This window comes from Glandiceps talaboti, chromosome 18 (assembly GCF_964340395.1).
Source record: "Glandiceps talaboti chromosome 18, keGlaTala1.1, whole genome shotgun sequence".
Taxonomy (NCBI): Eukaryota; Metazoa; Hemichordata; class Enteropneusta; family Spengelidae; genus Glandiceps; species Glandiceps talaboti.
In genome coordinates, this window is record NC_135566.1 from 16,136,376 (window position 1) to 16,208,464 (window position 72,089).

Consider the following 72,089-nt stretch of genomic DNA (forward strand, 5'->3'; position numbering starts at 1 on the left):
TGCATACATTAAGTTCATAATAATTTTCAATGATTTCCTTTTCACTAAGAAATGTTTAACCAAGGAAGACAACGAAATGTATTGTTTTCAATCTTCTTTGTCAGGGATGTAGAAAATTTTAATGACAAGGAAAAATAAGTTTTGATAGGCGGAAATTTGGTGCGTAAAGCACGCAGCAACTGCAGCAAGATTGAACTGATGTTGAACAGAGGTTCAACATCAGTTCAATCTTGGGGAAACATTTGACATGATCAAATTACGATTGTTTGTTTCAACAAGTCAAAACACAAACTATTAAACATTTCGATAGAATTATTGATGGTTCAGAATTTTTTCTACGTTTAAAGGTTTTCTCGGTCAAGAATTTATCGCTGACACATGGTCATTTTTCTGCCTTTCAGCTCTTTTCTACATCCCAGTTTGTACGTGAAAGCGTCACTTGACATTAATAACAAAGTGATAGCAGCTACTGTACTGTTCATTCTTACCAACAACCATCAAAATGTAAACCAAAAATTACAAAATTCTGAAAACAGAAATAGTAGTCTCTGTAGATATCTTATTTTTTACAATAAAATAAACTTACCTAAATTTTTGTCAAGCTGTCTATCTACTTGCCGACTTGACGATTGATAACCATTCCCCTCTTGTGAATCATCATAGTCGGCATTATAACTTGCATTGTAGTTTGTAGTATAGGGATCGCGTAGTCTCATAGCAGGATGTACGTCATCTCTGCTGGTATCACGTGCCTGAGTTTGTTGAACAGCTTTCTCTAACCGTTCACTCTGTGTTTTCTCGGGTGCCTGTTCTTCCTCTTTCGGCTTTGATCTAAAGTAATTGATGAATCCACCAAACACACTTTTTAGAGATGTCAGGTGTTGTTGAGTAGTTTTCATATCCTTATTAATCTTGTCCAGATTAGTTTCTGTTCTGTTCAGTTGTTCTCCCTGTCTCACCAATTCCTGATAAAACAAAAAGAGAAGAAAAACACCAAATCAGTTTTCTTACTTATATCATAATTTACCTTTAATCATATCCGATGTATTTGCTAAGAAGAAATAATACTTTTCCTTTTCTATCTCACACCTCAACATACTTTACCCAAATAAGGGCAACTATATATTTTAATCCGCTTTGTGGTACAGCCTGGGATTTTAAATCAATTTTAGCTAAACAACAATTTATTCGTAATAACATATCTAACATTGTCACTAAAAGGTGCAAATCATTCATTTCAAATGTATTTTAGCATTTTAAGAGATATACGAGTCTTTTCAGCCTGGTTATAGCAGATGGCAGGCACAAAAATAAATAAATATATACACAATGTGACACTGGGGAATGAAGCAACACTTGAAAATTAAGTAATACCTACTACCTAGTCTAACAAACTTATCTATGTTAGTGGATATTTTTCCCTGTTTTTCCATTGCATCTTGAAGAAATGGTTTGTCCATCTACTTCCATGGTTGGTCAAAGACACTAGATACTGTTGTACAGGCTAGTGTCACTTGCATATACTGTTCTAAATTCTATTTTTTAATTTTTGTCTTGTTTAACAAGAAACATAATTTACAAATAACCTACTGTTGTAATTCATAAGTAAAATACTCGAAACCACAAAGTGGGATCATCTTGTATTCTCATCCATGATCTAATCTAGCTCATCACAGTGTCAGTGGTGTGATGATTATGACTCACCTGACCACGTCATCTTCGTCAGGTGTTACGATTTGACGTTTTTATGAATGTTTACGACTGCTAAATATGGAATTTGAGGTTTCGCTTGTCTTATCAATAAAATGTGACTTTTGTTAAACATTTACTACAACTTCCATGCTTCTCTACTGTAAGCTACTACTGTAGTAGTACTAGAATTTATGATACACACAAAATGTTATCGGGTTTACGATGTAATAACAATACATAATAAAATGTGTCTCACTTCTGCTGTATCGACGCCCATTCGCTCTGATTCGTACACAAGACCCAATGATCGTTGTGTACTTTCTAACATTCCCCGTTCCCTTTCCATTCGTTCTTGTTGGAAATACGTATAGTCGTCATTTTGCTCTCTTCTGTCACTCCTTCTGGACGCCGTCTCAAAGCTGTAATCATCCTCTTCGTAAAACGGGTTGTTCGACCTACTCGCCATTTTTGATTCTCTGATTAACAGTTCCGGGTTTCGTGGGTCAAAGGTGACACAATCGCCAAGATATTTTTTCGAAAATAAATGAAATTTCTTGAAATACAGATTTGGTCATAGACACTTCCTATTTATCAAAATCATACGGTATTATCGGTAACACCTAATGTACACAGATGTTGTATCCAACCTGTGGAATAAGATGGAATCTCGCTAACTCTCGTTATAAGTGAGATTTTGGTACTTCGCGGATAATCATCAACAAAGTGTGACGTCAGATTCTAGCCTCAGCTGTGAGACTGAGTGAACGAAAATGACGAAGATTTGAAAAATTCCAATTCTTTCGACTCTGGTTAACTTCTTGTTCTTGTTTGCAACACTTTTTGTGGTGACAAGATGTCGACGGACTCGCCCAAGCGGCTATCAAAATGCACAGGGTCGATAGTCCGACCTCAAGCTGTCAGGTGAGACGGAGAGTGATTTTTCATTCAAATTCGTCATGTATTTATAACTTCTACAATAACATGTCAATATTTTCAATAATAGTAGCACTGTTATGCAAGACATATCAACCAAACGAATCAAAATTCAGCACTGGTGTGTAAGTTAGTGTGCTGTATGAATATCATGATTACAATCAGGCTAGTGTCTTGTTATGAATAAAAAATGCCAACTCAAAGTCAACTGAATCAAATAAACAAACAACGTCCTTCAACATAAAAAAACGTCATCAGTAATATGAAATAAATTATTTCAAAGTCGAAATATTTTCCTTTTGATTTTGTTTGGGACAGCATATAACATCCTAAACAAGTACGGTTTCTAAACTTGTAAATAAAATTTGTGACATTCATGAACGTGATACTGGCAGTGCTAGTCGTAATCTTGAAAATTTCAGTTCAGTTGATTGTGACGTTCATGAACATGATAGTAGTAATCTTGAAAATTTATATCTGTCTCTTGTATCTTTGTCAAGTTTCACCAGTAAAAGTACAAATTTATTAGACATTTTTTTGACTTACATCTGTGATTCCTTTCCAACAGTGATAAATCTTATATGGCTAGTGTTGTAGACTTCTTACATGATGCATATGCAGCAACCCAACAGAAAGAAGACAAAGACCAGATAGTATGGGTACACTTTGAACAAGCACAATGCAGTGGTAAGAATGGATGTTTCCACACTTACTAAATTTGATGTACTTCTCCTGCTAGTCTGGAACCCTGGCAATGTGCCCTCTAATGATAGCCAAATTTTGTTGTTGTGAGTCAAAATGAGAGAAAAACTGGGATGTCTTGTGAGTCAACACAGAGAAAGAGATAGGGGAATACAAAATTGTGGTGCATCACTAGAAATTGTGTGCATCAGTGGTGCTTAGAGGGCACCATGAACCCCAGAATATTCCAGGACTTTCCACAACCTTCCACACCCAACAAGATTATGGATTCCATGCTACATATACATTCTGCTCATTTTAACTACTTTGATAGTTTGATGACATATTTTTATCGATATATTAGCACCACAGCTCTTGCCTGGAATCCATGGTCATATTCTAGGAATTTCACATCTGTCCACACCAAACAGGACTGTGAATTCCACTGAGACTATGGTAATGATTAGCTCAATTTGTCCACCTTGATACTTTGATATTTTATTTGCTCACAATTAACACCTGGAGTATTATAATCAATTAAAAATCAACGGAGTGTCTGGTGACAAGCGCTTGTCAGCAGCATATTGTTCTCGTGACAAGCGCCGAGCGTACATGTGTACTACAGCCTGGTCGACGTCAACATGTGCGCTAGTACTGACCCGTACCTTTGACACAATTAAGGCCCGGAATGGAGTTATACCGTCACCGTGTCGTTTTCCTGTAGTAGTTTCAAGTTTCCCACCCCAGCTTTAATAGTACTTGAGATTTAATGTTTATTTCACGATTCGGCGTTTAACTTGCGCGGCCGGTGAGCTGTCGTCAGCTGTATGTCATTACTTTGAGGCCATCACTGCACATGGGATAAAACAAGTAAAAAAGACCACGCAACACCACAAAAACTATACGCATTTTACCTGTCCTTCACAATAATGAATGTTATTGATGCAACAAACTTTAGTTGTTTTAGATTAATTACCTTTACTGTTTACACGTTGCACGTAGTACTACATCACATACGCGGCCATGGCCATGGAGCATATAGGCGGTGAAGTGTACATGTAATGTGTGTACGCGGCGGACTTCGCGGTTGTTGGAAAAAACAGGAGCTATCACACGTAATTAACAGTTTTAAGAACTGATGGTGTTTGATAAAGTGATAAAGTGCAATCAATTTCAAGGGTAATAAGAACGTTTTACACTTGACGCCAAAACACATCATAATGGGTGTCAAAGGTCACGCTTGTCAGCAGCATATTGTTCTAGTGACAAGCGCTTGTCAGCAGACTCGGCCAAAAATCAAACCTCAAAGTAATTTTTAAAAAATTGATGTGACAAGGCCTTCAGGTCACTCATATTTTCTTTGGCTGAACAAAGAAAAATATTGGGGGAATAATATCTAATTGATATGTGTTCTTTGTACAGGTGTAACTTGTAGTTCTGACTACATAGAATCTGATAGTATTGAACCACCTTTGTTGCTATTCATTGGATATACCAATGGTTTACAAGTATGGACAGTACCAGTAAGTATACCCTAAGTGTGCATAGTACATATGTATACATTATAATGCATATGTCTTTTGTGCTAAGGATTTTAACTATATAGACAATTACTGTCAGAAGCAATACTGGATCAAAATGTATAATGTATGGCTCATCTCATTTTGACATCAGTCTTGTTGTACTGTATCCAACTTACTAATATTATTCATACATTGTTGTACATGATTATCAGTTTTCATCATTTCAATATATGCAAATTACATATGTTGACTGGTTACAGAGGTACTAATACCATGTCGTATGTTTCCTGGAGGGACACTGGGTCACCTCAATACAGTTTGTTGCTGCCAAAGTAAGACCAGTCAACATACGATTGTTACACATCACATCTCCCCCATACAATGCCATGTATTCTGTATGTGCAGGGGTGTTTGCATGCTGCTACTCAGGGGGATGGTTGTCACCCGACCTTGGTTCACCAGTGAAATCCTTCCTCTGGCATTATAGACCTATAGATTAAGCTATAGACTGGCCCTACCTATGGGTTGCCTATAGTTTATTTCTGTAAGGGTATGACCATAAGTCTGTGTAAGATTTGTCACAATTTTGAATGAATGAATGAATGAATGAATGAATTAAATTTACTTCACCAGATAACAAAAATAAGCTACACTTTCAAAGAAACATATGATACAAATATACAAAATGAATACAAAAGAAATAGACAATTGTTATCTGATGTGGACCATGGAATGGGTGTGGATCATTCAGTGTATGCAAGCACCCTCAGGCTGTCTCACATCAGAGTGATTTGACCGTAAGTGTATACAACTTTTGTAGATAAGTGGAGAGGCACAAGAAGTGTTGTCAATGCGACAGGGACCAGTTCGTGTAGCTAAGCTGATTCCAACACCAAACCAGGATGTGACTGATATATTACGTGATAAGAGGCCATTGATAGCAATCTGTGATGGAGCTGGGTAAGACATCATACTGTAACCAGTAGATTCATATATGCTCTACAATGTACAATGGACTTGAAGTTAATTTTTTGCTTTGGCAGTCCCAGTGGGCTACCAATTTCAGAAAGTGGTAGCCCAAGGATTGTGACCGATAGTCCCATTTTCCTGAGCTGAAAACAGAGTTCCTGTATTGGAAATGAGTGTGTTATTAAAATACTTAGTCTTTTGTGTCCGTAAATCTTCCGTTCTTTAAATCATCACATATTCAGTAATAGCCTGAGTGGGCTACGAGCTACAAATTATGGGGTAGCCCCATGACAAGAATTGGTAGTCTTTGGGCATGGGACTACCATTAATTTTGAGCCATGCTCTATTATGAATGAGTAATATCTGTGGCTGTAGCTAGCACTGCAGCGGCAGGAATCTAATTATCAACAGAAAGAGTGTACATGTATTCTAGGGAAAGAACATAAGTCTGTTGTTATAACTATTTATATAGTACAGTATTCTAAGAAAATAGTCGTTGAAAAATTCAACAGTAAAAAAATTAATTGTTCTGTTTATTGTTTCCCATGATTATTAAGATATTTAAGGGATAGCGCCCACAACTCTACAAGGGTCTTAAAAGAACCCTTCACTACAAATTTGTCTTACAAGTGCACTAAATCTTATGATAGTTAACTTACTTATTAACTTTCCCACTATACAAGGACAATTTGCTGTAAAATGCATACAGCAATCTCGAAATGCAGTCAAAGTCCTTGTTGCAAGAAGAGTGAAATAAAATATAGATTTGAAACTTGTGTCACAGAAATAAAAATATATTATTATGTCAAAAATGATATGAAATGCATATGATTATGTGCAATAAGGAATGATGTATGACACCCCCACCCCCGCCACCACCTTATAAATCATCTCAAAATTATTACTAAAAGTACTGATAAATCTACATTGCCATGTCAATAAACTATCTTTATATCTCTGTTTTGTAGGTCTTCACATCCATTTTGCTCCTATAGTGTAATGTCTCTGAAAAATGGTGAAATAATACATAGCAAATCTTTCAAAACACCAGTAGTTGATTTACTGTGCAACAAACGGTAAGATATGATATTTTTTCATAATTCTTAGCAAATCTTTCAACACACCAGTAGTGAATTTATTATGTAACAAACGACGAGTTATAATGTTGTTATAATATTATGTGGCCGTCTTTTTTATGTGGTACATGTTGGTGGCAATTATACAACAGGTTTCGTTATTACAGTCAGTGGCATTTAATAGGTCGTGCAGCGGCTCAATGACTAGTACGCATACTCATCCTATATACTATGCGATGTTTTTATGGTGGTTTTACCCAAGGATGCATTGCGGCGCAATGATTATTCATGCTTGTACTATATACTATGCGCATTCTCCACACAGAGGGCGCTATCTACAATATCTATATGAGGCAGCCGGTCACAAATGAATCTGACCTGTGCAAGCTTATGGGCTTTGCCTAGTTATGATATTTGATAAATATAGGTACTTAGATATCGTATTTCATAGTTCAACTTATTGTCACATACATATACATGTACAACTGCTGGACGTCATTGTATTACATACATGTACTACCAATATATAGTGTTTAACTGCTGCCACAAGGGGAAATAGCTGTCTCTGTCAGTAACATATCATTTGTTTAAAATGTTAAACTTATTGTGTATAACAATGAGTTAATTAGAAGTACCGCACTCAAAAAAGGGACAGTTGTATTTTATTTACATTGTATATACTGTCATGTTGAACTTCTTTTCTGTCATTTTAGTGTGTTAGTTGTAGCACTGCAAGAGAAGGTAGCTGTATTTGACAGTCACACGTTTCAGACCAAGTCTTATATTTTGAGCTGTTTCCCAGCACCAGGTCCAAACCTGAATCCATTGGCATTGGGAACAAGATGGTTAGCCTATGCTGATAAAAAGGTGAGTCACTTATACTTACAGGTACTTACAGGTACCATATTTACAGGTCCTCTTCTGACTGTAGGCCTTGCTAGGCCTGTAATGTCAGCTCTGTTTGATTCTGTCTAGGAGGAGGTTTATTTCCGTAAAAGTCAAATCTAAAGAGGTGATCCTTCCACAGTTTATTAAGTCTATTTTCAAATGCCTGGTGTCATAGGGAGAATAGTCCACCTGTTTTTTGTAGGTAGCACCAAAATTGTACATTATCAGTATGTACAATTATGTTAGGTAATACTGAAAGGGAAAAAGTTCAGGCTGAGTTAGTCTTAGCATCATTTCTTTATACTTAGGAAAGCCAGTAAAGTCATTTGCCAATTGTGCATAGAATGACTCTTATAAATGTGGGAATCTGACTTAGAAGAACCTGTAATACACTTGAGTAGGGCATTCTGGGAAATAAACAATATTAGGAGCTTCTCCTCTCTCAAAATTGTTGCCTCAGCCTTGTTTTTGCGACTTTGGGTTTACCTACTGGATATTTTTTTTACTTGTAGTTAGTGTCTGTTCATCAAAGTGGAGGTGGTATGAGTGGTGATGGAGTCCATTCCTATGCAGCCACTGTTATCAATGCTGCCAAGGTAGGTATATTCTTGTAGTACATGTAGAAGTTTGTCTTTAAGTAAATGTATTTCAATATGACATGTACCAGCATTAATTTTTCTATCGTATTTGTCTAGAAAATATGAATGGCCTAATTTAAAAGGGCCTTGTTACTGTGAGTTGCAGATGAGCAGTGAGAAATGCCTTATGTCATGGTTATTTTCTCACTGTTCAAACTTGATTTCAAAAAATATAAAAAATGACTACAAACATATTGACTCTTGTTTCAAACATCACACAACGAATGACATAGATACACGTTGTTGTTATGTATAACAACCTGGGTACAAATTCCATATTTTCTGTTCGAACACATGCAACTTAATATTCCATAGGATAACAGAACCATAATATGATATACCGATATCTAACTAAAATCAACTGTGTTTCAAGTTTTCCCGAAAGTTACAATAATGTCAACACAACAAATTAACTTCAGCTCCATTGGCTCTTTTACAGAAGATAATATGTTTGCTTGTAACTTTTATAATTTCAGACCATCTCCAAGGGTTTATCCATATTTGGTGAGACAGTGGGACGACTAGCTAGTGGTAAAGACCAGCGGGCTGGTTCACCAACCCACAGTAGTGCAACTACTAGTACAGCTAGTATTGGTAGTCTTGACAAGACTCCAGGCATTGTCACTATTGTTGATGCAGCACTCATTGATGGGGAGGTAAGTCAGGTGTCAGGTGTTTTCAGAACTGCTCAGCCCTTGATAAAGACACTGTAAAGTTGAAACATTGGAATTATTTTAATCAATCCTGGTTAATGTCATTCAGATTTGCATCTCTTCAATATGAACACAAGTTAGCTCTATCAAAACATGCACCTCAAGGGGTTGTGGAGACTCAGAGGGAGTCAAAATGTAGTGATGAAAGTGCCAACATTTTTTGATATTTGTAACATTAAATCTCTTATTTACGCGGCCAGTTTTTGTCAATAGTAGGTTTGTAGACTTTTGCATATATACAGGTAAAAGTTTGATAAGTTTTAATGGCCATTTATAGTCATCATATCACTTAGTCTGTAAGGTACACCCCGACGGGCACCCTCACACATCGGTCAACCCCTTTCATAGAACAAGCTGATGAGGGCAGAGCAACATGATGTATCGTACAGTCTACATAAATTTTACAATGATGTAATGAACTTTTTACTTCTGTTCATTTTCAGTTTGATGTCAATGACGAAAGTAGTGGTGATGGAATCATAGCTCATTTTCCAGCCCATGCCAATGAACCAGTGTCAGCCATGAATTTTGATCCATCCGGTACCCTCCTGGTAACTGCTGGAACATCAGGACATAACTTCCATGTGTTCAGGATCCTACCCCATCCATGGCAAAGTAGTCAAGCTGCTGTACACCATTTGTACATTCTACACAGAGGCGACACTAGTGCAAAGGTAAACACAAATATCAGAAGAATTTAATCCTGGCCATGATATCACTTAAGGACATATCACATATAGTATGTCCTAAATGAATGAAGGTTGTTTATTGAGCTTGTGTGACATTGTGCGATCGTCCCCTATAAGAATGGATTCTCCAACGAGGACAAAGTAGTATACACCACATAGTCCTACTTTTGGCATATCTGAAAGTAAATACATTATTAGAATTATTATCGTAACCTGGGTATGTATTCACAGGTAGACGGTTACACTTAGTTTACAAAATGGCAGGAAGATACAGTCCCAAAACTTTACATATCTTTGTTGGAATTTTTTCTCATACTTTCCACCATCTAAAACGTCTTAACTAAATTTTGAAAACTTTCACATCTTCAATGATAACAGGTTCTGCATTTACCACTGAGATGTTGATAAGTTGATTAAAATGAACTTCTAATGTGATATACATTGTATAGTGCTGGGTTTCTGGTAGTATTTTAATGTGTTCACCATGATGTTTTTGCATTGTATCGATCGTAGTGGTGTGACCACTACAATTTTCACCATAGTTTACATGATATCTAAATGTGTTGATGACATTTGTGAACATTCGTTTAGGGAGAGGGGAAGGGATTTTGTCCTAAACAATTGAAATTTGTTTATTGAGCTTGTGTGACATTGCGCAATTGTCCCTAAAACTACAACTTTATACAAATAGTCTTTATGTGGTGAGATTATGTCTGATTTATTATCTGATAAAAGTAAAATTAATTCTCAGTTACTGAGACAAAAAAAAATAATTGTGTGTTTCCAATAACATCGCCCTAGAGAATAGGGTAGATGGGTCAGGATTTTATGTTTATTCTATTTTACCTTTTTAATAGTTTTTATTTGGGAAAAATATTGCTTTGGTTCAAAACCAAACGAAATGTTGGTCAGAATACCCCTTCTGTGATAGTTTGATTAAATATGTACGGACATTGCTGGGGAAAGAAAACAGATGTGCATGAAGGTCAAGAAGACAAAGAATTTCTTATCTTTTTGTTTTAAATATTTAAAAAATGTTTAGGGTTGGTGGCTTAACTACGGTCAGTCGGGTTATCAGAAACACACAATTGTTTTTATTTTGCCGTATTACAGATTCCTAGTTTGTAACTAGGAAGTACATGGAAGAGCACCGTTCTCATTTTTACCATTTTTCTAAAAAACTTACCACTGTGTGTTTCCTAGGTGCAAGATATATCGTTTACATTGGATAGTCGATGGGTAGCAGTTAGTACACTGAGGGGCACTGCTCACATATTTCCCATCACTACGTATGGAGGTAAGTACATTATTGTTGGCAATTATTATTTTGTGAATTTTGTCTGTCAACATTACCTTTGTGGTAACAGTAGAATGAAAACAGCATTCTAAAATGAATGTGTAGGAGGGTAGAAAACTAATGATGAAGTCTGATGTACCATTTAAAAATATTGGCAAACATGTAGAATTAAAGGAATGTTGGCAGAATTATAGTACATGGAACCAAAATTGGTGTTCCAAAGTTTCTGCTACTTCAGTCGCCAAATACAGATAGGAGCTTCTTTACTTTCTTCTTCATTCTAAATTGAATAACACAGAAAAGGTTATTTCAAAATGACAAGTTTTTGTTAGAATCATGATGATTTGTTGTGATATTCTGTATCTGTATCTGTATAGTTACGGTGTAGGTCCTGGGTAAGGAATAACACACCGGGGGAGAGTATTAGTCAGAATGGTTTTTGACAGTGACTGCCATTTTAAAGGCGTCACAAGATTTAGTACTATTGTCCAGGTGGTTCCAGATATTAGCAATTAACTCACTGTCACCTACTATCGTATCCATTAACTCACTGCGACCTACTATAATTTATTCATAATCATTGATCATAACTTAATAAGCGTTACTGTACATTAAATACACAGGACCCATTGGAGCCAGAACACATACCTCCCCTACAGTTGTAAACAAGGAAAGTCGCTTCCACAGAAGTGCTGGTCTAGAAGATATTACATTACATCGACAATGTAGCAGTCACAGTCCTGTACATAAAATGTCTGGTAGTCCAACATCATCAGGTAAATGTTTTTGTTGACCTTCAGCCAATGATAATTACGTCACCAATTATATAGCATCCCTCATATGCTTTGATATTTATTTCAATTCCAATGTAGTAAATTTAGTCAATAGCACCCCCAGTGGCCAAACTATACAATCTTTTGTTTTTTCATAGCTCGACCATGGTCACTTGAAGGTATAGAATTTACAAAACATAGGTGTTGACAAGACATGTTTATGGATCTGTAAAAAATAACATATATTTAACTTCTTTCTTATTTTGTTCTTTTCCTTGTTAGGATTCCATGGTGATGATAATGTTCATGCTGTAACGTCAAGTAGTTTAGTTCAACATGGTAACCCACGGTTACCACCATATCCTCATCCAATAACAGAGACAGCATTTGCACAAGTCAAGCAGCTTAATCCACTGGTTACTATGACAACATCGTCATCCTCGAAACAGAAAACTACAAGTCCACAGTCAACATCAGCAGATGCAGGGTATTTCCCCATGGCCTCCTGCTTTGCACCATCTAGGGCGCTTGTATTCAGTGGTAGTCCTAAGGTACCCAGAGATAAGACAGGTATTGGGCCACTTTAAGTTTGATAGTCAGTGTTTTTGCTAAGGTTTGGTAAGCCTGGTAAAATGACTGGGGAACTCCGGTAGATTTTACCTACTTACCAACCTTAACAAAGACACTGGTAGTACAGTACAACAAAACTCCATGACGTGAGAGTGCCAATGTCGCATACTCTGGGTATTTGCATCAATAGCTAAGATATTTTCGGCAGTGGTTGAAAGTGCAACAGAAAACAACATGAGCAGGGATTCAAGTAACCGGAGTATCCACTGTGTCACTCACATGTTGTGGCAGTTCAGTTATCATTACATACATGTATGTGTATCCAAAACAGCATAAAAACATAACTGTACGTTCATGTGGTTACCTGGTTTTATGTAGCTGACAATCACACAGTTCCCCATCAGTCTCTTGTAGAAAGGGATGAGAAGAATGTCCACAATGGCTGATCTTTCAGCCTACCCCCAGGGAAGATATCACCATGGGTAAATAGGTCAAAGGTGCAATTTATCTTATACTCATCACATTTATACAGCCTCTGTACAATGTTATTCCCCAATATTTTCTTTCATTCAGCCAAGGAAAATAAGAGTGACCTAAGGGGGCTTTGTCACTACTCGTAGTGACAACCCTTAGGACAGAGTATTTTACAGAATACCATAATTATTATACCAGCACCAGTAATATCAAAGAAAAATCAGGGAAAGTAATGACAATTTTGAACATTTGAATCATATTTTGAACACAGCAGAACCAATGACATAGACACATGTTGTTGTGACATAGACATGTGCTGTCATGACGTAGAGCGACCAGAGTATATATTCCATAATTTTTCTTTAACTTGGCTTGTGCATGGTATAATCTTTCATACTCAGGTGACAAAGTCAGATGTGATTTTTTGTAGTGTATGAGCTAGTGTATGAGTCCAGTCAGTCAGATGAAATACAAATCTACTAAAATCTTTCATAACCTTTAATCTGTACAATATATGCTAAATCAAAGGCTTATCATTCAGTGATTTTGATGAGTATTGAAATGTTTGTATTTCAGATAGTGTAAAACCTCCTGTGATAGACTCCCTCTATGTCATGGGTGCCCATGGTAAACTGATAGAGTATTTCTTAGAGCCGCATGCACAGGCTAATACTGCTAAGAAAAACGATGATGCACCATTAGAAGTCTTCACAACAGCAAAGTTACAATGGATAGTACAGAGGTATGTAGGACGATCTGAACACTTTCATTTCACATAACACCAGTAGAAATGAAATCTACCAACTGAAGAACATGACTTTCCAGAGAAAACAGATTTTGTTTCAGTCAGTGGATTTAGCATATGTTTTCATATAGTAATTCGTTAGTCAATATCCAACCACTTAGTGGGACTATTAATACCCAAAAAACCTTAATTTACATTGTTTTAAATATTCAATGTATGAGTGGACATTGTTTACTTCTACTCCTGTGCTTATTTTCATCAAAGCCAGTGTAGCAACTAAAATTGGGTTAGTTAATGGCTTTTACCACACCTGTTCAGTGTTACTGATAAGTCCTACTTTAAGGTATACCAAAGTAAAATACAGAGTTGACAGATATTAGGAGTAAAATCTAGGTGCAAAAAAAAAACAGTCGTTTGCCCAAACTGTCAAAAAAGTTGGTCCGGAGCAAAAGAATAATCCTGTGTAATCCTTATGATTCCACTGATAAGATAACACTAATGCAGGAACTAGGGATTGAAACATAGCCCTTTAATTTGTGTTAGATCATACTGTTATTAAACCTTATTTAATAATGTCCATACAGGGACCTACATCTCTACTACCAAATCCAAGTCATTTCATGTTGGTTATCAAATTATTTATTTCTCACAGGGGTCCATCATCAGCTGAGTATAGACCACCTTTAGGAATGAACAATCCATTGATAGTCATGGCAACACAGCAACCAATCACTGGTAAGTATTCTCTGATCCAATGATAGTCATAGCAACACAACAACCAATCACTGGTAAGTATTGTTTGATCCAATGATACTCATAGCAACACAACAACCTGATCCAATGATAGTCATGGCAACACAACAACCAATCACTGGTAAGTATTTTCTGATCCAATGGTAGTCATAGCAACACACTGACCTGATCTAATGATAGTCATAGAAACACAACAACCAATCATTGGTAAGTATTTTGATCCAATGGTAGTCATAACAACACAGGTTGCAACTTGTTTGTAAGGATTTGATATTATAGTTTATTACATTAAAGCGGAACGAATCTGTGATATCACATGATCATATTGTGTCATTTGATCTTGTCTTCTTTACAGATTCATACTACAATGATGATTCACAGCTGGATTTTGATCTAGAAGATGGTTTCCGTGGTGAAGATGAAGATTGGTTGCCACAGGTACTTCCTTGCTTCATGTCAAGATTTATTTTAAATAGTTTCAAAACCAGACTTTCAATCAGAATCATTTCCGAATTACTAGCTATGACCATGATTGTTCAAAGATGGGAACAGCAATGTTGCAGTACCTTACCTTTGTTGTCTTCTTAACCAGCAGTAATTATGTGAAAACTAACCAACAATTAAATATGGTGTCTCAGGTTTGTCCATCAGCACGACCCTTTAATGATGTCTGCATAAGTAATACATAGATGATGGTCAGAAAAATTAAATTTTTTTGTGCTGGGAATTGCTTCCAGCATAGACACATACACACAATTCTACAGAACTTCATTCAGGTTTGGGACTATATGTGACAGGGCAATATTGCACACTTGCTATCACGACTCACTTTGCTTTCGAATTGTCAATGCTTTCTCATTCAATCCACTGTCTATCCCAAAGTTGTCCAGGCCTGGCAACACATAGCACCGACAGACTCTGTGTGAGTACATGTAATCGTCCTCGACTCTTTGAGTCGATCATTCCTCCAGGAGTCCCCCCAAATTTGCACTCATCTTGTGAGTGAGAAATGGCTGAGTGATACAGCCTACTCAGTCTGTAGAACACTGACCCGTGGTTTGGTTCGGTCACAGAAAAATCCTCCTGTGTCCAGTGAGATTTGAACCCATGACCTACCTACTGCTAATCCTGAGCTTTAAAGTTGCACAAGCTGAGTCTAGAAACGTTTACTCAAGTGAAAATACTTGCTTAAAATCTTCATTAAACTATTCTAGTATATGTTGCTGTCAATATACATGCCTTCTATGACATTTCAATTGCCTTCTGGCATTGTTAGAACAGTGGATTGTCAAGTATGGATTCCTCGACATTTTTTGATACATACGAAAAATTACATCATCAGATCATTTCTATGTTATACATTGTTACCAGGTTTGTGTTCAGTCACTTGCAAGTGATGGCTAAAGTATGTTTCAGTAAGTAGAATACTATGAGTGACTTTTAGATACACAGCATATACTTCGGTCAAAAACGCATAAATACTCAACTTGTGCCCCTTTAACCACGATGCCACAGGGAGCCAGAGAAACAAGACTTAAAGTGGCCTTTTCTTCTGTCTTTAAGGTTGAAATATTAACACATGCTGGTCCACATCGTCGTTTATGGATGGGTCCACAATTCCAGTTTAAAACTTTCAATTCAGCAGTATCAACGACAGTGTTGTCTTCACAATCATCAGCATTGCTCTCACAAAGTCCTGAAACTACTGGTATGGATATTTACAATGATGAACTCAACTTTCAAAGTCTAAGGTAAAAATACAATGTTTTCTGTCTTTTCTAGGTGATGTTCAAGGCTGTCCTTATAACTTCAACAACAATAGCACAATTCAGCATGGATGATTGCTTTCTAAAGCATAACAGCCATATACATATTAGTCTAGAGCTATCCTTCATCTAATCTTAAGATCTCTCTTTACGTCTAGCTCAAAACTCCTGAGATGAAATTTAAAATTCAAACAAAGCCACCCACACAGTCATTAATATCACATCTTTGTTAATCAATCACAGAATTCTAACCAATAATAAGTTAGTGTTTATTGGGGGCAGTTATGCAATGTCCAAATATGGTAATCACAGAATTCTAACCAATAATATGTTAGTGTAGTGTTTATTGGGGGCAGTTACATAATGTCCAAATACTAGTATGGTAATATTTGCAAGGTCAGGACGCTACTTATACACTGTTTACATCACTATTGGGGTTCACTCATTTTCATGAACAACTTTTTGTTCATGATTGAATCATTTGCCCAGATGGGGTTAGAGATGATTTGATACCATGTTGGCATCCAGACTACATATGGTAATGCCTTGAGTATATAATGGAATGCATATTACTTTTCAATTTAACTATAGAATTCACCCTGTACGTTCACAACCAGTGCCAACACCACAGGTAGTACGAAGTGATGAATCTGCTACTGCATCTATGCCAACACTAATAGAGGCTGGATCAGGTAGGATACCACAATATCTATAATTATAAAAGAAGTTAGAGTTTGTTTAGTGATCTAGTGGAAGTGTATTGCACACTTATTTGCATTCAAGTATTATACCTGCTAAAGTAGCCTGTACATGCTAATGTATGCCATGATAGGGCGCCCTCACACATTGGGCAACCTCAGGCCAGGGCAGACTGACATGACATATCTTACAGTCTACTCCTAAAGCATAATTTATGAAAACAATTTTGACTTAAATTTTTTAGCACCCCAGAACCATTGACATAGACACATGTTGTCATGACAATTAGAACAACCGGGGCATATGGTGGTGGTGGTGGTGGTGGTGGTGGTGGTGGGGGGGGGGGGGGGGGGGGCAGTATTTGCACTCATGCTTGCACTGTTTTCTGCTGGACTTTCACTCACTAAACTCATGAAAGTATAGCCGCAGAGAACACTTCAAGCACTCATGCAAATACCCTGAATATACCACACTTGCACTTGTGCATCATGGGGATCTGTCATATTATTTCGTTGTTTAAAATGTTTTACCATTATGTAAAATGTTCAACTTCTTGAAAATGGCCTTTGATATGCAAAATTACTGAAAAGTTTAAAGCTGTCTATCCAATCATTCTAAATCAAAATTTAAACATGATTTGATAGCAGTGTACAATGTAAATTTATTTCTGTGTACAGGAAGCTTTGATCAGACGTCCACATTGTTAGAAGTGTGTGGTAGTTGGCCAGACAGTGGTAGATTACATAGCAATGAACAAGTAGAGGAACAACTGAAACAGACATTAGCAGAAGCCATGCTAGAATCACCTTTGAAAGAGTCACAGTCTACCACAATCACAGGAGGTTAGTGCTTCTAATATCTATATTTGAAAGTACATTTGGAGTCATCAGCTGAGAATCAGGTTGCAGTGATTTTATAGTTTACCATAGTTCACTGATTTCAACATATTTCAGCATGTATGTGTTTGTTTGTGGTGATTTCTTACATTTTCTGAGGTCAGTACATTCGTATCTTTGGGACAATTGCACAATTGCACAATGTCACACAAGCTGAAAAAATGAACTTTGTTCATTTAGGCCAAAAACTCCTCCCCAGTCCCCCTAAACAAACATTCACAAGTACAACATCAACATGTTTATATATGATATCACCATGATGATAATTGTAGCGGTCACATCACTACAATGATTGGTGCAATGTAAAAACATAGTAAACACATTAAAATATTAGCAGAAACCCAGCACTCTCACATTAGCAGTACATTTTTATCAATTTATCAACATCTCAGCAGTAAATACAGAACCTGTTATCATTGAAGGTGTGAATGTTTTCTAAATTTGGTTAGAAGTATGAAAATGAAGTTCAGCAATTGCATTGATACCAGACCCCCCCCCCCTTAAACGAACAAAGTTCATTTATTGAGCTTATATGACATCATGTGATCACCCTTAGTGTTTGTTTGTTCATTTGTGTAATTGTTTGTTTGTGTGTTTGTTTCAGGACAACAAGATATCTTGGAAGATTGTGGTGATCGGTACAGTACCAGTAGTAGTAATGATTCGGCAGAAAACCCACATCACTACATGGCCACATCGTCAACACCTCACAATATTGATCATGTTCTAGTCTTTCCTTCTAATGCTAATAATTCACCTGAATCATTCTAAGCAATTCACCAACAGTCACAACATACAAAAAAAAAATAACACACAAAGAAGAAGTCAACTAGAAAAAAAACTTAAGATTTCTAAACTTTCAAAACTTCAAAAACAGCCACAACTTGCAAAAAAAAATGAAAAAAAAATGAAAAAATCAACTAGAAAAAACTTAAGATTTCTAATCTTTTGAAACTTCAAAAACAGCCACAACATGCAAAAAAAATAATAATAAAATGAAAAATTCAGATTTCTAGACTTTTGAAACGTCATTGTACATTTTGATTTTTAATGAGTACTAAATTGTGATACTTTTTGCGAAAGGGATTGAATAATAAAATATGACAGCTGTGGATTTCTTTGAGGTAAATACTGTTACTAGCCACTTATGTGAAAAGAAAATCGAGATATTTGACTCTCAAACAATAACGTGATGAAACCAGAGATAACAGTAAATGATGCATGAAAGGTGGTTTCACCAATGTTAAGTGGTGTTGTCAGTAAATTACACAAGTGTTGTATACTAGTAACTCCAGCTGGAATTTATGGTATGTGCAATACTTACAGGTTACATCTATTTAAATTCTGAATTTTGACTTCAAAGCAGTGTCAAATATACCAAGACTGAGTTGGCATTATTCTTTCATTTGGGAAAGAACACTTCAGAAGCAAGGCTGTTATTTAAGCTGCCATTTTTTTCCTACATATTTGATAATTAACTTTCCACTTTCCTCTTCTCTTAAGGGACATGAATTTTGTTTTTGATGGTGGAAAGTATGTGAGAAAATTCCAACAAAGATATGTAAAGTTTTGGGACTGTATCTTCCTGCCATTTTGTAAACTAAGTGTACCCGTCTACACTGTGAATACATACCCAGCTTATGATAATAATTCTAGCAATGTATTTACTTTCAGATATGCCAAAAGTAGGGCTATTCGGTGTATACTTCTTTGTCCTTGTTGGAGAACCCGTTCTTATAAGGGATGTTCGCACAATGTCACACAAGCTCAATAAATGAACTTCATTCATTTAGGACAAAAATGAAGTTTAGCAATCGCATTGATGCCAGACTACCTACCCTCTAAACGAACAAAGTTCATTTTTTAGCTTGAGTGACATTGTGCAATCATCCCTTACGCAAAAAAAAAATTCTTCTAACTAACAGGGTTCCTTTTTATAGATGACAATATCTTGACCACTCTTGATACCTGTGGTAGTATTTTACCTCATGCTAAAGGATCAAAACAAGTAGATCGACTTTAATCTTATGTGGCCCCACATATTTATGCTGATGCAACGAAATATGAAACACTTTTTGGACAGTGCCATAAAGAGGCCTGTGGTTTTACAACAATGAATTGTGGTATCCCATAAGAAGTCTAATTATTTTTATTTGTATGACACCCCTAAGAGTAAAATTATATTTCAGGTATTGAGAATTATGAGATCATGGAAGTAGGAAGGACAGTCCCTTGTCTTCCTATACCTCCATGATGAGACTAAGGAGTTTAAAATAATATGGACACGACCCAGCTCATCAGGACTACACTGAGTTAGACTATGTTGTGACTGATGTCTGAGGGCGCCCCGTCATGGCGTACCTTACAGACTAGACTACAGTGAACTTATGTATGTTTCCTCTCAGAATATAAACATTACTTTCAAGATTTCTATCTGAATAGTGGAAATTTTGTACACTTACATTTACTGAAATGATATCGTGGGTTTTGTTAAACTGTTGCATGTGAATACCCATAAATAAGTATAATGATATGTGTAAGTTTTGTGTTGTGTTGTGTTATGTGAGTTGAGATTGTTACAAAGTTTAATGTCAGAATGACAGTCAAATTTTGCTGCTGTTTAATATATGTAAGAGAAGATATTGTAAAAATGTTTGAATTTGTGATGTAAACTTTCATCATCTAAACAATTAAGTTGTCTTGTTTTGCTTTCTTATATCTTTCTGTGCTTGTGTCTGTCTGTTTATGTGTGTGTGGGTATATGTGTGTATGTGGGGGGGGGATGTGTGCATATATTTGTGTGTGCGTGTGTGTGTGTGTGTGTGTGCATGCATGGATTCATGTGTGTTTATGTATGTGTGTGTGTGTGTGTGTGTGTGTTTGTGTGTGCATATCTTTTGCATATGTGCTTGTGCATGCATGGAAGCAAGTGTGTGTGTGTGTGCGTGTGTATGTTTGTTTGTGTGTGTGTGTGTGTGTGTGTGTGTGTGTGTGTGTGTGTGTGTGTGTGTGTGTGTGTGTGTTTGCATGTATATACTTGCATATGTGTAATGAAATGCAGAGTTGAAGAATATGAATTTAGTTTTTCTAATTTCATCATTGGATTGTGTTAAAAGTGAACTGCATTGTCCTGATCCAGAGTAATCAGTTGACTCTTGGGGAAAAAAACAAATGGATTAGCCTTTCAGAAATAAGTCAGGTTGCTGCAAATGCTCAAACTTAAGTCTCATTCCTTATATCCTGCCACAGATTATCACACTGGACAAACATTCGATCATGCATTAACTAGTTTCCCTACAGATGAGAGATAAAGCAAACTGTTAATGTAAGTGATCTCTTGCCAATTATAAGATTAGGAATGTTTTAATTTAGAAGAATAGACAAGGCGTCTTTATTTAGTCAATAAAGCAAAGGGAGAATTACATACAGCCTCAGACTGCTAGTGGTCTGAGATATAGCTGAGAGCAAAGTAACCAGGGAAAGAAAAAGAAATAGTTTTATTAAAACTCAATGAGTGAATTGATCAATATCACAAACAAAATAAGTTATATTGCACCACAGAAATTGATCATTCAATCATTCAACCATATAATAAATCAATCAATCAATAAATCAACCGATTGATCGATCGATCAATCAGTTACATGCTCGCTGCCCCCTGTGGTATGTGCAGAGATCGATCTCTGACTTATTACTAGGTGTATGCACAGAGGTCAATCACAGCCTAGAATAATATACATAGACAAATATTAAAATCCCACTGGAGTATATTAATAAATGAGCAGTTTTTTAAGGATATGTACACAAGTAATGCAACTATGGATACATTTGTGCAAAACCACACTGTAACTTCACTTTGCAAAGATTTGTGTCCTTTTCCATCGTGGTTTTGAAATATATTCATTAATTTGTCATGTTGGTAAAAATATCAGCCACTTTCAAAATGAATCGGGGGGGGGGTCAAGAAAATATCACACAAGCTGTAATAAAGAGATGGAACTCTTTTCTACAGTACCTACTGAAAGTATTCAAAGTGTTTTAATCTCGAGATCTCTGCAGCTGAACGATCGACCTTCTTTGGCCGACAATGTGTACGCTCTGAAAAAATGTCATTGGCCAACAATTTGTACTCTGAAAGATTTTCATTGGCCAACAATTTGTTGTACTCTCTGAATGATTTTCATTGGCAGACAAAATGTACGCTCTGAAAGATTTTCATTGGTCAACAATTTGTACGCTCTGAAAGATTTTCATTCAACGGGCCAACAATTTGTACACGCTGAATGATTTTCATTGGCCAACAATTTGTACTTTAGATCTCTGAAAGATTCATTTGCCAACACTTTGTACTCTGAAAGATTTTCATTGGCCAACAATTTGTACTCTGAAAGATTTTCATCGGCCAACAATTAGGACTCTGAAAGATTTCATTGGCCAACAATTTGGACTCTGATTTAAGATTGGTCGATATTTTGTCTACTAGTACTGTCCATTAGCCGACAACTTGAATTGTGTACTGTAAAAAATTATCATTGGCAACAATTTGCACACTCTAAAGATTTTCCGAGTCACTGGACGGTATATTGTATAAAACATTTCTATGATAGGCGGACAATTTGTGTAAAGATATATAAGATTTGCTTTGGGCGACAACTCCACTAAAGATTTTTGTTGGTCGACACTCTGCGCATGTTCTGTCCGTTCCGCTACTACTGCTACTACCTTCAAATTACTGTAAAGAATTCCATGAGCCGACAAGTAAGCCTGTATTCTAAAAATCGATTAATCGCGGGAGGGGCACGCTAACAAAAAAGGCGAAACTTGAAATATATGTTAAGGGTTCACCATTTGATTTCGGGGAGGGGGGCTGGAGGATTTTCTGGGGGGAAATTGTTGCCAACCAAAAGTAGGGAATAAAAATATGCTGACCAACTCAAGACAGAAAAAAAGAATTTGTTTCCAGTGTATGAGCTAAAAAAAATGTTGTGCAAGTGCAGAAACGAGCTACAAATGTCAAATTCCCAGGTATTACATGTGTGGCGGCACCTTTACTTTTAAAAGTTTCTTGTCAAAGGTTTATACTAACTGCAATCTGATTAAAATCCGATGTAGTTCAGATGTAGAGGAGGCGATCAGGCTAAAAAATGTAAACATGTACCAAGAAGGTCAATTCAGGCAAAATAACGAAGGTAAAATAGCAATGAACGATTAGCCGACATCTACATCGGATTTTAATCAGATTGTACTAACAGTTGCCAGATGCTGTATCAAACCGAAGTACGTACTGCATACCATCAATCAAACCACTAAGAGTGCTGACGTGACGTGCACGTGGCGTGCACGTGACTTAGTACATTGAATGAATCCTGTCATTTTTCATAATTATAAAATAATTTAAAATTCCAGATGTGACCATTGTGGGGTGAAGGGGGGGGGGGGGGGTAGTGTCGGTTTGTTCGTTGGTTATTTATTTATTTATTTGCTTGTTTGTTTGTTTGTTTGTTTGTTTGTTTGTTTACTTATTCGTGGTTTGTTTGTTTGTTTGTTTGTTTACTTATTTGTTTGTTTGTTTGTATTTGTAAACAAAACTAACTGAGCCAGAGCTCCCTGTGGTACAATATGTTACCATTATACAGTGTAGTGTATCAGTGCGTACAATACGTTACCATTGTAGAGAATTCATTATTTACAGAAATAATTGAGAACGAATACGTGGAATAAAGAATGGTATACTTTGTATCTCTAAAGGATGTTTTTTTTAAAAAAAAGTCACACTATACATACACAATGTACATGCAAGTATGTATGTATGTATGTATGTATGTATGTATGTATGTATGTATGTATGTATGTATGTATGTATGTATGTATGTATGTATGTATGTATGTATGTATGTATGTATGTATGTATGTATGTATGTATGTATGTATGTATGTATGTATGTATGTATGTATGTATGTATGTATTTTCCATGACCCCTAGAAAATTGTGAATTTTGTTTTTAGCCTCCCACACTCCCTAATTTTTGCTGAAAAAAATTGACCCCCCCCCCCGAAACCCCCCCCCCCCCTCCCCGAGGTAAAATCTGGACACTCCCTAAGATAATTATGCAAAGTGGAACTATTTGTTGTTCTTTTATTCAATATTCATGTTGCCGATTTCTTGGTCTCCGCGGATATGGATCGTTCAAAATAAATTGTGCACACCTACATTTATAACTTTAAATCAAAACAACGTGACCAAAACAAGAAACTTTTACTTGAGAAAATGGATAGAAAACAAACGAATTTAGCGTGCTGAGTGCAAAAATTCGATTTCGCCATATTGGATTTATAACCCTTTATCAACAAATAAATTGTTCCGCAAATTAATCGATTATTGTTAAAACTCAACATAAGTGATCATATGTGTCGTTTTTCATTTTCAAAAATATATATATAAGTAAATTATCAAAAAGTTTGTGATTTAAAGCAAACGGAGTCGTAGTTTTGAATGGTTCGTATCGAACTAGTTTTATGCGTAGGGTTAGTATTTTTCTTTTTGCGTTTGTGACTCGGTCGAATCCCTCAGTTCAAGTCCAGGCGCGAGCCGACGACGTGGAATATTGGAAGTATCAACGTAAAATTTCCCTGGAAACACACTCACGTTGCTTTTGTTGTACAACAAACGAATACATAACTTGTCAAAGTCCTTGTTGTGTGTGACATAACGGTTATAAACCTCTTAAAAATATGGCCAAGTTGGTTGCAGTCTGCCAAAGGGAGGAGAAGTTCCCGTTCCAGGGCAGGCAAATTCCACTAACTATTGACGATAGTTTGACGGTAAGTAAACGAACTTAGTGGGTTGTTGCACTTCCTGTATGTCATTACATTATGGGTGCATATAGTAAGATTTATACCATATTGTAGAAATTGTCAGAAAAAGGGCATTTTGATCAGTTTTGGCAAATGACGCGAAAAGATTTAGCATGTAAATAAATTCGAAATCTGACTGAAGGTGAACAGGGAGGCGTTGGTCGTGTCTGTACGAGTCAAGCCAAAACACGACCTTGAAATCGTGTGAAATGAATAGCTTAACATTTTATGCCATACAAACGTGTCACACTTGGTAAATATTCTCACATCATTAGCAAGAACAGTGCTAATTAAAGAATGTTGATGCAGCTTTTGTATGGTTTAGAAGTATGACTATGAGGATGTTACTACATGTTGCAATATTTGCATCATGTAGGATGCAGTGGCTAATAGCAATATATGTCATTTATAATTTTGCATGCAATTTTATCTTAAGCATGATAAGATGCTTAATACAAGAAAGCAAAAACTCACCATAGGATGCATTAGACATTTGTTTACATTTGAGAAACTTGACACAAATTAAAGTAACACAATTACTAACATCATCCATACAAGTTAATTCAATATTGAAAAGAATCACACCAGGAAGTGACACTTTGGGCATTGACAGTTTGTTTACCCTATTAACATGAATGTGTGATTGACCACTTTGTTGTTACTTGTAAGGTCAAGGTAATTACATGAACCAGCATGTTTCACTTTTAATTATCCCGAAATATTTATGGTAAGGTAGCTGCAGTAATTGTAGCATTTGCTGTGATTTTGAATTTTTTTCTGTTTTTGTGCTTTTTTTGTTCCGATGTTTAACTGCAAGCAAAAGCTACAATTCCTGTAACGTAAACGCAAATAGACGAGATCACATTGAAAACGTGAGTGAAAAGTCAGCATACTGCACGTTCAAAACGCTGCATGCTTTACTACATTTGCCAATTTTGACGGAATTGGGGTACCTCTGAACACTTCTTGGGTCTTGAAGGCTCTGTAATATATGTTGGCGATTTTTTGGCAGGTAAGGTGTACTTTAGCAGAAAAATGCACCCAACTTTGCTGTTCAGATCTAAATTGCTTCCGTCTATTTGCAATACGATACGAAACGATATGATACAATATGATCAAAAGATACGTCATGACACCCAAACTAAGATAATGAGATAACACAAAAGATGTACAGTGTTGTTAACAGACTTCCTTTGTGGAAAAATTTGTTGTATCAATTGACACAGATGCCCACCAGTAAATTGATAAAAGTACATGTATTACATTAAGTTATTGCATTGGTAATGGATTACTGATTACTTCCCCATCCCAATATCATCTTGCTATGATTATTTCTATTGAATGGGTACTGTATCACCAGTCACAAGGTACATGTATACATCATACAGATCAGACATCAGATTGACTATTAATTTGACAGGGTTTCTTGTACAATAAGATGAATTTATCTGTGATAAACACAGTGAAAATACGACTTAGAGAGGGGGAGGGAGGGAGGGGTCTGTAACACTGATACATTTTAACAGCTACCACATTTACATTAATTAATATGTATACAGTATGTTAAAGTGGCCATATGGATGAGGATTGGATTTCTAATTTATAAAACAATTTTATTATGGTTTCCTACATGTACTTGACAAATGAATGTGAAATAACATGGACAAAGTCTGTGTTTGAAACTCAATACATTACAAAAAAGCTAAAAAATTATGTAAAAAGTTTGTTATTGTACGTATGTATAATAACAAGCATTTTATACATTGATTGATGTTTTACAATTTATTGAGTGACAAACAAGGACTTGGCATGTGTCCTTTCACATTGATATTTCAAGTAGGAAGCCATGATAAAATTGTTTTGTAAAGTTAAAAATCCAAAATAAATACCCAGTCCTCATCCACTTTAATGTTTTTGGCTGTGATACAATACTTCATCAGATTAGTTAGACTGAATTCATCGATCAGCTTTTGAAGTTGAGATTTTGACTATGAGACATACATGTACTATGCATCATAGATGTTGACTCAGATTAAATCATCCAGCTCTATCCTTGGGGAGTTGTGGGTCCCTGCAAAAAGAAAGAAGTTGGGGTACCGTAACACAATGTTTTGGGTGACCAATTGCAAGGGGAACTCACATATGATGTTGCCTGACTAAGAACAGGAAACCTATTATCATTGTAACATACATCATCCATTTCCTTGATTTGTCAATACATGTGGTTTTGACCATTATGATTTTGTGATGTTCACAGCAAAGTGATGTCATCAGTCATCAATATGCATACATGTACATGTATCATCGCAAAACTTAATGACTAATGATGTCATATTCACTGGCATAAAATGTTGGTCACCACCGTCAGGAAATGTATATGGAGGGTATTACAATATAACAACATATTGACAAGTTATATAATGTACATATGCATGTACCTGCATAAATATTATACTGTAACGTGCACAGTTCTGTGTGATTTTACTCAACCACAGGGTGGTCATCCTCACACCCCATTCAGTAATTCTGTAAAAAATTCACTATTGTGCCCTTTTTTTATCTTGTTCTGTTCTTGTTGACTCCTTTTCTAATGCTAGTAAGTTCATCTTCAGAAAACTGTAAATATGAGATTCTGCACTTGCAGCATTTCCAGTCAATAAATCTATTGTGACTGCTATGCAAGAACACTTAAAGCATACACTGAGAATGGAACAAGTTCAAATGATCTCAGTTCACCACCATTTTTTTGACTATGAACCACTCATTTACCTGAAAAATTTAAACAGCGATGATAATTGTTTATGCTTGAATGAAAGGAAATTAATTTTGCAGTTCAGTTATGAAATAGGTTTAGTTTCGTTCAAGCTATACTATTATTACAGTTATAGCACAAGTGTTACCATACATTTGTACAGTCATGTACATTTCACAAATGGTTACTATGGTTACCATACATGTACGTTTCCTGTTTTTGTTACTAGATGGTGATGGAGTTTACAGACTCTGATTTCCTGGGATGTGATCATGGAAGATGCTTACGTGTGAAACCTGCAGAGTTGGAAAGATTTGTACAGGTAATGTCAACAATACAATTCACTGTGAATAGTCTGGCTATTGCAGGCTGAACTGAAATGACTATTTCCTCTCTCTCAATTTCTTTGATTTACTGGATCTTGGTCTTTATTGAAAAATATTGAAAATGGCATTTCTGTGCAATTGTCCATCTGCAACACGGGGTGGGGGCTGGGGGGTTGCACGAGTGCTTGCAGTGTTCTGTGAGCCGTACTTTCATAACCATAGCGAGTGAAAATACAGCAGAAACCACTGTAAACACAAGAGTGCAATTAGTCCCATACTGGCATTCACACAGCATGGAGTTCTGTTCTTATATGTTTAGCCTGAACAGCAAAATTCCATAAAAGTGATACTGTACAATCGCATTCTTTCATGTACGAAATGGTTGTGCCATCATTTGCATATAGGTATGCAATAATGTTTTCTATATTGTACTGAAGTGTAAATACCACTAGTATGTGTGTGTACCAATGTAAGTAATCTCTGGTACATATGTAATAAAAATAATTATTGTCTTGGATATCTTGACAGAAATTTGAACTACTGAATAAAGATGAACTAGCTGTGGCAATGATGGTGACAAGTAAAGAGCTTTTCAATACATTGTCTCAAATGGTGCCTTGTGTTGGGTGTAGGAGGAGGTAAGTTTAGTGTATGTGTGTGTGTTTGTGTCTGTCTGTCTGTGTCTGTGTCTGTGTGTCTGTGTGTGTTTCGAGAGTAACTGTGTTTGGTGACTTCTGTGTGTCTTATCACAAGAGTTGTGCCAGTCACAAACAGAGGGACACCCTTGTAGGACATTAAAGTTTCCGTCCAACTTCATTCATTTATAGATTCCATGAAGAAAGCCATCTGTGTAAGGCTGAAACGTTGGAAAATAAAGCTATTTTAAACCAAAGATAAACAGACTTGTTTCGCTTTCAAACCCAGTCCAACTTACTTGTACAACAAAGTAAACATCATGTATTTAGTTCTTTCACCTGAGTAGGCCCTTCTGTCAGGAAGGTCACATGTACTGAAGTCTGTCATCCTATGTTTAGTCAAAATATCAGTCACTAATTACCTTTGTGACTTTGGAACATTAGTTTACTTGTGTACATCATATTAGTTCATTGACACAATATTCTAATGGTGTCAAAATAACCGAGGTTCCCAATTATGGTAAATTGTGTGAGACACAGTGCAACTTTTACCCCTTTCTCACTTTCTGTTACTGGGGTTCCCAATATTAGTTATAAACACACTTGAGTATTTGTACTAGTGTATAGTACAGTGTAAGGGTCAAGTCTTGTACTCCTGTGTGTCATAGTTCTAAAAGGGCAGTTTAATTTGAGTTGTACAGGCCCACATAGCATTACATCAACAAGATTTGTAATCATCAGGAGGAACACTGAGCACTTTGAAATTCTTACAGGACTTTTATATTATCCTACATTATTTTAGTTTGTCGTTTTTATGCACAAACATTATTTATAGTTTATATAATTCTTAAGTTGTGTAACTGTAATGTGTAAAATAACTAAAGAAGAAAATGGTATGAAGATTTGTTTGGATTGTATATTTATCCAATATGAGACATTCATAATCTACTTCAGATTACAGTGCTTCCAGTTATGTACGAAGTATGAACAATGAAGTATTGCAACATATTGAATACATTACTGAACTTGCCCTGATGCATTGACATAGATTTAGCTACACTGTATAGTCACAACATTGCCATATAACAGTGTACTTTGATAATGCCGCAAAACACAGTCGTGCACAATGTTCATTGTTGAAAATAAACCCAATCTATCATGGCTAGATGTACAGAGTGGTGTATCAGACAACAAACCTCGGTAATTGTAAGAGGTGCCAAATTTGAAAATTTGTTATAATTGAAGTTATCAGCAATGACGCTCACAGTTGCAGCACATCTTTGATCTGACCCTACTGAATTTTGTACAAAGACACAAATGCATTTTGGTGATGTATCAATATGTTTCAGTAGTTTGTCGTTCATACTTTGATTGGAAGCACCGTAATGATTCAAATGCATGAAAGTGGGGGAAATACAGAGATAATGGAATTGTGTTTTTCATTCAGTTTCATGTGTTGCAATATTCACAAGTATTGTCTTTTTTATTTGCAACAGTGTTGAACGTATGTTTCATCAGTTGGTCAAGTCTGGTCATCAGAGGGCGTTAGAACCACTCGTAGTGGCACCAAACGCTGTATTGTCAATAGTACATGAAACGCTATTTGATGCAAACGCTATCTATAATCTATTCTACATACGAGGGTAAGTATTGAATTGAAATGTGAATATTTATCAGATATGAAAAGAGGAAGTATGAAGTTTGTCTTTTGATAATTATTTGTGATACATATTCAACGAAACCCACATTTTTGTTTTTTCTGAGTGGTTAGTATATAAGGCAGGAATTTCTTGGCAATCCAAATTCAAAATTTAATTCTTTATGATAAATTTGTAATTATACGAGTGATTTATAAAGTTATGATACACAAGCAGTTCAAAGTTTTTTAGGATTTAGTTTTCAGTCGACGATCCTCATCAGAATGACAAATTCCATAGTTACAGCTGATCTAACATCTGCAATCGACTGATCCAACTACCACCTAGTGGTCAGCTGTAACTATGGAATTTGTCATTCAGATGAGGAATGTCAACCAAGACAGATCGAAAGCACAATGCTAAAAATTTTGAACTGCTTTTGCGTTATAACCTTTTGTAAATCATGTGATCTACCAAGCTGTTGAACATTTTTTGGTGATTATACAAGTGTTCACACAATTCTGACTACTGTGTGTATTCTTTTCCCCTGTGACAGGTTACAGTTGGGCACAATGATGGACAACATACCGAAAATGAAGAAAAACAAGAGATGCATGTTACATTCAATAGACACACAGAAGACCAAACTGATAGGGTACGTATTGGGATTGTCAGTGACCGAGCAGGTGGTAGCTCATGTGCCTCTAACCATTGCAGTCTGGGTTCAAATCTGCCCAGAGTCTCCTAGGTTTGATTAAAAATGAAGTAGGCAATTGACAGAAAATCTCAGTGTACAACATCAAAAATACAAACGGAGATGAGATTTAGAAACTTAGAAATGTAAACTTAATGGCGCTTGTACCCTGTTTTCAGGATAGTTATTGTCAATGGTATAGGTAAAACGAAGTATGGAATACAATTTGACATGCCAGTTTGTCATTCATATAATGTTTTATTTGTTTTCAGGAGTTGGATAGATGTATGGGATGTCCTCTCTCAAGAATGTCGAGATGAAGTTACTGTTATAGAAGCAGATGCACTTTTGGAAACAACAGAAGTCTATCTCCGTAAACATAGGTATGCTAAAGTGCTCTCTGTAACAGTGTAGCCTTTTGTGTTATCCAGAAATATATATTTTTACATACTGTAAGTGAGGTACATTTAAATAGCAACATGTGTGGAGTATGGATGTAGTCGCAGATTGTCATGGCAACAGGTCAGTGTTGTACATTTAAAAACTTGTGTGTGGAGTTGTATTGTGTGATTGTGGTCACTGATTGTCAGAGCAACAGGTTATTGACGGATTCTTCATTTCTTCACCAGGTTCTGTTGTGAGTGTAAATCCAAAGTGATGAGGGCATACAACATCTTAATTGGTGAGGTCGATAGCTGTCAAGAGAAAGGTTACTGTCCAACACTGTATGAAGGGTTGCGATGTTGTCCACAGGAAAGACATGTCCACGTCCTATGTGATACAGAGTTTATTGCGCAGTTGATAAGTAGAGCTGAACCAGATCTTAATGGCGGGTAAGAATGAGTTGCATGTAATACAGGGTTTACTGCATGTTTAAGAAATAGACCATGTGATAAAAACTTTACTGCATGTTTGAGAAATAGACTACGCGATGAATACTTTCTTGCAAGTTTTAGAATTGGACCATGTGATAATAAATTTCTTGTATATTATAGAAATAGACTTGTGATAAAGACTATCACATGTTATAGAAATAGACTGTGTGATAAAAACTGTATTACTTGTTTAGGAAATAACCATGTGATACAGAGTTTATTTCATAGCTGATAAGTACAGCTGAACCAGTTAAGATATACAATATGATGCAATTGAGAGTGGCATTTCAAGAGCAAGTATGATATTCACCATGTAGCAATTGAATTAAACATGCACTTTGGCCCGCTGATATATGGTTGCATAATGAAATGTTATAGTTGAGCATTTCCCAGTAACATCAACATGGGATTGGTATTATTACTCTGGCAATTGAGCCTTCAGTTTACTAAGATAGACACAAACTGAAACTATTGTCGTAACAGGTTGATACAGCAGTGATAAACTATTGAATGGACATTGGTTTAATTATAGTCTCAGTAGGGAGGTGTCTCTGCAAACTAGTTTATTTAGAGTTCCATAAACTTGCAGTGCCGTTTTGGGACTTCCAATATTTACACTATCTTGATCACAGGGTGATTAGAATCGCACAACAGAGGAACCGCTATCATCCTCTTGTGTAATCTACCACATTGAAGATCAATAGATTTAGTCTGCATCTGTTTTAGTAAACCGAAGTCTGGATTACCAGTGTTGTAATGTGTTAACAAAGACAATAGTAAAGAATGATGATTCATGCATGCAAGGCTATGATTCACAACTAAGAAGCATAGCAATTTGTAATTCATCTAATGTAGAATGATGAAATCTAAATTTTTGTGGTCAGAATTTATAAAAGTATAACTTTGATCAGGTATACATTTGTACAAATTGAAATTATTCACTTTATAGTAATAATTCACCTTATTGAAGTGAATGAGATATGGTCACTCCTGAAAACAAGATGTATTTTAACATGATATCCACCTCCACATTGCCGTTCCCAGATGATATAGCCTTGAAATAGATATGGTTGCCTAATGTGATGTAGGGTAATGCAAGCATATATTGTTGAGTCATAGTTCTTGTAATGTGATCCACAAGAAACCACATACTAGTTTTTCTAATAATTTATGGTAAAGGGTACTGAATGTTCTGTAAAATGTCTCACTATAGGGTTTTGATTAGCAAAAACTGAGTGAAGCAAAATCTCAGACAAAACACATGAATAAATTACTCTCAGGTGTTGGTGTTTGTTGCATTTTGTAATCTAACTTGGAAGTAATCTGAAGGAGAACTTTAAAACAATGGATAATATTTGCTTTGCTTTTTTCAGGAGACGAGAGAGACATGCCAAAACCATTGACATTGCACAGGAAGAAGTTCTAACATGTCTGGGTATTCAGCTGTATGAAAGGTTGTATCGTATCTGGCAAAAACTACGTGCTGAGGAGCAAACATGGCAAATGTTGTTCTACCTTGGTGTCAATGCTTTGAAAAAGAGTTTTGAGGTAGGATATACTCAACAGCCACCTTGACACATTGGCATCTTTCCACATTATTATACTAACCATATCATATGTAACCCAGTTGCTTTTGGTTCCTACCTAGAGTATGGGAGCTATATGTTTACATGAAGAAACGTGAATGCTGTGGAGGCATATTTGCTCAAGCTCAGAAAAATGTGTGTCTGTCTGTCTGTCTGTCTGTTTGTGTGTGTGTGTGTGTGTGTGTGTGTGTGTGTGTGAGAGAGAGAGAGGCTGAGGAGGGGTTCAGGCACCTTCTTGCTATGGTCTTCTGTGGGGAAGTTTGAGGACAAGGTTAGGTGTTTTCTTCCTCTCTGTGTGTATGAGAGGGGGGAGAGGTTCAGGCGACCGCTTGCAAGGGTCTGTATGGAATTGAGGACAAGGTCAGGAAGTGTTTTCTTCCTCAGTGTGTGTATGAGGTCGGGGAGGGGTTCAGGTGTCCTCTTGTGGGGGTCTTCTGTTGGACGACAAGGTCAGAAAGTGTTTACCTTTTCACCATTGATTAGTATGAAAGTTCTAAGTTCTCTTATGTGTTGTGTAAGCTCACATGCATTGAAGTCATTCAGTTAGTAACGCTAAACCAGACAACTGATGAACAAGTTGCCAAATAGGAATATTATCATATCTTTTTTTGTAAAAAAAACAAAGCATAATGTAGAGGGTGTTTTGTTTGCTCTAAGGTTGCCATTGAAGAAAAACAAGGAGTTACTATGCTGGAGCTGGTGTGCAATGAAATCACAGAAGCTGAGAAAGCAAAGCAACAACGAAAAGAACAGAAAAAGCAGAAGAAAAAAGCCAAAAAGAAGAGTAAAACGGAGAGCACAGAGGAAATTGAACCAGTTGTGTTACCCGAAAAGCAACCAATCAGGAAAAGTAAACCTAAGTGTTCTGATTCCAAACCACTGGGACAGTACATTAGTCCTTCATGTAAACAGGTAAACACAAAAAAGGACAGTCGTTCGCATAAAACGATGACCATTCAATAATCAATGGTCTGCATAAAGTGGCGTTGTAGTGTTGATGAACAGAGCAGTGTTTTTGGTTTCTGGCACTCTGAGAATCAAATATGAACCAACTTCAATGGGTCAAAAAATGAGCACTTGTTGGACAATTGCTTAATGTGTGACTCAAGTCTATTTAGTATGATTGACTTCAGCTTAGCTAAAAATCATATCAGTGTCATTTCAGTTGCAGATTTGATAATTGAGTTGTGTTAAATGTTTCAGTGTAGCTAGCAGTGCAGATCGAGTGCTATATCAATATTATGTTTGAGTCTCTACAACCACCGCAGAGAACTCTGTCCTGACATGGATTATGACTCCCTTTACAGGTTGACAGCAACGACAACAACGACGATAGCAGTTGTAATACATGTACATCAAACAAAGAGGGGCGAAAGTGTGATGGGAGGAGTAAGAGCCGATCGTCTTCAGCCCAGCTTAACAGCAACGGTGATGGCGATAGTGTGTGTGAGTGTGATAGTAGCAAATCTCTAAGTAACGGTTACGAAGGTAGTCATAGTCCAAATGATGGAGGGTATTGTAGTGAATCAAGTTCTGAAAGTCATTCCAGAGATGGGTCAGATTGTCAACCGCCAGGTGAGCCTGTGTATTGACTTTACTTGTATCGCTTTGGCACAAGGTTATCTTGCTTCTTGTTAATGGTGTATGTATTACAGAGTATACCCAATCTTGGCAGAACACTTGATTCTCAAAGCAGAGATCTATAAAAATCCTTATTTGCATAGATCGTAAGAGTCATTCATGTAAATTTCAAAACATTCAGATAATAGAGAAAACAGTGACGTGCATCTTATTTGTGCAAAAGGTGTATGTCAAGGATAAGAAAGTCCAGGTAAAAAATAGAATGAAGAAATGGCATGATTTCATTTAGTTTCTCTGCAATGAAAGCTTGCAAGCTACAGTTTATATATTAAAAATAGTATGAGCCCATGCAAGTATAGTCTGCATGCCACACACACACACACACATACACACATACACACATACACACATACACACATACACACATAATTGATCGTTTTCTTTCAGGCAACTACAGTCTATTAAAAGCAAAGTTAAAATACCAACAATCAGAGATTATGTTAATCAGTGGTCAAACTTAACCATTAGTATTGCAATAACAGATTTAAATCATGATCATCGTTAATTTGATTTGATTTATCATGTATACACCGTCCTGTTAAAAATACATTCACCCAGAGGTGATTCAGTATTGTTTAGTGTGTGGGATGTTACAAGTAAGTTAATTGAATCCAATGAAACATTTTCAAAAAAATTTGTTCAGTTGCAGCTTTAAAAGTCGTCAATTATTGTCAAGTGTAACTTGTCATCAATATTCTCATCAGAAAAAGTATATCAAGTCAACTCTTTCACCCACAGACAGTAGTTTAGTCATGGGTTATTTGTATATTGACATTCCAGCAGGAGCATTGGAAGATTTGTGTCTTGAATGTCAGAGTGGTGTACAGAATGGAATGGTTTTGTCGAAGTCTAAGAAAAGATGGAACAAAGATATGTCGGTAAGTCCATCCTTTTATGTGAATTGGACTATAGGGATTTGTTGTGGTCAATGTCAAAGGCAACTCACGAATTGTATATTGTAGTGGATGTGTCAATCAATCAAATTTCAATGTTTTGTATGTGAGTAGATGTGTTACAATGTATGTAGGTACTTCTGGTTAGTAGTGTTACAATGTATGTAGGTCAGTAGATGTGTGGCAGTGTATGTAGGTCAGTACATTATTGTTTATTTTCAGAAATGTTCAGGTTTTAACCTAACATTTTTGTATCTCGTCGATTTTCCTTTGAAAAAGAATATTTATTCGAAACGTCGGATTTAACAGCTATTTAAACGGACTGATTTATAAGTAGGTGTAGGTGAGTTGATGTGTTGCAGTGTACCAGTATGGATGTCAGTAGGTGTGTCAATGTATGTAGATTGCTAGGTGTGTTGCGCTGTATGTATTCATGTTATATGGAAGGCAAAATTTGGATCTAAAATTCTTATTAGTTTACTTTTCAAGTACATGAACACAAGGATTGTGATCTCTGTAAACTTATACTAGACTGATAAACACTAGTCTATTGTGGTGTCAGGGTTTCTTTGAATCAGAACTGGATGTACATCATGCTATCATCAAACAATGCTAACTAATTGTACCCTCTGTTCCTGTCATCTAATCATACAAGCAATTGCCTTGTCTTATGTATACACAGGTCAGTCACCAAGGGAAAGGGCTATGTCGTATATGCCAGTGTCGAGATGAAAAAGAACTCCACAAAGTTATGGGATGGACAGCGAAACTTGAAGACATGCTTCAGGTAGACATCTTTGAATTGAAGTGAATTGAATTGAATTGAATTGAATTGAATTGAATTGTTTATTCACCAGATACAAAACAGGATAACATCTAGCTTGACCAGATACAAAACAGGATAACATCTAGCTTCATAAGAATCCATACAAGCTTATATGTGTTTAATCAATATTACACATGTTCTGCATCAGGGGATACATTATAGTCAGGCTGTTACTCCTAGAATGTCTGTGAATATATAGAGAATAGATTTAATTTGCTCCAAGAAACCCCAGGAAATGACATGAAATTTGATATGACTTTTTAGTGTGTGACTCACAGAACCTAAGTATATTACAAGTCTTTCAGGATTGGAAGCATGTACAAGTTCGAGACATCAGCCTTTCTTCCAATCCCCAAATTTATAGAGCGATGTTTCAATGTGGCTGGCTCATCTTCCTTGGGCTGGTTCATTAAAAGCAACAATACTCAATACACACACACACAAACACATACTAGTACTACTACACTAAACTAACAAGACTCTTGTTATGGCAAGTAAGTGCTTGATTAGTACGACTGTTTAAAAAAAATGTCATATTTTTATTATATTTTTTGACAATGCAGGACTCGTGTTCTTCAGATGAAGAGAATTTTATATCAGAGGAAGAGAAACAGATGTTCTTTGCCAACCAGAGTAAAGTGTCAATGCAGCGGAAGGAACTGCGAGAGGAACTAAAACAGAGGTTTGACCAGCTTTACCAGCATGGTGACAGTAGTTCAACAGATACTCTCAAACCCATTACCAATGTTGCTGGTCACATTGGCTCACTGGGCTTTGATTAATTTACTGCTTCTCCTTCTCCTTCTTCTTCTTCTTTTTTTAAAATCATCAATAAACTTGGGTTAAAGCAAATGTACCTGGTACTGCATTGGTTTGGAATGATTGAAAACAAACACCTTTTGGTCTATTCTCCCAACTTAAAATAGTGGCCACCATTGCAGCTAGAAGTAGCGTATACTGCTTGATGTACATTCTTTTGAGTTTAATTTAATCATCACCTCTGTCCTTCTGTCCTGTAATTAAATTTTGAAAACATTCAATGAACTATTGGGCTGTATTTACATTCACCTGTCTGTTTAACGTTTGTTTGCTCAGGGCTCGAAATTAACAGTATTCCTGTGTCCACAGACTACCAATTCTTGTCATGGGGCTACCATAATTTCTAGCTGGTAGCCCACTTAGGCTACTACTGATTATGTGATGGTTTACAAATGTAAAGGATGGAAGATTTACAGACAAAAAAGTATTTTAATACACATATTTCCAATAGAGGAACTCTGTTTTCAGTTCATGAATATAGGACTACAGGTCACCATCCTTGGGCTACCAATTTCTGAAATTGGTAGCCCACTAGGACTACCAAAGAAAACTGTTAATGTTGAGCCCTGTTATTGTATTTGTTATTAATAATTCTGAAATGATTGTATATCATTCATTTACTAGTGTCTTGATCTAAGCATTTACCAGTGTCTGGAGCGACAGTTGCGTGTAGATATTAAAATCCTAATGATCAGGAAGAGAGCTTATTATATTCCTCAAATGATGCATGATCAATTTTATTTTTAAAGAGTCACACTCTCTGATTTTTTAATGATGTGTTACTAATCCGTCAGTCTCAAAATAACTTTTAGGTTACCTTGTGTGATGTTAGGGAGCACTGTTATGTAAATTTTATGTTTTTATGTAGGAGTAAGAGAGTAGACCAAATGGTGGTTACAATTGGAAAGTGGCATCATGATAAACAGCAAATGTGATGGAGTGAAGGTCATTGCCTTCATTCATTCATTCATTCATAAACTACTAAGGAAAACTGGTTGAAATTGATCCGACTGGTAATTGAGACTTCAGTTTCCTAAGCTTAGATATGCGCAAACTAAATATATTGGTCGTCAGTGTGGTAGATTACACAAGTGGGTGATGGATGTTCCTCTGTTGTGCGATTCTAATCACCCTGTGATCAAGATAGTGTAAACACTGGAAGTCCCAAAACAGTACACTGCAGTGGAATTGTAATAAATGAATGTATAAAGCACCTGTTCTCCAAAGAGCTAAAGGCATAGACACAGAATAAGAAAATTAGAGGATACAGAGAAACAATTTGAAAACATGGAAGGATATAGAGAGAAGTGTGTAAGTAAGAGTATCATGGAACTCCGTCAACAAAACTCTGCAAAACCAACGTCCATTCAGTAGCTTATCACTGTTGTATCAACATGTTGCCACAAGAATTTTAGTTTGTGTCTATCTTAGTAAACCGAAAGACTCAATTACCAGTGTAATAACCGATTCAGAGGTGGTGTGAAGAAGGTACACTGAAAAATTCATGATTGTGCTTCACCACGTTGCTGTCACAGTGGAAGCAACGTGAAGCACAAATAACAATGAATCTCTGTCTGAAGGAGGAACTGTGTTGTTTCTAAATATGCAAGATTACTATGTTTGACATAGTTGGCATCGTCGCTTAAACAGTACATACTTAGCATTTACATTGGATAAAGTGGGTGTCATCATTTTCAAGGTAATATTCATTTACGACTGCTTTGCACAATAGTGTCAACAAGCTAAGACAGACACAACTAGAGCTATTATTTATACATGTAATTGATTACATACATGGATGATAGCAGAGAAATCAAGCAAATGAAGACAGAAATCCCCCCCCAAAAAAAAAAAAAAAAATGTACAGTAGAAGTCTGCACAAAATGCTGCAAAGTAAACTGAACCATCCAAGTGTTTGTATTATCATACCAGCTTGTCATTAGTTTTAGTTGGCTCTGTCTTTAGCTTGTAGAAAGTGATCTGGCCAGCGTGATAGTGATAGTTTTTACAAACTGGGTATGAAAATGTGCAAGAGTGAAACCATTCAATATTCAGTAGCAGCTAATTATTTTATTAAAGGGTATGTCTTCCCATAGATTTAATTCAACTGTCACGTTGAATGCTTTAAAACCTACAGAATTGGCATATAGATACTGAATACACTAATATATCAAAAGCTAAAACTTGTCATTGTGAACAGTTTTGCATTTACCAGTAAGGCAAAGAAAGAGATGACAATGACAATGAAATTCATACCTGAATATGGATTTATACCAAACTTCTTCTGATATACCAGGAGAACTTCACACCATATCGGCAACTTAACATATAGCTGTCGTTTGCCTGTTGCTTTCCCTGCAGTTTGTTTTCAACTTGACTGCTGCATTTGTTGCACATCTCCAGATCTGCTGTTTATCATGATGAGACTGAACAAGTGCAGGTTGCCTTGGTGAATTACAGTGGGTTTTTTTTTCCAGCTGGACACTCATTTTGGCCATTTTGTTTGTTTGACATATCATTTGCCTTGGCACTGATCATATTATATGGCTTTCCCTGAGTTGTGATTGATTGAAAAACTTTGTGTTTCTTTGAAAGTGTTCTTCTCCACATTAGGGGTAAACAGTTAAAAAGACATCAAAATATTTCTCCACTTCTGCTGTTTAGAACCCCTACATCTGTGCAAAGGATGTGTGTGCTCAATTTATGCTGTCAATATCTTAAATGCAGCAATTCTGCTGAGGCCATACCGAGTTGTCTCCATGGGAACTGCAAATAAAAATGTGCCGAATGTTAAATCCAGTTAAAATGAAATGTGAAATACATACCAAGATGAAAATGAAATCTATGGAAAATGAGATTAATGTACACTATACTCCCGGTGCATGATGGGTAGTCTTCCAAGTGGTTTACGCACCTAAAGTGAGAAAAAAAAGAAAATTTACTGATTGACCCCAAAATACCTCTATGCTCAAAATGTATTGTATGACGAATGCTTAGATATGTCTATGTTTGCAGTACAGAATTCATACATATGTATCATCGAATGCAAATAAAATATGTACATGAGAATAGTTTGTTGTGTCATCTTCTGTTTATTTGTTGGTATTGCCATCTAACCCTGTATGGTCTTCACCAGTACACTACAAGAATACATGACTAACATGCTATCACCAGACAATGCCTGGACATGACATAACTGTAACCCATGCATTGCAATCTCACAACCAGACTACATGCATATATATCAGTGGAACAGTACATGAATACAATACATGCATTACAATGTCACAACCAGACTACATGCTGCATATATATCAATGGAACACTACATGAATACAATACATGCATTACAATGTCACAACCAGACTTACATGCTGTATATATATCAATGGGACACTACATGAATACAATACATGCATTACAATGTCACAACCAGACTACATGTGTATATATCAACGGAACACTACATGAATACAATACATGCATTACAATGTCACAACCAGACCTGTATATGAATACAATACATGCATTACAATGTCACAACCAGACTGCATGCTGTATATATCAATGGGACAGTACATGAATACAATACATGCATTACAATGTCACAACCAGACTACATGCTGTATATATATCAATGGGACTACATGAATACAATACATGCATTACAATGTCACAACCAGACTACATACTGTATATATCAATGGGACTACATGAATACAATACATGCATTACAATGTCACAACCAGACTGCATGCTGTATATGTCAACGGGACACTACATGAATACAATACATGCATTACAATGTCACAACCAGACTACATGCTGTATATATCAATGGGACAGTACATGAATACAATACATGCATTACAATGTCACAACCAGACTACATACTGTATATATCAATGGGACAGTACATGAATACAATACATGCATTACAATGTCACAACCAGACTACATGCTGTATATATATCAATGGGACTACATGAATACAATACATGCATTGCAATGTCACAACCAGACTGCATACACTAAAATATCACCAGACTATTCAAGTATAGTGCATACCAACTGGTCAGTACATACAACCTGCAAAAATACACTGGTGCATTTTGCTTGCTTTTAGTAAGCAATGAGACAAGGTTCGTACAGAGACATACAAGTGCCTTACTTATCAAAACATAAATACCACATGAGCGTGGATCCTAGCATGACTCTGTTTACTGGTATAACATGCTGCAATGTTATAACATTGACTCGGTACTAAATACAACAGTCATACATATGTGACTTTGACCTTTCTTTAGTGGTAAAAAGGAAACCATATTTGTGATTCACACATTTTGTCTCATCCAAAAGTTTGATGCATACGGATACCTTCAAGTGTCTACTCCATCAAATTATCAATGTTAAAATTTTCAACGGGGCCTTAAGCTTTGACCTTGACCGACATTGTCAAGGTCAAATAGTCACAAATTGTCTTCCTTAGCATAACTCAAGATGTTGAATACACAGAGACTCAAATCAAGTGTCTACATATCAGCAAAAGTAAATTTTCTTTTTGTACATTGACATTTGACCTTGACCATCTTCAAGGTCAAAGTGCAAATTACGAATTAATCTGTGAAGTTTTGAATCTAGAGACACCATTCAAATGTCTGCATCTATATTTATAAAATTAAGCTTTCAGCTGGACACTAAGCTTGACCTTGACCTGCATCTTCAAGGTCAAATAGTAGATTCAATAACTTTGGAAGTTTTATACCGAGAGACCCCATGTAAGTTTGTACACCCAGATTGTATGTGGTACGCTTTCTAGTCAGTCATTGAATTTTGACCTTGAAGTTCAAGTTCAAATTTAAATTATTTGCACAAGAACTTGGCCATACAACAAACCAGTTTGATGGCTACATCTCAATTACTATGAAGGCTTGTCTATTTATTGTTCAAATCCAGGCCCATACAAAAAGGAAAAAATGTAAATAATTATGCAAATACAAAAACTGTCTCAGACCAAAGTTATGCTGTAATGTCATGACCTGTATGTACAAAGTGAAACAAATATCCGCAGATCAAGTTTCATTTTTCATTCAAGTATCTGCACTGAGTCCTTGGTACCAGAGATCATATACAGATTCCATTTTATCATACTGCTAATGGGGTTGTCACCACTCCTCCTCTAGCAACTCATATTGATGAGGGCCCCTTAGGTCACTCGTATTTTCCTTGGCTGAATAAAGAAAAATATTGGGGGATAGTATCTAATTATTTTGCAGACATGTCTAAGAAGCTTCAGTTGCTGCATTGAATTTGTGAGACACATAATAGATAAAATGCTATTTTATTTCACAACAAATAATAAAAATCATTACATATGTACCGGAGCTTACTTGCACCACTGCTTGCACATACTGCTAGTGTTCACTGCAGTGCAATACTGAAAACATTATCACATGCAAATTATATGCAAATGAGGACATGATCATTCGTTCTCCATGAAAGTGGGTGATTGCATAGTGTCGTTTTTATGAAATTTTTTTTTCTTCAAATAAACATATGTAATATAAACAGAACCCCATGACGCATGAGTGCTAGCAATTATATGAACTCCTTGTTCGGAACTCAATAAATTGCAAAACATTTTTTATTGTTTGTTATTGTACGTACAATAAACTTTTTACACACTTAATTTTTTAGTTTTTTGCAATCTATTGAGTTACTAACATAGACTCAGTGTATGCTGTTTTACATTGTATTTCCAAATAAAACATGAAATCAATCAATCTTTATTGCATAACAACATGCCATAGCAAGCATGGTAAAAGTATACAAAAATAATATACAGATATAAAGTGAATACAATAAGGTTAGTTATAAGTCAAAAATCAAAAATAAATTACCCATTTGTCATCCATATGGCCATTTTAACCATGTTAATTATTTTTGCATAATTTTGCATATATATTTGCATAAAAGAAAATTAAATGGGAAGAAGAGTAATTTAAAGACTGATTTGACATTATAATATAAAGAGTTTCCGATACCCTGTTAATATATTAGTCTCATTTCTGATTTTTGTAAAAGTGATGAGGAACATCCTAAAAAAATAATAACTAAAACATTGAAATATAGGAAATCAAAATTGACCCTATTTGCCAGATCATCCCCATTAGCATTTTTTTATGGTTCTCTGAAATAGTTATGTATTTGTAGTCGATGGACGAAGTTCATATGAAAAAAAAAAAATTTCAAAATGTGTGGTCAGTAACTTGTACCACTATTTATTCTTGTAATGATATTTCAGTAAATAGCAACATTATTATTGTTTTCGTCACATATACACATACGATGTTGGTTATCTCCAGGTTTTTGCAAAATAACCTTCAATCCCTGGGTTTGTTACCATGGAAATGGGTATGTAGACCTTACGTCAAGAAGAGGTGGTTAAGAACCATACATATTAAAGCATATTCTTCCGCACAAGTAGTCCCGATAACTGTATCATCAAATCAGGTGTTTTCAAAAGTTTGATTACACCAGATATTATCAATTCTTAAAGACTGTAACAATAAACGTTAAAAACTGCACTTTTGGTGCCAGAATAAAGATGCGATTTCAAGTTTCCACTGGTTCCGTCGAAAAATGATGTTTACGTTATGGCTGCAACTCTGGTGTTCATGTGCAGCATATATATATTGGAGATATAATAGGGCTAATGTACATAGTAGAAGAACTAATAATATCATTCGTGTTATGTCATAAAATCAGCAAGAATATCAACCCAGTTGGAGTGTAGAAGCGGTCTCCAGGGCTTTCCATCGCACTTCCTGTCCTTTCGTGTAGCGTATGTATATGACAACCTAGCCAACTCCGGAACTACTTTAATGTTGGCGGGCGCAGCCATCTTGATTTACAGTGAAGAAATCCTGATACAGGTATTCGCAGAATCCATCTGAATCGCTGCTTAAAATCTACCATCCACCATGGCGGACAGAGAAGACTATGTTTACCAAGCTAAATTAGCTGAACAGGCAGAGAGATATGATGGTAAGATGCTCCTAACTGTCTACCGGCTATATAAGTCGATCGTAGTAGGATCTGTCATTGCCTTAACATAGCAAGTGAAGGCAGATATGTATATTTTGATATAGGTCAGGATTTTTAATAAATCTAAGAATATTTGGGTAATTTCAACTATTAGCGGTTAGTTTAATGTATTCCAATATAAAGTATACCATTGCCACGATGTAATCGATAATTTTAGCGTGTTGTTCAGTCGGTAATCGTGTCATCAAATCGTGTGTGAACGAGTTGTAGAACAGTTTCGGTACGGCACCGTCGCCATGTTGAATTTGAATATGAATCATGCCCGTGTCATGAACTACCAGGAAATGAGAAATTATGTTCGAAACACTCCTTCTTTGATGTGTTTGCCTCCTTTCAAACATATAACATGAAACTAATGCTTCTGTGTAACAAAATAGACAGTATTGTTCATGGGCCTGTATATTTACTTGGGAATATTCAACTGTGTGATCACAACTGTAAACGTAAAAATTATCGTTCCGACATGAACGATCGTGCTTGATTCGTTGTCATAAAATGAGAGAAAATGTTAAACATTATTTATGTGTAGAGTAATCGATGATTCAAAATCGTCGCTTGTTGAGCCTGGTGTTCTTGAATTTTATTACGGGATAACACTCTTGGTCTAGTATTTACAGAAAGTGAGAATGGATACCTGGCTTTGTGAAATGCAGACGGGGTAGAGTGATTGGGCGGTGGTCGCTTTTAGGAAAAAAAAATCAATGTGTCATCAAACCGCTTATAACTGGACATGTTTGCTTTGTTCTCCGATAAAGAATTCCTTATAACCGTACGTCTTTATATTAGATAATAACTGCTGATACAATAGTTGGTGTCACCCAATAGGGACAGGGAGGTCACTGTCAAGACTTGTTGGGTCCATATTGTCTTCAGAATTACGTATTCACCACATCACACCCCATGATGTGTACTTGCCTCGAGAGCATTTACATGAATGGACTGTACTGTCTATCGGAAAACTAATAACATTAGTGAATAGCAATTTAATGATTATGATGTAATGGTCCAAAATAACAGGATTCATAGCTATTTGTGTGTGCAAGCCACAGAAGTGTCTTGTTTGAAAGGAAATCATTATTTGAAATATTGATTCTGATGCCATTGCTACAGTGTATCTTCCCTCATTTTGAGCTTACTGTGTATTGTCATTATTTGACATTAATAGCTTTATTTTTTTCAAATCTTAGAAGAACCTAAACAATGATTTCGCAAATGTAAAACCCATATATGTTGTGTTATTGTGATGTTCGATAGATAAAAAGCTTTTCCTGACCGCTGCTTGGTTTGTATCCTTGAATATGGCTCAGTTATGGGAACATAAATTTTTACATCAAACAGGAACATGAAGTGAATTACTGGCATGAATAATTAATGGCACTGTTTGCTTCTTTTTGTGTGTGTGTGTGTGTCCTGTTTTGTTCAGCTATTGATTTAATTGATTACTCACTGTACATTGATATTGAACTTGGAACAGAAAAAAACATACTAGATAGGAATGATTTATATTGAAAATAACAACCTTTTTTTTACTTTTCTCTTTTGCCACCAAAGTCATTTTAGACCTCTACAGATAAAAATATATACGAGAACAATGCAAATTATTGCAATGAATTGCTATTGTTTTGTGTATTGGTTGGATTGTTTGCAACATGTACATGAAGTATTGTTACTTGACAAACACATGAAAATTGAAAGAAACTAATTTTATTTTTGGCCACCAAAGTCATTTTAGATGTCTAAAGATTAAAAATATAATGTATTAGTTTAATTGTTTGCAACATGTTGTACTACTGTTCCTTGATAAACACAATGAAGTTTAGCAATATAAACAATGATGGTTTACAAAGATCAACCATTGAATGCCCATCACAAAAAGAACTGTGCTTTCAGGATGTAAGATGTATGTATGATGAATATGGCAACTCATTTCCATGTTAATTAACAAATTCTCATGCAGGAATGTTTGCCTGACATGCATCCTTGTTAAATTTGCATTTTTTTGGAAAAGGAAATTATTGTTATCCCGTTCCCTCCCTTGCCTTTACATGTCAAGATTTTTACCTAGCTGTCTGAGGTGAAGATGAAATTGACTGACCTTGTTGAATTTTATATAACCTGTCCAGGCCTAATGCAGTTATTTTTATTGTCCAAGTAGTGGTGCCTATTAAAGTTGCCATTGTTAAATGTTCACTTGTGTGTATTTACTTGTGAAAATATAAAGATGATAACACCTACCTACTGTATTTATCATTCACATCCAACTACAAAACCAATGTACAAGCTGGAGGGACTGTTGCCATGGAACAGTCTGGGTACTGGACTATCCAACATAAATGTTGTTGGGTGACAATCAATAAATACTCGATTTGTGCTTGTTTCTCGTTTCCCCATTTAACATTTTGTTTTAAATGTCCCAGTAGTAATATTTGCACTTTTCAGACATTGTTATGACTCATTGAAATTCCTAGAGGCAGGTCTAAATATAGTCTACTTATTGTGTCATTTATACTTGTCATTTGTTTTCAGATTTGAAGTCAATCTCATTTTCTACAGTGTTCATTTTGTCATTCTTTACAAATTGCCATGTATTACTGATATCTGTATGAATGAAGACTAAGAGTAGTTCATATCCTCAGCTGACCTTCAAATATACATGTATACTTCAATCTAGTCTATCACCTGATCAGTAGCACAGCTGTTCAGCTTGGCCAATATTACACATTTGAACTGTAGTAGGATATTACCAACCAATTCCAGACATGTTTTGATGTTGGAGCAGCTATTTGCATGTAGTGTTTTTGATTTCTATTACCCAACTCATCAATCTGAAGGAATTTCAACCAACTTCAATTTGCCATTAGTAAGCGTGTGCCTGATATCTAGGCAACAAGATTTGCTCTGGATCATAGAACAATAACACATCTTTTAGAGGTACAGTTGCATTATCTCTCCTGTTGTATGTCATTTTACCTTATTATGTTTTATATGCAAATAGTCAGAGATTCAGTATAACTTTATCCTCCGTATATATTGTGTATGGGACGGATCCCACATTCAGCTCCTAGCTACCATTTAAGTCCAATGAAATCAAGAAGCTGACTTTCAAGTAATGGATTTTATACTGTCCACAAACCAGTCATGTTGACCAACTCTAATCTGTATGTGTTGATGTCACAACCAGTGTTGCCATAGCCCAGTACTGCCCTCAGTTGAACCTGGGTGACATTTTGAAAGTTAACTAGCCTGTGTCCAAAAAGGTGTATGTTGATTGATTTTGTGGCAGAGAGCAACCGAGTGAGACTGTTGTACATTTATAATTTGCCGTGATTATGCATACACAGTATTTGGTCATCCATGTTATGTTAACCATTATCAGACATGAAATGTAAATGGCATCATAAGATTCCAAGTAATGGCAGAAGCATTCATAAATTGTGGAACATTCTCAGATCGAACTGTGAACAAAAAGTGTGTCAGTTATGTTTTTCCCCCAGCTAGCACTAGATTTCTTGAAAAGAACACCTTGATCAATAACATCGTCCTTTTTTTCCCAACTTTAAAATGTTTTGTGTACAAAGAAATAACCCCCTGGTAGAAAGAGGATTACAGTGTCTTGTGTTATGCACATTGACACACTTCATCATATTGTCTTGGTGGAACAATAAGTTGTGATACAGAGCCATCTTCCTGGAAGAATAAATATGTTCATGTGAACTGATACGGAATTTATCGTGTGAGGTCAAAATTATAGTGCAATATGTTGTATGCAAAGGCAATCAACTCAGCCATAACTTGTTCCAATATGTACAGTGAAAGCCAATCATTACTCCCACAGCCAATTTCAGTCAGGTCTCATTGAAAATCAAAATAATTAAAGGTAAAAAGTTCTGTAAATCTGATCTGTGATATTATTTTACCAACAGCTATGTGTACTAGGGTTGTTTTTGCCAGTGAGCAGTCATTTCTCTGACATGTGCCAAATCAGTTTCAATGAAATCTATTGCAAAGATGAGATTATTCATATCATGCACATCACCATGCATGTATTGTATGTTTGTAACCTCATCAATTTTTGTCCAACACAGCCTTTTTGTTCTGAAAATCTCCAGATTAAAAAACTCAAGTTGTCCTTGACCTCTGAGGTCATATTTCAGACCAAGCCATTCTTTGCATGTGACAAACATAAAACATTGAGATGAGTAATTCAAACCTGAAATAAAGATGCCCTGGTTTATCTATTAGATGCATGTATATTGTATGAACCTTTACGAGTCCTGTATCAGTTATTTCTGAAGCACAATGTGACAACAAATGTGCACACAGGAGTAATGATGCAGTAAATAGAGCTAATATACACAGTTGTTTGCAAGTGACTAGATTGTGTTCATGTTCATGTTAGTGGGATGATATCAATATCAGAATTATACATGCAAACATTGTGGTCCGTTAGATCTGTGGATAACATACCACAAAATGGTAAATTCATTTGATATGGCAATTCACAACTTTGTAGTCCAGAGTACCCATCAAGTAATTTTTTCCAATAGATGTTTTCCATCAGTCAATAAGGAAACCAGTGTTTCCGCTGCCCACCGCCAAAATGCAAATAAAATCTGCATTTGGCAAGAATATTTTTGATACCATTAGCTAAACTTGCAAAGCCAATTTAGAATAGGGCACCAGAGAATCTATGCATAATGCTTGTGGTTTCTTTGACGCAACTTGGATCCTGGATCCGTAATTTAAACTACATTGTATTACATTTAGAAGGAAGTGTACACATTGTGTCTTCCTCAAATGTTAAACAAATCATAAAATTGTTACATCAGCAATGCAAATAAACGTCCCATCCAACAAACTTGTAAGTTCCGTTACATAAAACTGATCATGCGATCCATGCTTGTAAAATTTGATCAAGTAGTTCGCCACATGCAAGGGGCGATGGAAGATGAGCCGACTTTACCGGGGCATTCCACTATGCAGGCCGAAAAAACGAAACAATGCCGCAATGCATACACTGAGTTCCATGACATGAAGTACAAACGACAGCGTGAACTTTCAATTTGACAAAGATACAGTTGTAAAAGCATTTGATACAAATTTTGTGTCGCTGAGGAGAACTGTTAACTCCGGTATACACGAAGATATTCGTTTATTCTTGAACGATGCCTTAACATAACGTGTGAACCATGTTCACCTTAGACGAAGAGCATGGTATAGTGAATGGTAAATTTACGCAATGCATTCGATCTAGTAACGAAGGATAAGTAATGATAATATCGCGTAGTTTCTAAACTACCCAAGACGTGCTCATGCCATGGCTTTTGTGCTTCTTTGTACTGAAATCTACCATTGAAACAAATGTTTTCTGAGTGACACACACACATACAGAATGTACAAATCTTGCCATAAAAAATTGTTGATTTGCAATGAATTGTCTTTATCTTAAATTTACTTAGTCCTCCATGCATGATGTTTTCGGCTGAATGGCAATATAGTGTTTCTTTCGAAGTAGGACTATACTAGTAATTATGCACTTGTATGATAAACACATCCAGAAATGCAATGCAAAATATAACAAAGTTTCAAGGAATGGCATACATGAATAGCTTATCGTATTATGATTTTATCGACAACTGAAAATATCTGTTTATCATTAAAGTTATGCTAATTAGCCCACCTGCTTCTTTACAAATACATGTATTCCTTGAGGATATAAATGAAGTAATGAATTTGATGGACCCATGTGTGCTATGAAGATTGTCGCATATTGATCAGGATGAGTTGCATAAATACATGCAATTAAACAGTCCTTGCATAATAATTAGAATGATTTGCATAAATATATGTAAGCAAGCTATATCTTGCATATTAAATGTGATGCTTTGTATAAATAAGTGCAACTGAACGTCTAGTTATGGCATGACTTACAAAAATGATTTAGCAAAAATTTGAATATAATCTCAAACATTTGAACTAATGTTGATCGATCTCTCTCTCTCTCTCTCTCTCACTCTAGAAATGGTAGAAAATATGAAATCAGTAGCTGCAATGGATGTTGAATTGACTGTAGAAGAAAGAAACCTTCTTTCAGTTGCTTACAAAAATGTAATAGGTGCAAGACGTGCATCCTGGAGAATTATCAGTAGTATCGAACAGAAGGAAGAAACCAAAGGAGAAGAAGGCAAGCTTGAAATGACCAAGACCTATAGATTACATGTAGGCTTCCAATTTTTCATATTTGTTGCTTTTCAGACTTAATGTGGTGGCATTTCAATTATCATACGTAGGGAATGAATTTGAATCAGCCTTTTACCTGGTTATATTGTATCCGTAAATCTTGCTATCAATAGTGCTCTATTTGATTTGAAAGGCTTGACAAAATCTGCGAATCACTCGCCAAAATGTCATGTAGGAATCTTTTTGTGTAACTGTTTATGTGACATGTTTGGAATGTGTTGAGACTCTAAACAATTGTTTCAGTTTTCAGTAATTGTCAGATGTTATCACACACCGATCTGAAATATCTGTCATGTTTCATATATTACTGTGCTTTCTAGAGAATCACAAAGGAAAATATTTACATTGATGTTGATAGGTTACTACATTATTGGTTTTTAAGTTTACTTCACATGTTGAAGCATAAGGACCCTACTCAAAAGGGATGCGTCTCTGTGGCAAACCTCAACGGGGATGTCACATCGGCCTGTGCAACAGCTACATTTTGTAGTAGGGTCTATGGTTGAAATGTACAGGAAATAAGATGATGTGTCTGTGGTCTTATCTCAGTGGGAGACTGCTCAGTGAACTGTGACCATCCATGCATTTCCCCTAATGAAGAGACCAGTTTTCTGCATTATGGTACAGGAGCAAACACACAACTTGTTTCAGGATTTGCCCTTGTGACCTTTTAACCCTTTCACCACCGATTCCCGCTACAGCGGGAACACTCTAGGGCGCCCATCAATTCCCGCTACAGTGGGAATGCCAAAGTTTATTCACCTACTCTGCCGTAATACCATTCAACAGCAGCTATTGCTGCAAAACATGCTGCCATAACTAGTTCCACACAAGCACATTAGCCTCGTTTATCTAGCCTGCCATTTTGAACACATGGAAGTGAACGGTTTTCAAGTACGATCCATAAATTTGATCCGTTAATTATTTTCATTCATTTTTAATACGACTGAAAAATTACATTTTCTGCCAAATTTTCCCCAATGTTGACCATTTAACCAGTATACAGAAGTTTTGTAGGAACATAAATGTTAGTATTTTGAATTTTGTGTGTAGCATAAATATTGTGTTTATTTATGATATGTCAATGAATAAACAACTCATGTTTGTTTTATTAATATTTTATTACTTTAATCCATATTTCGGTTGTGTGTCTGGCATTTGACTTTATTTGCAAGTATGATGTAGACAATTTATTTTCCATTGAAATGATACCTTGTTTTTCAAAAATGAGCAACTGTAAGTATTTTTACATCAATTTGATTACACCACACTCACTCTCGCCCTATGTTAGTGAGGGAGCTGGTGGTGAACAAACAATCCCATGAGGCCATTGGTGGTGAAAGTGTTAAGACAACCACAATCATAGCTCATACTGCCTTCATTGTGATGGACTTATAGCCAGTTATTTTAACAAAGCAACAGCCGTGCCCAACTACTAATGTGGCTAAATTCCTGTCCCACAGCACTGTTGTAAGAATTACATGTGTAGCTACTACGTAATTCAAACTGCACCTACATTTGAGATCAATGATAGGGTGAAAACCAGACAAAAAATTTCAATATTTCTAGATGGAATACTTATATATTGACATCCCACCTATATTTTACAGGTTGAGAAAGAACTGGAAGAAATTTGCAAAGACATTTTAGAGTTACTGGAGGTACATTTAATCCCAACAACTGGTTTGGGCGAGTCTAAAGTCTTTTATTACAAAATGTAAGTAATCGGTGTACATGTATGTGGTAGTGTTTCATATTTATAAGTGTTTCTAATTCTGTTGATTATCACATTTAAATAGTAACACAAGCAGAGTTTATAGGTTTTTTCATTCATGTGAAAATACTTGCATAAAACCGTGATTCAACAATTCTTGTACAATGTTACCCAGAAATGGCAATCAGTGCATGTCTTCCAAGTAATTCGCTTGGAGTATCAGATTGATTATCTATTCTATGCCAGATATCTCTAGAAATGGGGCCGTTGATAAGAAAATAGCAACTACATGTACCTTACATTGTATGTATCATTTTTATGTGACCGAGTTGTATCATTTGATGTGACCGAGTTGTAACATTTGATGTGACCGAGTTGTATCATTTGATGTGACCAAGTTGTAACATTTGATGTGACCAAATTGTGCTATCACCTATCATTGATGTAACCATGTGTTCACATCTTTACAGGAAGGGTGACTATCACCGATATTTGGCAGAGTTTGCCACTGGTTCTTCAAGGTCATCAGCTGCCGAAAATAGTTTGTCAGCATACAAACTTGCAAGTGAGAATGCAATGCAAGAGCTACCATCAACGAATCCCATACGTCTGGGACTAGCACTAAACTTCTCAGTCTTCTACTATGAGATTTTGAATTCACCTGACCGGGCCTGTCGTCTAGCAAAGGCTGCGTTTGATGATGCCATCTCTGAGCTCGACTCCCTTAGTGAAGATTGTTATAAAGATTCAACCCTAATCATGCAGTTGCTAAGAGATAACCTAACTCTCTGGACATCAGACATGCAGGGTGATGGTTAGTCATGTCATTTCATCAAATATTTTGAAGTTTGAAGTTACCGAACAAACACTGATGGGAATTTGTAATCATGTGTTTGTTCAGCCCCATTCATCGACCTCATCAATTATAAATATATTATAGCAAGTACAACCCCTACTTTTCCACATTTTTTATGAATTTTCTGCTACTGTCAACATTTTTCATACTGACATGTACTGGTTTTAGTCGAATTTATGAAACATCCAAAATTTTGAAAATGTTAGAATGATATGTGCCATCACGTGGTCCATTTTGAAAATTAGAGCACCCTCAACCACTTGAATAATTTTTTTTTTAATGCTCCTTGTTACACCACACCACCTATGAAGCTCAGAAAAACCAACATTGTCATTTTAAATGTGTTTGCATTCAGCAGCAGTAAGTGATGGTATATCTAGATTCGCCAAGTATCTCGCATATTAACCCCTAAGATGCCATAGACTTTCCATGCAAATTACCCCCTAGGCCAAGGACTTTTTAGGTTGCACACAGTTGTACACAATGTTTTGATAGTGATCATTTTACACCAAAACAGGTGGGATATGGTCTCATCTACAAGTATATCAATAATAATGAAATATTGAATTTTTATTTATATGAATATATGGTCAGCAACGTGACCAAGGAATTAGGGAAAATTGGTATAAAACACACGTTTTTGGTCAAAAAAGCATGTGAAATTTAGTTTTTGATAAATACAAGGGTTACAATTGGAAATTACGTGTAAAAATTAATAGATAGTATGGGTGTTGAGTAAAATATTTATCATAATATCAACAAGTACTATCTATCGATGTTTACAGAGAGTACAAACAAAATTGCATATTTCATATATACAAATACTGCATACATATTAGTCTACGGATAGCAGCATTACGATATGTCTCACAGACGATTATATCCAACACTTCGTCTGTTGACAAAAATCTAACGAACGACAACGATGTAAATTCTGCCGTAACATGAATGTAAACCAACCTTGGAGTAATCGTACGGCATTGGCGCGGCACCTGTGGTTTGTCATCGGCAGGATCGCGGGACCCGCCATTGACGACGACATCAGTCCAAAAGTCGAAGCCATCGGGAGGGTTTTCGATACGTTCTAGTAGGACAAAATTTATTTCCTCAAACCCGTAAAATTCTTCATCATTGCTATCACTGTCTAGAAAATGTCAAGCGAAAAACTCTGTCTTCTGGGTTAAGGGTTTACTTCGTTCAATATATCAGCATAATGTCAAAGGTCAACATCCATATTCATAGTGGCCACCATATTAGGCATTGCTAAGTAGCCGCTATTTGTATTCGGCGGCAAAAAAAGTGAAAGAAATCAAACATGTGACTGTTTCCCGCCTGAATAATTTAATATTTAATAAGATAACATCGTGTACATCATTACTTATTATGGGCACAAGGGCGGGACAACAATAACCCATTACAACGTCACTTTATTGACAGCATATGCAAATTACTCTGTTGTTGATATCCATGACGTGGCTGGCCTAGAATGCGGAAGTGCTTCGTCGATGATATCCACGACGCAGCATCACAAGGGTTAAGTTGATCAACATTAATTATTATTTTTGTCACTTCTATGTTACAGGTGAGGATCAAAAATACGAAGTACAGGATGTTGAGGGCGAAGAGGTATCTTAAATCGACTAGCTGATTTGTTATTCTAGTATTTCTGAATCCTATCAATCCGTTGGTTGGCAGAGAGTTGAGTCTTAACATTCCCTATTACCGATAGAGGAATCATTGCCATAGCTCCAGTAGAAAAAAAAAAACCACCACACAAGTTCCTTTTTTTATTAAGATTGTGTATCAGTACTGTGTGCTCATGTGCTCTTCAGCTATCTTTGAAAAAAAAAAAAAAACTACACCATATCTACTAGTCTTAATTGTAATATATAGAATTGGTAAATATGCTGAGTACATGAAACATACAGAACGTAATACATATATAATAATAATGTTTAAAGATACAAAACATACAGAAAATTCTTTGTAACTGTTTTGGACGTTTCCATGGTGACCAAATGTTTTGTGCTATATAACCTTTCAGAAATTTTTGGCCATTACCCTTTTTTTTTTTTTTTTTGGTAAGGTATGTAGAGATTCGTAAGTTGGCTGGCAAGATGCGAGTAGTTTGCCAGCCGCTATACCAGATATACCAGATACACTGTGGATGTATGTATTTTGGCACCCAAATATTTCATCAGGACAATTTTTACACGCCCAGGTTATTTTGTTAATAAGGAGAATTTAAAGCGAGATGGATTTGAATGGACATCGTGTTAGCAAATACTCTATATACTTCTAGCTGTGTCACTTTTGTAAGTTAATATATTGATTTTACACCTATTTAATTAAGTGAAATCCTCTTTTATGTTATTTTCTTTAGTTTGTACTGAGAAAGTAATTTTACTTCAAATGCTACTTGATTTGGCACCAATTCATTCCACTAGTTGCAAAGTTAAGTGCCAAAATACTTACATTCACGGTAGCAATCAGAGCGACAAAAAAAAAAAATGAAGAACATCAGTTGTCTTGCCTTTCTCTATCATCTGCTTGTACAGTGTATCATTTTTTCCACGTGTGAATATTTGCTAGCAAAAATCACCTAATTATTCATCTGAAATACCAAGATACGGAGATTGTTGGAAAGATGTTTGTGCCCTTTCAATTTAGAATTGATTTCTAAGTATATTCGTGTTAGCAGGCATTAACTCTATGTACTTAGATTGAAACCTTTTATCTCTTCTATCATCTATGTAATCAAACTTAATATTCAATGTTTTGATCTATGCCATGGGCTGTCTGTAGATTTGATCCGTGTGTTTGTTTGCTTGCTTGCTTGTTTGTTTGTTGTTTAGTCATTTTAATAGAGCTTGCTTTTCATGCCAAAGCAAAATTCGAGTTGGCTGTCAGTCATTTTTAATGACCAAGAAATAGTGTTTTATGACAAGATTTTATTTTTTGTTTTCATGAGCCTTTTTTTTTTTTTTGGTAGTACTTAGCTTTGTAATATGAAAAAGTATATCATCAGTACTTGTGTGGTAGCGTAGACATTACCTTGTAAATGGAATTCGCCATCACTTCTGTATTCGTTGTAAAAATCATGTTGCGAACTGCAAGTCTTTGTTTTCGTGGTTGTTGCCTGCAGTAATCGGATGTCCTAGTCTTATCTTTGTGACAAGAAATGTATTCATGATGTGCAAACAATCTCCAAAACAGACAAAACATTTCAGTTTTTATGAATAATTAAAAATGTGTCTTTATGTTGAAAAAAAGTTGTCTTTGTTTTTGTTTTTATTATGGGAGCCTGAATGATTTACTTACCTCAATGGCAAGAAGAGTTTTGACAAGCTAAGTCAGACAGAAAGTGAAACTGATAGTGATATTATTACCTATGTACCACAGATTACTTGCACTCATGTACGCACACACTAGTAGTATTTTCACTGCAGTGCAATATTGAAAATATTATTGCATACCTGCATGCAAATGAGGATGTGGTCGTTTGTTACGTGTGTGATCATGCTGGTTTATTTTTATGTAAATTTGTTTCAGATAAGCACGTAATGATAACAGAATCCCATGCCACATGAGTTCCAGTGTTGGGTACTTGGGAGTACTTGCACTCGTGCTTGCAGTGCTTCTGCTACAGTTTCACTCTCTAAGCTTGTGGAAGTACTCGTGCAAATACCCCAAGTATACCACACTTTCACTCACATCATGACACGTGATGGGGGGTTCTGTCATGTTACGCCAAATATAATCACCTTGTTGTAATCAAGATAGCGCAAACATTGGAAGTCCCTTAAAATGTACATAAACAACAGCATAGGTCTTCACATAGACTAAAGCATTATATTGTGATTGTAACCACATCAACGTCCATAGATTAATAACTGTCAACATGTCACACCATGAAATAGTTTTTAGATTGTTCCTGACTTACCTTGTCGAAACTGATCTTGCCTGAGTAGTAATATAACCTCCTATGTGATGCCCAAGATTGGAAATGGGGACTTTTGCTGACACAATCTTTCACAATTTGTGTTATATTTACATTTGATTGCTTGCCTTGGTATAGTGAAAAGAAAGAAATGACTAATTTCCTGGATGTTTCCTTGGGCTTGGATTATTTTGGTAATTGCTGTCCCGGCAATGCCCATGGCAGGTCTGGAGAATAGTGACTGTACAGCAGTAGACAATACAAAGATGTCTGAAATAATTTCACTTCTCACAATGTGGCTGAGCAATGAGAACTGTCTGAAAATTCTGCTTCTGCCAATGACTTGACTCCGCATCAATTTTTTTTTTTTTTTTTTTTTTTTTTTTTTTTTTTGAAATTTACAACAATAGAGGTCACGACGACCTGTGAAATATTGTACATTATTAGCAGATACGATTGATAATGTAAGATTTGGTATGGTGCAATTTTTTTTCCGACATGATTTGCCCATTGAATTCAGGTTTTAGACAAACTGACAAATTCGCAAGTTAATTAATGTGAGCAACAAAATTCCTGGGTATAAGGCTACTGACAAATTAATTTTTTTTTTTAAATTGTCAAATATTGACCATGTGTGTGTGTGTATTCGTCAGAATGACCGCAAACCCATGTTTGATACACCCCCTCCCCCCGTATGGCATTTTTAGAAAAGTCGGCTATCAACCTCGATTTCATAAATTAGGACGCGAACGAAACGTGAACATCGATAACTTGAACCATGAAAAATCGACTAATCATACCGCCACCTAGCGGTTAACTGTAACTAGGTAATTGGTTAATCTGAAGAGGATTGACGACCAATCATAGGGCCCGACTCACTGATCATTGACCCTTACTTTGTTCCGGCTAAGGGCAAATCTTCCGTGATATAATTTTTCCTGTGCGTGACACGAACTTCACAAGACAAACTAGAACTCCTGTTCTAACAGCGTACATGTATGTGGCAACAGTCATGTTGTACAACAATAACATATCTTCATTACTATTACGAGTACTACACCTGGTAATAAACATTAAAATTACTTCGAACACATCATCACATGTTGCAAAAGAAAACCAATCACAATAATCTAAGTGGGTGTGTGTGTGTGTGTGTGTGTGTGTGTGTGTGTGTGTGTGTGTGTGTGTGTGTGTGTGACATGAGAGAAGAAATCAAATAAGTTGTCGAACTTGTGGCCTATACTTTATCCAGAATAGGAAAATCTTGTAAAAACTACCATGGAGTTGAAAGCACTTTAAAATACGGTTGGGAAACAACCATCTAAACTGTAGAGGGCGCGGGTTTTTTAGGAATATGTGTATGCAAATTAAGGCCACTAAAGTGAAAGTGGTCTGAGATGCTAGACGCATATTGAATTGAATTGAATTGGAATTTATTTCACCAGCACTTATACAGATTATACAGATATTGAATAAATATATAGAAATGAAAGAAAAAAAATACAACGTCTAGGGACAAAATAAAATTCTGGTGAGGACCAAGGACAGTAGTTCTTTCTGAACTAATCGAGGTCCAAGGCCCTGACTGACATGCTAGTATAATGTATTGCTGGTTACACTGTTATAAAAAATAAATATATACATAACAAATGTTCTTTATATACACACGCGTCACACTCACTCATAGAAAAAACAAAACAAACCAATCATACATTCATACACACACTGAATATTCATAAAGTTGTACAAATTTTACAAATCACTGCTGTCACAAATAAATAAATGGGCTATATACATGTATACGGAATGTCACTAACTGAATAAAAACTGTTTTAATTCAGACTTAAATTTTTCCCGACTGTGAAGCGATTTAATTGGTAGGGGTACTGCGTTCCATGCCTTGACTGCTGCGTAGTTAAAATTATACCGAGTTGGCCGAGTCAAGTTGGCCTTTGGGATTGGTAAATTTGCATTGGATCTTGCTTTGGTTGGATAGTTATGGGTCAAATGTACTTCGAATTCGAAGTAATGCTCAAGATTGTGAATATAGTGAATATGCAAATAAGTATGGCTGCGACTGATATAAAGTTTAATCACGTGTTGTTAATTGTGACCTTGTGTTATTTGGCCGGTCACAGTCGTTCAAAATCGATCCAGATAAACTTTATTTTCTGGCTTCTGCAGAAGAGTTCTAGTATTGATGACCCCGATAGAAAAAAATATCAATTTCTGAAAACATGGTCTGGGTTAGTACGTACTGTAGGAATGTACTTCAATTACTACCAGTAAGGAGTTTATTTACATGTACTATGCACATTAGTCTATCTGCTAGACCTCGGATGTTCTTCCGATAGAATACGACACACGACTGAACATCGCTATCGAGGATGGAACAAGCCCTCACTACGAACTTCGTTCGCTTATAGTATCGAAAGAAAGCCCGAACGTCTAGCAGCAAGACTATATGCACATAGGCTATTGTTGCGATTTCATTGTGAAATATATATACTTACAGTACCTACCTGTATACTGTACCTGTGTACTGGATCTGTGACTCATTCACAAGAGTAATTGAGTCACAAGATTGACCCAGTAGACAGGCTAAACTGATACTCTACTATCGACAGATACTGACACTTAGTAGTAGGGTCTTTTCGACGAATGATACAAATATTAAAGTATGTGCATAGAAACACTACTTTGATTTTACATCTAGAGTGGGACTTTACCTAATAGTATCCACCCACCATCCATCTATATCAATTCGATTCTACTGGTCCACACTCATGACCCGGTCATGGTTTACTGTACCCTCCTTGCTGTAGGCACATGCAAGTCCGTGCTGTAGGGGACTTCCAGCATTCATGTCACGTGACAAGAAGGGGGTTTCCCTAGTTCGCTGGTATTGCTATAAAGTTGTCCGAGCAAAGCAAACATAAACATTGACATCGCCGACGACATTTAGAATGCGCAACGGTAGACCTGAAATAGCAAGTACTTTGAACACTTTGCAATCGGACGCCTTCATCTCAGATACTAGGTAAGGTGGGTATTTGATTGTCAGAAAACGTATTAATATAACCAGACAAACCAGATGTGCATATTATATAGTTCATACACTACCTTAAATGCCGGGCTTAAAAATCCGGTAGCCTTTGTTTTGTTGGGTGTGTCACATGATAGTGTCTGCTAGTGGTCTGTTGTGGCAGGCCGTATTGCTTTGCCATGCCGTGTTATAGTCCACCAAGATGTCCCTGGCGACTGAACTACTCATGTACAAATAACATGAAGCGTATGTGTGAGGCGTATTCGCAGTTGTCTAATATGACATATATTTATCGACAATATTACCCATAGAAATTTAAAAATGGACATAAACATATATTTTGAAATTGTTTGCCAACATATGGTACATTCTTAAAATAAACCGATCTGCGTGCCGATCCCTGCTGTATATAGCTAGTCAAATGGTTCGTGATAAGAAAATTGTATAAGCTAAGTATTTTGAATCAGAGGAAAACTGTAAATAGAACATCTAAGACATGATAATTTCGCAGAGGAAAACTCTAATAAAAATTTTAATATATCTATTGCCATTTATTTAATTTCGATAAATATTGTTATTGTAAATGGCGACATTGATTACCGTGCTCATTTTCATTTCTCCTGTACTGGAATGACATAGTTATGTTAGCGGTTCAAAGTCTCAATAGCGTACAATGTTTTAGTTGTGTCACGTGCATTCCTCGGTCGTACTCAAGTTCATCAAATTATGCCATAGACAATATCTTATTTTAAACGAAATAGTATCGTTTTTAAACTACAGTCAATGCACCGTAACGCCGAAGATGAAAAGCAAGAATATGGAAAAAGTACCCCTCAGTGATGCATGCAGTCACCGTCGAGTACTGGCTGCTAAACCTTTTAATACTAGTACTGCAATGGCAACGTTTGACATATCTGAAGTATGTGTGAGTCCCGTTGACCAGACAACGTCAGAGGACGTGGAACTGACCTACTCAATGTTGGTCAAAGAAGAAATAAGGCAGAAAATAAAGAATCGAAGATCCTCTAAAGGTTTACCAGATGTAAACATTGACACCGAACCCAGTAAAACAGACCAGGTACGTATACTTGCCATACATACTCTGATATTATGGTGTCATGTCGAGGTTTTAGGCGACGAAGTAATCTCTGTCTGTCTGTCTGTCTGTCTGTCTGTCTGTCTGTCTGTCTGTCTGTCTACTTTTTTTCTGTCTGTCTGTCTGTCTGTCGTATGTTTGTATGTATGTATGTATGTATGTATGTATGTATGTATGTATGTATGTATGTATGTATGTATGTATGTATGTATGTATGTATGTACACGTACGTACGTACGTACGTACGTTCGTATGTATGTATGTATGTATGTATATATGTATGTATGTATGTGTGTGTATGTGTGTGTGTATGTCTTCTATCTATACCTCGTTTGTCTATGTATCTATCTGCATGTCTATGTCTATTTGTCTATCTAACTATCTATCTGTCTGTCTATCCATCTATATATATGGACCGATATACAGGCAGACATACACATACACGGGTGTGTGTGCGCGCACGCACACACACACACACACACACACACACACACACACACACACACACACACACACACGGACAGGTAGGTAGGTAGGTAACTTTCGGTTTCAAAATGAAATTCGTTCGCCACCTTTAGATTTTAGTTTACGTGCAACGCGTGTCATGGTTTTACATTCCATCATAATGCTGTCTTCTCAGTCACTTTCTTTCCATATTCAACCAATTCTTTATTGTAAAACAGTTGGGTTTATCCAGCTGTATTGTGATTGAGAAATACCTACATGGCATTTATAAACAACATACAAAAACTTGCACTTTGTATGTTGGCTAATTTCCAATCTCGAAATATAGATTAAAGAATAATAGGTGACCGGGGAAACTACAATCGGCAGCCGTGCTTTGTATAATAGTTTGAAGAATGGGCAGTTTGACATTGTCTGTGAGCCGTGTTTCATTGCAATGTTTAGACCGTGGTGGTGGGGGGGGGGGACTATTTCGTCATAAAACCACGTGATTCAGACGCGAGCTACTGTAATACAGTGGTCTAAAGATTGTTATCTTAAATGATTCGGCCTTGTTTCGATTTGTAATTTGTCAGTGGGTGTATGTTTGAGAGAGAATATGATACATAGTGCAAACACAATACGTGTATAATGATGGGGTATGAACACTCTTTAGCCAACCCCAAACCCATACCTCCTTCAGCCATCTATTTCGCTGGCGTTGCTGAATTTAGTACCTGTCGACATAGTTTATCATGTTAGCCGTGGACTGTGAACGCAAATTGCTGACAAGTTGGTTAAATCATTACCACCGTGACGGAGGGAGACTATATGCTGTTTTGTTTTGAGTATTCTAGCATAGACCCTACTCGTGGGGTCTATGATTCTAGTAAACTTGTCCATCATATGGCGAATTTCTTTTTTGTTTTTCAGCTTACCGCAGAGGATGTACAACGGCGACAGCTCAGACGTCAGAAAAACAGAATTGCCGCCGCTAGATGTCGTCAGAAAAAGAAACTTGAAGTGCTGACGACAGTTCAGGTATTGTCATACCATTGAAATCAACCAATCAGATCAGCGAAGGATCTGTATTACGCAAATTTCAGGGGATTTCCCCCGTGGAAAAACCCCACTACACACGGTAATATATACAGCACGTGTACAAACATTATGAGGCCAAATTCTCAGAAACCGAGACATTATCATATCAAGTTGCTGTACACTTGTTTATATTTGATATTTCATGACAGTTGAAATAGATGGATTACCATCTAATTTGCATAATAACGTTTGGCTGAAAACAACATGACCTCAGCAGCTCTAAACCTTGGGTATGCTTTGATTACTGTATGTATGTATGCATGCATGTATGTATGTATGTATGTATGTATGTATGTATGTATGTATGTATGTATGTATGTATGTATGTATGTATGTATGTATGTATGTATGTATTCATTTATCACGGAGTGGGAGATGAAAGGAAGTAGACAGATAGACGTGTAGACAAGCAGGCAGACAAGCCAGGCAGGCAGACAGACAGACAGACAGACAGACAGACAGACAGACAGACAGACAGACACGCAAACAGGCAGGCAGATATAGACAGACACACAGACGGGAGGACGGACACTGAGATGGACACACACACACACACACACACACACACACACGTCAAGGTATGAATACATGAATGCGATAGCATTGCAAATGATAGAAGCAAATGTAATCAATTCGTTCTGGTCTTAAATAAGTAGACGAATATATTGATATTTGGCATTGGATAGAAAATTGAGCAAATGATTTTTCTATTTTTCGCTTTTCTCGCCAGGAAGAAAAGTTGGAATTAGAGCGCAATAAACAACTAAAAGAAGAAATTGAGAAGCTTTCGAATGAACGAGATTGGCTAGAACGGTTTCTCAGAGAACACAAGGCTGATGAACATTGTAAACTGAATGGTGAACACAAAGACAATAGTTTTACCTGACAACCAATGGATTCTAAATACTAGTAGTCATAGAACTTGCAATGTTTTAACATATTTATACTTTTTCTCAGTTTACAAACGTACCAACCGTCTCAGTTTACATACAAAATATAATAAGCTATAAACTATGTAGTATAATTCTTAAATGTGCAAATATCTCTCATATATACTGTTTTTGTTATATTTATAATTTTACTCAATGGAACTATTACCAATTCACAAATTGGATTGTCTAGCCATGTCCTTTGAAAACAACTGTGATTGGTTGCCTAAATTTCATCATTTCAGAACACCTGGTTACCCTATGTTCCTCACATGTGATTGGTTGTCTAAATTTCACCACTTCCTACTTTTACTTGTATCAGTAGTATCACAGCAGAAATTAGAATGTAAGATACGCCGTGTCGCTCCGCCCTCAGCGGCGAGCTCTAGGGGTTTACCGATGTGTGAGGGCGCCCCGTCACGACATACCTTACGGCCGGAATCAAGTTTTTATGACTGATCTGGTCTATCCAATACTGGTAATTTAGTCGTCTGACAACTTACACAAGGGCCACAGACTTGTGTGTTCTAAGTTGTAATTTAGTACAAAAACGACTTTAATCTCCGACTAGATCACATTTACTTGTAGCACTATTACCCTCCTTCCTACCTCATTATGTTTTCTTAGTTTCCATAAAGTTTCCAAACATGCCATTTAAAAAGTTCTACTTTGTCAGAATGTGACAAAAATGGCTGTTAGATTAATTTTAACAGTATATGATTTAACAAATTTCCAATAGCTGAGTGGGTGTTTAGTTAGAGTTAGTTACCTGGATATTTTGATTATGTGTCTAAAGAAAGTCATAATCAGTGGCGTATGTCAATGCTGCAACTTTTAATTGAAAGTGTGTATGACCATATAAGGAAAGCTAGGGTACAACTGAGTATTATTATGACCATACAGGGAAACGTTACAAGTATTAGCATGACTATATAAGGAAATGCTACAAGGAGTAGATGACCATAGAAGGAAATGTTAGTGTATTCGTATGACCATATAAGGAAATTGCTGTATTTGATCAGAAAGTGAAACAAACAAGATGAACGACGAAATCAACATAGTAGGGTCTTTCAGATGATGTTGATGATGTTGACGGGTCATGATAGTGATATTTTTGTCTCAAGTTATCGTCATATCCAATTTTCTTTGTCTACATATTTTAGCCTGTAAGGGGGCGAGATCAATAGTTCAATGTAGAGTAAAAAACTAAATTCTTTTAGTTAGATCTCAAGAACCCCCCCCCCCTAACTAAATTGGCCAAAATTGAAAATGTTTCAGACAATCAATTTCAAATCAGTATGTAGTACAATGTAGTATGTAGTGCTATAAATACAAAGCAATTTGTAGTGAGGGAAAAACTAGTTCTTTGTTGACACTGCTTATTTTAGTGACATGCATTTACCATAACGAAAATTCTTCTATTTCTCGATCTGACGACATTTTTTTTTAGAAATGTTTGTATTTAGGGGCACAAACAGAATTCATTAAAAGTAAAATCGTTTTTGTAGGATGAGAACTAAAATGGCTCAACCCCAATACACTTATACAGGAAGCTACATTCCCTTTACTGCTACATTGGCTGTAACTAGAGTATTATCATTTATCAGAAAACGAATAATTTATTTATTGAAAATTGTTAAAATACCAATAATAAGACAATGTACACGACGTTAGTTAGTGGTCGGTTGTATCCAAAAACAGTAACAGACTGAAATCGTAACTGTCGTTGAGGGCGCTGATTTTGGGGTCCGCAACAAAATTGATTTGTCGGATATACAGCTGCAAAGAATACGTTTACCTACTAAAGCGATGCAATACTGCTAACGGTGTACGATATTACCAGTATTTTGTACTTAACAAAACATTGTTTTAAAAACGCTCCCGTTGCATCCAGAGCAGCTTTTAAATCTGAATGACCACACAACGTCTGCATGCAAATCAGCAGAAAAATACTATTCAAGTACTAGTCCTACTTATGATTACAATCAAATGTATATTTATTTACCAGATATATTTATCATATTTTTTTAAAGTTGATTTTACTTTGATTATAACATTCACTCTCATCTGTTTGGTAGTACACTGGCTCAGACCACCGTGACCAAACAACAGTTATTCGATCACTGTAGTCTGAGGTAGTGGTGTACACTATGTCGGTAACCAATGAGGGCGCACTTCTGACTCGAATAAACGTTAATGTATATAATTCATAAAATAATCTATATTTGTCCGTTGTCTCTTATTCAGTTCATGCAGTTAGTGCTTTCCTTGAATCATTTTCAGTTTTTCTAAAATATGGCGCTCCCCCGAGAATTGATTTGTAAGATAAGTCACAGCGTTCATTAAAAGTAACTAGATATCTAGGGGTTAGTCACGCACACAGGCACGCACACGCGCGCACGCACGCACGCACACACACACACATACACACACACACACACACACACACACACACACACACACACACACACAGTAAGCGCACATCCCTTACCTTTGCAGATTTACAGAAAATGCGTCTGTTTCGAACACACGTACTTATTGCTTTAATTCTAATGTTCTGAAATGCAAATGGAACTTTGCCCATCGTTGTATTCTATACATAGAATATACACACACTTGTAGCAGACCGGTGAACTGCCAGTAATTAAAATATCCTCAAAATGCCACGATTATAAAGACGAAGCATGAAGACACTCTCAATTGCTGTTGTTTTTGTGGCAGGTACGTACTTAGAAAAGACCGATGTACATATATGTCAGTATTGGGAGTAAATATAAAGTGTCTAAATACAAGTAGTTTCACATTGCAATTTAGTCAAGTTCTGAGTTTTGGGATGTCGATAAGATAATATTATCAATAATACCCCCTTTATTTCATATTTAATATTACAAGAGATTTCGTCTTCACTTGCAAACTGAGTTGATATGTTTTTAGCGTGTATTTATTTTTCTGCATAATTATTAAAAAGTAACCAAAGTATTTCTATTTAATGATGTATACTTAACCATCATTTGCTGACTAAACTTAAACGTGGTATTAGGATATGACGAAAATGTTCAGGAATTCCCTATTATCATGCAACCAACAAAAGAAAATATGCATCATCATTAACAGTATACTAGAAAGATTAAAATGTTTTTTTTTGTAAGTATTTTAACTTGAGTAAAACGCTTATAAGCCCACTCTCGCTCTAGTTTCGGATATGATCTCTCAATACCGCTTTGCTCAACTTGTTGTTTTTTTGTGTGTACAAACCCCACCCCCACCCCATCCCCTCACCCCCGTAGATAAAGGTTATAATAGGGTTGTTGGTGGCCGAGTGGTTATTTAAACCACTTGTCCGAGTTGTCTCTTACCACTGCTATCGGGGTTCGAACCCATTCAGGGTTTGATCAAATTTACCACACTGTAATAAGTCGTTCAGTTTTCTCCGATTTTTCATACACTGACACTGAACCCATGAAGGATGACCCTCACTGGCGTTCTTAGGTGAACAATCCATTACAAATAAAGATTATTTATTATATTCCTCATAAATTGTATTAGTTAATCTGTCCAAATTACATGAATTTTTAAAATATCACATCGCAGTGGACAAGTTTTGATTGTTTTTCTCTTGAATCGATTTTATGAAAATAGTTCAGTTGTTTAGAGTTACGCTCTCTATGCCATTAGGAAAATGTACCACGGCACTGGGACTGGTACGGTACTGTCATTGGAGGAATCAATGTTCAACGAAATTAACTATCACACTGTACGAAAACACAGCACAAAACATTTTCACCATTTCAGAGACATAATGTAAAAGAATGCTGAATTAGTTCAACAACAACACAACGTCTCTATATTATTTTAAATATGTATTTACTAAACAGCAATAAAGTGTCATCGCTGAAAACATCTCGTGTTCAAATCTTCGCTAGCGCCCTCTCCGTCAAACTCCAAAGTCTCTTTCGCATGTGCCAAGACCGTCAAACGTGTGTATCTGTATGTGGTAATATAATGTGTTTTGTGTTTTATTTCAGCCTTTATCTGTTTGGCATATACCCAGGTGGTTGGCGACATACCAGGACCTGGTGTAGTAGATGATGCCAAACCCAAGGTTGCCGATAAAAGCACAGACTTCAAAGAACTCAATAATAAAGCATTTCCCCCAATGAAATATGGTAAAAACACGAAACAGAACCCAAGACACTTCAGAGGAAAGCCGGTCAACTCTTGGGCGGACAGATACAAGAAGAAGACGCGATCATATTCAAAGCCGAAGACATTTCCCTATAAACACGCCAACAGAGGGAAACAGGAGGCAGAGAAAAAGATGCTGTTGGAGAGAGTCTTGAAAAAGTTGAACAATAAACCTAAAGGAAGTCGACCTACGAAACAAAAAATAATGCAATGCAAAATGGTTTGTGACGAGGAAGTCTGATGCGGGGACTATTAAACACGTGATGATCATGTGATTGTCACATTGTTATTACAGAAAGTCAAGTTGAATAACTGACAATAAAAATCACATCGCAATACATTTTGTGTCTTTATTAATTGATAACTTGAATTTGATCACTGCACCCTGTGTATGTCGTTATAATTTCTACAAAGTTAAAGGGCCTTCAATCCATCTCTCTAGGATGATTAGTAAAATAAACAGTATTGTAGATTCATAATTGAGATATGATATTTCAATATTCTACAGATATGACGTCATACCTCAGCTGTGACTTCCAGAAAGAATACAAAGGCTTCATACGCACACACTGAAAAAGTTGTATGAATTCACTGCTTATATATTTATGGATCAACATATTTGACAACCAAATTACCCTTCTTACAACTATCATGACTATTTCAAAATAACATCAAATAAGTATGAAGGAAGGAAGGGAGGAATGAATGGATGGATGGTTGCATGGATTCATGGATGGACTAATGGATGGATGGATGGATGGATGGATGGATGGATAGATGGATGGATGGACGGACGGACGGATGGATGGATGGATGGATGGATGGATGGATGGATGGATGGATGGATGGATGGATGGAATGATGGATGGATGGATGAATGAATGGTTGGATTAAATACTAACATTTTAAATCTTGCAACAACGAATGTTTCTACTATACGAAGTCTATCTATGATTAATGTTTAAACTCAGTTATTCTACGAACTTCGTCATATGTATCTACTAAGCCAAAGAGTTTTAGAGTGGAGCGATCGAGGTCTGGGGCTAGGTGATTCGGGAGGCGTAAAAAGGAGGAGTGATTAAGTGTGACAGTGTAAAAATGTAAAAGGTTACCACCACCCCCACCACCCCACCCCCGACTCTCATAAGACAATTTGTACTTTGTATATTCCATGCACTGCCGCCTTCAGAATGCTGAGTGCGTGGATGCGTACTTTTTTGGCATTTGTAAAAGTCGCGCATTGTCACGAATTCCAAAATAGAATGAACATCATGTGGAATCCAACGTTAATGTATACATTCCATATATTCCATTCACTGTGTTCTATTCACACAGAGTGCCGCTTTCATCATGTTTAGAAATGTTATGTTTTCTTGACTTTTCTCATCCCAAAATGCCACCGTAACCAAGTGACTTCGTTCACAGCATGTTTTCAACAAGCCTGGTATTGTTGCTGTTCATTACAGGTAAGGCAAAAATAAAGTAATTGTTCAATTCCGATAACACAACTTCAAAAAATAGGGTAGGTAGGTTGGAGTTATACTTTTGTTTTATTTCTTTGGTCGCGGGGGGGGGGGGAGTGCTTCAGCCCTAAGACAAGGTACTCGTTGGTTACAATACTTCTGTGATAAATTGATGAGGTGTAAAAGAAATACATATGTGAAGTAGACAAACACAATATGCAGACTGTACTGTCCAACTAAGTTACATTACAAGACCTCGTTTCTCCGGAATGTGATATTTCCAAGAATACTTTGACCAAAACAATTTACACGGAAATAGAAATCTCACCATCTTATACCTTTTGGAATGTAAAAGCAATAGCTAGGGCTAGTGGCTAGTGGCTTTAACTTGAGTCGGTCGAGTTATCGGAAACGTTTATTTTATTTGGCCTGGGGACGAGGCTGAATTTGTTCAAGTTGTGACCTAGGCACTTTTAATAAAGGGTTGAGATGCATGTGTTGTGTGACAGTTGTGTTGTTTTGGTATATAGCCATGAAATGTTGTCTTTCTTTTCTGTAGGTCCACTACATGTATGTTGGAGTCAGTCAATGTTCAACAATGGACATCATGGCACGGGTGGTTTTCGAAGACCCGGACAAGCAAAACTAAATAGCCCCCGCCTTGGTATCAGAAAACATCAAACCTTTGAGAAACACCACGGTTACCAACCGAAAAGTCCATTAAATCCTGGGGTTAACAGTAAAAATGGAATGGATAAAGGACAAATGGCATTGGACCAAACGGGAATAGCCAGAAATCGCCCCTTCAAACAGGTCCAACAAACACAGAGAAATGTTGCTATCGGACCCAACAAAATGAGGAATAGGGGAAGGGAAGACGACACCCCGGGAGATAACATTGATAAAGTGGTCAGCATATTCAAAAATAGAAACAACCTGAGGACGGGACAGTTTGCCCAAGAAAGAAAGAAACTTTTGGAACAGAGTTATCGACCTGGGGGAAGTACAGCGGATATGGATATTCTGAATAGACCACCGCCAGAAAACAGCATTATTACTAGTGAGGGCGCTAACACGGACTATAACATGGACATGCCACAGAATGCAGACTACGGTGCTGCTGATACATCACAGAATGTCAACTTTGATACAGATACATCAGAAAATGCCGACCACAGTTACGAATATGACGACGGTAGCAACTACCATGGGGGAAATATTGCAATCCCTCAAGGAACAAATCTGCGGCAAGTACCAGGACGTTTTCTAGGACAGGGCGGGTATGATTATAACGACCATGGACGTATGACTACAAATCGACTGCTACAACTTCACGGCCATCTTTTGGACAACCATCATGAAGATGTTGAAGGATTTGATGCATCGAATCGATATCCGTAAGTATGGACAATACATTCACTTAAAGTATGGCCACTACTCGGTTTTAAACACTGGAAATATGGACAAATCAGTTTTACATGTAATCACCTGTTGTGCTATTGGGGGGGGGGGGTGAAAGAATCATTATTGAGAAAGGAGAAACGAACTGAATATAAAAATAGGTATGATCAGAAGTATCATACTGATTGTTATTTTGTTGATAGTTTTTCCTCATTATGCTGTTTTCCACACTAAGTGAGCAATAATGAGTTTTTCTGGAACATTGCAAAACATCTGTTGGACAAGAAGCTGAACATGGTGGCGCACTTACTGTGAATGACGGTGCTATGAATTGTGTACCCACTGAATTGCATCAAGCACGGTGTTCGTGAGAAATCGTCAGAAAGTAATTCATAAAGATGGAATACTAAGATGAGTTGGGAATTATTTGAAAACAAAGTAATATTTGTATTTAGCCAATCCTGGTCGACGATCCTCTACAGAATGGCAGTCAAATTTGATCTACCAAGGTCATTTTGCTCAAAGTAATCATGTTTTAACTTGAACACAGAATTTTGTCCTTTTGTCCAGTGTACAGACAGTTTGAAATGTAAGATGGCTAAAAAAAGACCTGAGTATTAAACGTTGTTGGCAAAGGATATAAGAAACTACCACTTGTTCATTTTATCCTTGTTAATTCAATTGTCTGTATGACATATCAATTTTTTTTTAAGTCCGTAAGGTACGCCCTGTCGGGGCGCCCTCACACATCGGTCAATCTACTCCTCGGGAGAGAGGAGGCCGGTGAGGGCAGTCAACACGACGTATCTTACAGTCTACGTTATTTTCTGTAGATTTTGTCCTGATCTCCTTCGTCAAGGGTCATGTTACGACGAGGATACTCCGATCAGTGAAAGACGACCAACATGTGGAAGTGACGGCAGTATGTACCCCAGTAGATGCAGGTAGGACTTTAGTTACACAGAATTAAACTCATTTATATTTATTATAGAAAAAACATGCCATCTTGATAAACCCTAATCGCATTATATTTGTCTTCCTTTCTCAACGTTTTTCCATAATCGTAGTAATGGCAGAATTTGGAAAAACACAAGAAAATAGAGCCTATTTCGATAAATATTGAAAAAAGCCCAGGAAAGCTTGCAGTCATGCCCCAAAGAAAGTCAGATTCCTACAAAGTGAAATCCATACTGTATCGTTACGATTTTCACCAAAGTGCTTCACTTTGTCTTTATAGTAAATTAATCATAATA

General features: G+C 36.4%; 5 protein-coding genes across 5 annotated transcripts in view; 4 read left to right on the forward strand and 1 right to left on the reverse strand.

Annotated features, from left to right (window-relative positions):
• LOC144449590 (synaptosomal-associated protein 29-like) overlaps positions 1 to 3,187 on the reverse strand; it is a 6,789-nt gene extending 3,602 nt beyond the window's left edge. The window contains exons 1-3 of the mRNA XM_078140154.1: positions 3,172 to 3,187; positions 1,949 to 2,168; positions 587 to 965 (exon numbers count right to left, since the gene is read on the reverse strand). Of these exons, the coding sequence (XP_077996280.1) occupies positions 587 to 965; positions 1,949 to 2,158 (589 nt within the window). The 5' untranslated portion in view covers positions 2,159 to 2,168; positions 3,172 to 3,187. The remainder of the gene's footprint in view (positions 1 to 586; positions 966 to 1,948; positions 2,169 to 3,171) is intronic.
• Positions 2,414 to 20,429, forward strand: LOC144449589 (BCAS3 microtubule associated cell migration factor-like). Its single transcript, XM_078140153.1, has 19 exons — positions 2,414 to 2,613; positions 3,194 to 3,312; positions 4,729 to 4,829; positions 5,650 to 5,789; positions 6,767 to 6,874; positions 7,588 to 7,741; positions 8,275 to 8,358; positions 8,877 to 9,056; positions 9,557 to 9,787; positions 11,006 to 11,099; positions 11,723 to 11,875; positions 12,155 to 12,442; positions 13,493 to 13,658; positions 14,314 to 14,396; positions 14,770 to 14,852; positions 15,978 to 16,165; positions 16,772 to 16,872; positions 17,557 to 17,721; positions 18,380 to 20,429. The coding sequence occupies exons 1-19, from the start codon at positions 2,546 to 2,548 to the stop codon at positions 18,544 to 18,546; spliced, it is 2,673 nt and encodes an 890-aa protein (XP_077996279.1). The 5' UTR covers positions 2,414 to 2,545; the 3' UTR covers positions 18,547 to 20,429.
• Positions 20,430 to 24,344: 3,915 nt separating this feature from the next.
• On the forward strand, positions 24,345 to 40,370 carry LOC144449167 (gametogenetin-binding protein 2-like). The gene is made up of 13 exons (XM_078139654.1): positions 24,345 to 24,597; positions 27,612 to 27,704; positions 28,237 to 28,346; positions 29,840 to 29,986; positions 30,537 to 30,635; positions 30,947 to 31,057; positions 31,304 to 31,507; positions 32,923 to 33,097; positions 33,793 to 34,047; positions 34,443 to 34,710; positions 35,557 to 35,654; positions 36,352 to 36,456; positions 37,059 to 40,370. The coding sequence occupies exons 1-13, from the start codon at positions 24,508 to 24,510 to the stop codon at positions 37,275 to 37,277; spliced, it is 1,974 nt and encodes a 657-aa protein (XP_077995780.1). The 5' UTR covers positions 24,345 to 24,507; the 3' UTR covers positions 37,278 to 40,370.
• Positions 40,371 to 44,199: 3,829 nt separating this feature from the next.
• Positions 44,200 to 56,491, forward strand: LOC144448817 (14-3-3 protein epsilon-like). Its single transcript, XM_078139122.1, has 5 exons — positions 44,200 to 44,361; positions 50,441 to 50,640; positions 52,272 to 52,378; positions 52,846 to 53,189; positions 54,814 to 56,491. Exons 1-5 carry the CDS (start codon positions 44,298 to 44,300, stop codon positions 54,864 to 54,866), a joined length of 768 nt encoding a protein of 255 aa, XP_077995248.1. The 5' UTR covers positions 44,200 to 44,297; the 3' UTR covers positions 54,867 to 56,491.
• A 3,634-nt stretch (positions 56,492 to 60,125) lies between these two features.
• Positions 60,126 to 63,744, forward strand: LOC144449748 (uncharacterized). The gene is made up of 4 exons (XM_078140325.1): positions 60,126 to 60,211; positions 60,998 to 61,295; positions 62,691 to 62,798; positions 63,589 to 63,744. The coding sequence occupies exons 1-4, from the start codon at positions 60,138 to 60,140 to the stop codon at positions 63,742 to 63,744; spliced, it is 636 nt and encodes a 211-aa protein (XP_077996451.1). The 5' UTR covers positions 60,126 to 60,137.
• The last annotated feature ends 8,345 nt before the right edge of the window (positions 63,745 to 72,089 follow it).

Coding starts and splice junctions, on each gene's coding strand:
- LOC144449748 (XM_078140325.1), top strand. CDS start 60,138: ATGCGCAACGGTAGACCTGAAATAGCAAGTACTTTGAACACTTTGCAA. Junction 60,212..60,997: donor GCCTTCATCTCAGATACTAG/GTAAGGTGGGTA, acceptor TTTAAACTACAG/TCAATGCACCGTAACGCCGA. Junction 62,799..63,588: donor AAGTGCTGACGACAGTTCAG/GTATTGTCATAC, acceptor TTTTCTCGCCAG/GAAGAAAAGTTGGAATTAGA.
- LOC144449167 (XM_078139654.1), top strand. CDS start 24,508: ATGGCCAAGTTGGTTGCAGTCTGCCAAAGGGAGGAGAAGTTCCCGTTC. Junction 28,347..29,839: donor TGTGTTGGGTGTAGGAGGAG/GTAAGTTTAGTG, acceptor TATTTGCAACAG/TGTTGAACGTATGTTTCATC. Junction 36,457..37,058: donor AACTTGAAGACATGCTTCAG/GTAGACATCTTT, acceptor TTGACAATGCAG/GACTCGTGTTCTTCAGATGA.
- LOC144448817 (XM_078139122.1), top strand. CDS start 44,298: ATGGCGGACAGAGAAGACTATGTTTACCAAGCTAAATTAGCTGAACAG. Junction 44,362..50,440: donor ACAGGCAGAGAGATATGATG/GTAAGATGCTCC, acceptor CTCTCACTCTAG/AAATGGTAGAAAATATGAAA. Junction 50,641..52,271: donor CCAAGACCTATAGATTACAT/GTAGGCTTCCAA, acceptor TATATTTTACAG/GTTGAGAAAGAACTGGAAGA.
- LOC144449589 (XM_078140153.1), top strand. CDS start 2,546: ATGTCGACGGACTCGCCCAAGCGGCTATCAAAATGCACAGGGTCGATA. Junction 2,614..3,193: donor GTCCGACCTCAAGCTGTCAG/GTGAGACGGAGA, acceptor CCTTTCCAACAG/TGATAAATCTTATATGGCTA. Junction 5,790..6,766: donor GCAATCTGTGATGGAGCTGG/GTAAGACATCAT, acceptor TCTGTTTTGTAG/GTCTTCACATCCATTTTGCT.